Genomic DNA, 72089 nt, shown 5'->3' with positions numbered 1-72089 from the left:
TTAACTTCTCCATTACTAATCTCTTTTTCTACTTTTCCTCTTAGTCTTCTTATTTTTTGTATTGTAAAGTTTTCGATACCTGGATTCCTTTGCCTGCATTTCTCTTCAAATATCTTTGGTGCTGCTCTTTTTGTATTGGTTAGTTTTGCTTTCTCCTTTGCATAAATATTACACCATATTAAATCTCTTTTCCTTTCCCATGTCCATATTTCTTCTTCAGATGTCTTCTGATATTCCTGCTTCTTCCTATTTTAGGGACTCACTCCATCATGCTGTGATACAGTCTGTGTTAGACCTTCTACATTAAATTCTCCACTTTGCACTCCATAACTTCAACTTCTATTTCTTTAACTTCTGCTTTACTAATCTTCTTTTCTATATTCCATCTTTGTGATATTATTTTTTTTATTGTGAAATTTTCCATATCTGGATGTCGTTGCCTGTATTTCTCTTCAAATATCTTTGTGGTTGCCTTCTCTATATTAATTAACTTGGCTTTCTCCTTTGCATAAATATGCACCATATCAAACCTCTCTTTCTTTCCCATGTTTTTTATACTTTTCATAAATATCTAGGTTTTGTTGTTTACATTTTCACACTTCCTCAGATGCATCTTTTTCCAAATGGATCAAAGTTTCTTGATCTATATACTGTTTTTCAAAAATATGTTGTATTAATGAATGCAAATTTTCATTTGAATTTTCTGACAGTTTTTCCTGTGGAAGTATTTTTCTTTTCTCTAATTTATCTCTTAGTCTTTTTGTATATCCTCTGTCTGGGAATTCTGGTTTTTTTGCATAATAGTAAGAATACATAATTTCTTTCTTATCCTCAGTAGTCCACTCTATCATATTTATGGCCCTTCTTTGTCCTATCAGTTTTTGGGATTTTTGTGGACTGCTACTTCTTTCTACAACAGGGGGCCATCCTCTCCCTGGGCCTGGCCTGGCCTGGCCCCATTGTAGGAATGTTACCATATTTTGAGGATTCTACACTGTCATTTTTTCATTCCTGGCACCAGTGCACCTACCAGGATTAGACACTTTTTTATCCTGGGTCTTGTGCACCCAGCTATCTTTTTTTTTTAACTTACTTCTGTCCATGATATATGCTATATAAATACAGTCTATATATCAGTGTCATCTTGGTGAGATTTTGTGAAAAACAGGGTCCACCTTGTGAAGATACTCAGCAAAACTTGAGGATGAATTCAAGTTCAACACTACTACTCTCCTCTGCTTGCTGACTTTTCATCTCTACATTTGGACCCCATATATAGACCCTGTTTATAGTTGTCCTTCATAAATCTACTTATGCTTATGAACAGTACTTCTTTAATTTTTGCACCTAATGCCAGTAAGGTTTCAGTAATTCTTCCATTCCAAATACATGAGGTCTGCCCGACATAAAAGACTCCACATGTGCAAACCACCAAATACATCACCCACTTCTGATTGTAAATTATATTATGCATAATGTTTAAATATCTAGAAAAATAAACAAAAGTAAATACTTCTGTTTTATGTACATATGAACAATAAGTACAATTGTCACATAGTTCCCAGCCTTTTATCCACAATAGTCAATTTTTGGTAAATACTTCATTTAAATTATGAAAAGTTTTGGTATAACTCTTGTCCTTCCTGTAATTAATTTAACATTTGTCAGGTAATATATCATGAAAATTGATCTGATATGAAATGCCAATGTTTATTTAAAATATTATTCAGGCATTGCTACTGGAAAGTAGGTGGTTATATATCTAATCACTGAATCAAATTGCTCATGCATCCTATAAAGCTCTATGTACTTGATGCACTTCCCTCCTGGATTTTTAAATAACTGAACAGGAAGGGTCCCATTTTGGAAATTTAGTATTAAAACAATAATCTTTTCAAAATTGGAGGCATCATTACATATGTTTTTCATTCTCAAAAACTGTGATTTAGGAATATGATGAATTATATGTCTAGGTGACAAATATGTGCCATAATTAATGTAGCTTGCTAAACTGTTTACAGAAGAGTTAAACTGAATGTGAGCAATCACTGTTTTTATGTACATTAACATCCAAAAACATTAGCTTAAATAAGATCATAAGACATTGTAAAGCCAATATCAAATTCACTCATCAGCTCTTTTAAATCCCCTTCCCAAATCTGCAGTTATCCAAAAAGCATTTTCGTGGTCTTAATCCTCCCAATGTATTTGCTAAAATTCTTATTAAGCAAATAAACATGTTTAATAAAAATATCAGCATAAATGGGTGCACATGCTGCCCACAAGCCAGTAACATCCATTGTCATAAAACAAAGCACTCTTAGCACCATTTCCAACAAGTACAGTAAAAACTAATTGAACTCACTGGTATAAACCCCACATTTTTCTCAACAAAATTTCATAGCAATGTCTCCCTTTTGTATGGTATCCTCGTATATAAAGATGCAATGTTGAAAGTACCTCATATATAATGTAATAAGTAAGTTAACACCTTCTAAAGAGTTAAAAAAACAGTGATGTGTTTTAACCTGCTTTCTTTCAGAGGTAATACATGTTTTAGATAATATTGCAAAAATGCAGAAGGTAGTTCTGTGAGGGACCCTTTTGCCATATCTGATCAATCTCAGAGACGGGGAAATTATTATTTATATATCTTAGGTAAAATATAAAAACATTGCAGAACAGGATCATTAGCAGTTCCTCATAAATTTGTAGACTAATGGTATCTCATTCAAATGATTCACAAAGAAACAGGTCACTCTGGGCCTTTACAAACTGGTATAGGATCTAGACCTAGCTTATGACAGAACCTAAGAGTTAGATAACTGATTTAAAGCGTCTGTCAGCCTTAGACCAAACACCATAGTTCCTCCTTTATCACCCTTAGATATGATCAACTATTTATTATTTCTTAACTTTCTTAAGGTTTTTTTCTCTTCCTAACTAAAATTCATATCACTGTTTTTTACAAATATCAGCTTAATTCTTATTCATAGCCTACAAAACTATTCTCTTTAACACTTTCACTAAAGGATTATATGAGGTGGGGGGGGGGGGTAAACAAAAACTTATCAAACCTAAATGCAATTTCTCTATCACTATTTAGACTATCAATTCTTTCAAATTAAACAATCCAAACAAATTTCTAACAACCTTGACAAATTATTCAAGTGAAAAAAGTCTGAACATATGACAAGCTTTTATTCTGCAGTGAAATCTGTTAGTGGATACATTAAGTATTAAATTAGCAACTAAATGATTTTCAAATTCAGAATTCAAGTCAAAATCATTTATATAATTTGTATGAAAATGTTCAGTATTTTTCTCTCAGTTGTTGTCTGCTGTGACATTTGTATTTTTCTCTCATTTGGTTGTTGTCTGCTGTGACATTTGTATTTTTCTCTCATTTGGTTGTTGTTTACTGCTGCATTAGTATTTGTAGCAGGATGGCCACTTATGCTGTCTTCATATTCTTTCTTTCTTTCTTTACTAGACTTCATTATCTCTGGTGCTGTATATGTTCCCCTGATTTCTAATCATTTCATTTAACCAGCAGACACATAATGGCATCTGTATCTATTGAAAGAGTAGCCAAGCAGCTAGTAAAACTATTTATTGAAAACATTATCAGATCCAATATACAAAGTGCAAACCAGATATAAAAACAAGTTTGATCTAATCCAGCATCCAAAACTTCAAAATATTAAAAACACATCCAATGCACAGACCAGACTAAATTCATGGAAATAATAAAATTCTTCCACAGCAAAAGAAACCCAACACCACATTAACCGAAGTCAAGTAGCTGTAATTAACTACTAGAGTAGGCCATGGGTTTATCCTGAAATGGCTTTTTCAGTGCTGTAGATTCAAAAAATAATTAATTCATTCATTCAAGATTCATTTTAAATAAATTGAAATCACATGGCCACAATCATCGTCAAATAAAAAATGTGTAAAATTTTGAAAACCCACAAAATTTATCATATTAGATTACCCCAGCAACATATAAAATAACCCCCATCAATGTACCTACAAAAATTAAGATTCATACACTTGTCATGCATACATAGTCTGTTAGAAAGACATATGTCATTTACATAATAGAAAAACAGACACAAATGACATCTTATTTAGTACTCTTCATTTAAGCCTGGTAGAAAAAGGACAGCAAAACAGATTATCTATCTTCTGTCTGCAACTCTAGTCAGCTGACAGCATGTTAATATTTTCTTGTATGATTCTGTCACCCTAATTCCATTGCATTACAGTGTTTGGTAATGACTATCAGCTGAAATGATTTTCTGGTATTACAGCAGATATCCTATGACATTACATTCCCTGCACTCCATACCTTAGTTCCTACAATAAACATAGTGAGTGCACTTCAAATCCTGTAATAATAATAATAATAATAATAATAATAATAATAATAATAATAATATTAACTATCAGCACCAGTGGTCCTGCTAGCATACAACTAATGTTTCTGTTGAGCATTGTCGTCTGACTACAACCCTTTGATACTTACGTCTTAACCAATATCTTATCCACTGCACTATTTTCTGCATTACTCTTAGCTTTCAGCTCCACTCAAGTAGCTCTTGTGGCATAAAGATAAAGGTCTTTATGAAATCTGAGTTCATTATATCTACCTTATGGATGTGTCTGACACCTATACTCAGGTCCCTCATTCATGGTACATAATGAGCTCGTTGGAGACAATCCCATGCTGATTTTCTTGCTCTTGTATTTGTTTATTCTTATTTGTCAGCTTGGGGTCCAGTGGTCTATATCCTTTTCCTGGAAGAAACCAGAACAGAAAAGCTCTAGCATACATAAATTATAATACAAGATCAGCAGAAGAGGCTATAAAGAACACATAAATGTGATTTTACCTCATATAAATACTAAGTCAATGATTGCAGTCCGCATCCATATCCTGGAGGGTTAAAGGCCTAACTGTGATCCAAAAACACAGAGTTTGGATAGCAGCTTGAGCAATGAAGTATCCAACTGGGGTGGCAAAGGAATTATCAAGCTTTTGTCTGTTTGCCACTCTCTGGAAGAAGAAATGGGAATGCACACCTCAAAGGTACATTCTGTGATGATTCATTGTTATGCCTGTCGCATGGTTTCATGAGGGTCATGTTACCCATGGAAGCAAATGATCTCCCTCATAACTTCCAATACATGTCCTTGTTTTGAGTACTCCCTGGGCATAAGTCCTAATGGCTGACATCTTAATATAGCTATTATAGTGGCTCAGACAGGTTAGGGGGTTCTGCAAGTTTGCGAGGAAAAAAGTATTTAAAAAAATGAAAGAATGAACTGCCATAATATAGAAGTCATATTTGAGTTCATTGTCTTATAAAATCCCAAGAATTTATGCAGATTTTATGATGTCAGTGGTGAAATCATCATGGCCGTTAGAGCTTTTTGTTGCTGAAGATAAGGAGGAAATGTGATCATGACTTATTAGTATGGATTTTCTGAAAAGGTATAGACATAGCTGAGAGTTTGCCAACCACATGTGCACCAAGTTTAACATGTACTGATACATAGCCACTAATGCTGACAGAGGATGCCATGCAAAGAATTACGGCAGAATTTCTGTGCCAGGTTAAGCTGTCATCACTGCAGTGCTTCCCTATGCTGTTTATTAAGGTAACAGGGGAACACAAAGGAGATCTTTTTCACATATAGGTGTTGAATGAGTTGTTTGCAGAGAGTTTGCACTAGTGGCAGAAAGTCTGTTTAAAAGTAGTTGATTGTTGATAGCATCTCCATACTTTAACAAGTTAGGGAGTAGAGTACAGTGGATGTTCTCTTTTTTTAGGCTCAGAATTATTTATTCTGTTTTTTTTACTCTGTTACTTCTCTTAGACAGGCACTATTCATGGGCAAACTGAGATGGTTGTAAAACTGAATAGGGGTAATCTGACCAGGATGCAGTGAAATTTCCTTACTATATTTATGTGTGAGCTGATATATTATAAACATGGAGGGTGCAGGAAGAGAGAAGAGCATTGCGGGCTTGTTGATGACATATGCCATGAAATCAGTGCATGAGGCACTGGGTGCATCTGACAATGCAGGAAATTAAGGCATGATGGTGGAAGAAAGATTTAACAGTAAGAAGCATGACTGAATATCAAGATCAGGTGAGCTTTTGCACTTCTGCCCCATGGGAGTTTTCTGTCTTCCCTGAGATTGCCTTAGGACATCTGCATTACTCTTTGACAACTGTACCACCCCACTTAATCACCACTCCTGACACTGTCCCCAGAGTGGGGGTTTATAATACAAATAAAACACTCTTTAAGTTAATTATAAAAGTGACATTCTAGCAGATTTTTTTTGTTGTTTTTTGTTAACATCCCTTCATTCCAAGGAACTTAATTTAAAGAAAAAAGAACACATAATGCAGTAGATGTTCCACATTTGTTGAAGTTCAGAATTATGCAGCTTGTAATTGTGACACACTATTAATAGATATGTTGTCATTTAACCAAGGAAACTATCCTGCATTAAACCACAGCTGCCAAATCAGTTCTCTGTACTGTAATTTCAGTTCCCATGAGCCTCCCCTAGGTTCTGTGGGGATGTGTTTAAAGAACAACAAAGAAAAACTTACTGTTTACACTATACTGTGTCTAAAAGTGCATTATTGTCATTTTTATTTTCTGTATCATAATTGTGTTCATAAATATGCTTGTGAGTGGGTCTCTCTGTTTTACCCACATAACAACAGTGACAGCAATCACAGAAACATAAACTGGCCACTCCTTTTGTGCCACATTTATATTTTCCATTAAATATTAGTTTTTTTTTTAATGTGTTAAACTTCAGTTTTGGCCCAGTAGAGATGAACTTAACACTGTCTGCAATGGCCACATTTCACTAGTTCCTTTCTATGCTTGTACTACCATTGGCTTTTGGTACCTGTTCATAGGTTGGTACTAGGCTATCAGCCTTAGGGCCTATACAAGCCTAGCCATACCAATTCCCTGGCTATTTCTTCCCAGAATATTTACTTCCCTGTAATTCTATTTTTTCTTTCTATTAGCATGCCTCTTGTATTTAAAATCCTTCACCCAGTGTTTCTAGAGTCCCATCATAGGTTCATAAGTAGGGTAACCATATATCCAGGTTTCCCCGGACTTGTCCTCTTTTTGAGCTCCTGTCCCGGCGGTGTCCATGCATTTTTTTACAAATTCTGCTATTTGTCCAGGTTTTTCAAAAACCTGGACAAATCACAGAATTTTATAAAACCAGACATCCCTATTTCAGCGGGATTGTTCCAGGATCGGCAGTCCAATACCGAGTCCCGCACTGCCAGTTACAGTCCCAGCAAAACAGCCTCTGCTTTGTTTTTTTTTTATTGGCCTGTATACTGGTATACCAGCCAATCAAAAAATTGCAAAATGGATCTCTGTTCAATGCGGAACTGCTTAATGTTCTGCATTGAACAGAAGAGGGTCCACTGTGCGAGTTTTAGATTTGCTCTTATACGGGCCATTCAAAAATCGCCAAACACGGAGCTACTTGTCTTTCTGCATTAAAGATTAAAGACCTTTTTTTTTTTTTAGTGTGAAAGATCTTTTGTCCCAACCTAGCCAGTCAAGAATCTGGCAACCCTAAGAGGATGAAAAAATATGTGCTGGTATAATAGCAGCACATATTTTTTCGTCCTCTTTTTCATATAACTAAATATAGTAACCCTATTCATAGGTGTGTACTAGGCTAATGGTCCTGGGGCCTATGTAAGCCTAGCCAATAAAAATCCCTGATATAATGTCGACAGATGTTAGTTCTCATTGCCCCTATTGAGCAGGGCAGTTGAGGTGATCCCGGGATGAATTTCCTAGTTCCCATCCACTCGTCAAGATTTCTTTTGAAGAGGGGCAGTGAGGTGCTCTGCTTGACATGGATGGGGAATCTGTTTCAGAGCATGGGCAGTCTCTGGGTTAGGAACCTATCCCTCCAGTATGTTCTATTTAATGTGGCAATGAGGTTGATGTCCCTGGAGCATGTGGCATGGCAGGATTTTTTTTTTTTTTAGATGTAGCATGTCTAACAGCTCTGGGTCACACATGGCTTTGTAGGTTAATAGAGATTGCCTCTAAAGAGGCAATATGAGACTAAGTATAGCTGGAGTTTTTTGTGTCTGTCAATATAGGGCATGTGTTTAAGGCCTAGAATCCTCTTAGTGAGGTATTTTTGTGTCCTTTCCGGCTGTTGTAGGTGTCTAGTGAGGAACATGCCAAATGGGGCATTGTATTCTACAATAGGTCTAATGAGGGATGAGTAGAGAGGGACAATGACCTCTTTCTTCCTAGATGAGAAACCCTTTATGATGTGATGTGCCACATAGAAATATTTTCTAACCACAGTGGCAATGTGGTTTTCAAAGGAGAGGTTGCTATCAACCTGTGTTCCCAGATCTCTTATTGCACCTTCTGATTTTAGTGTACTACCATTGATGTGGTAGTTCATGGGCACAAAGTTTTTCCCAAAGGGAATAACAATGCATTTTTTGGCATTTAGTTTAAGGTCGTGGTTCTGGCACCATTCATTGGTCTCAGTGAGGCCACTTTTTAGGATGTCTATGTCAGCTGGGGATTCTGTTATGGCTCCCAGTTTGCAATCATCTGCAAACTTGGTCAGCCAGAGTCCTTTTGTGTTGGCTTGAATGTCTGAGAAGTAGATGGCGAACAGAAGGGAACCCAGGACAGATCCCTGTGGGACACCACTCATGATTGGTCAGTAGTCAGATTTGGAGTCCATAACCTTCACAGTGTGAGTTCTGTAAGCCAGTTCACAACCCACCTTGTGACAGAGGGATTTATGCCTAGTTTAGTGAGTCTATCAATGATTCCCGAATGGGGAATGGTATCAATGGTCTTAGCAAGATCTAGATAGGCTGCGTGTACCACCTTGCCCTCATCCACAGCTCTGGTGACGGACTCAAAGAAGTCAACCAGATTGAGCAGACATGATCTGCCCTTCACAAATCCAAACTGAGTGGGGTCCAGAGTTTGGATATTTCCTATGTCCCTGTTAATAAGGTCCGTGATGATGTGCTCCATAGCATATCAGACTTGTCAGGCTAATGGGGCAGTAGTTTCTGGAGTCTGTAGTTGCTCCCCTTTGTGGAGTGGGATGACCGTGACCATTCTTCATTTGGAGAGTACAAAGCCTGAAGTGAGGCTGTGATTGAACAGGGCACTCAGGTGTGGTGCCAGTTCATTTTGAAGCTCATGTAGGCTGCAGCCAGGGACATTATCAGGTCCCATGGAAGCTGTGTTCTTGGCTTTAGACAGTGCAGTTTTAACCTGTGCAGCCATAATATTAGGAACTTAACACTCCTCTGGAATTGTGATTGGCCCTTTAGGGGGTGATATGGGGATAAAGTTTGCACTAAACCTGTCAGCCAATATATTAACAATGTCAGCTGGCTCAGTATATGTGTTGCCATAGTGCTATAGCTCAGAGCAGACCTGAGTGTTGCCATGTAGGTTCTTGACATAACTAAAGAATGCCTTGTGGTGTCTTTAGTATCTGCTGCCATTTTGTTTTCATAGCTAGCTTTAGAGGATTTGATGAGGGATCTCAATTTTTGCTAAGGTTAACTAGGGAGTTTTTTCCAGTCTTGGGACTTTACCCTTTTCTACAACAGTTTATTCCTTCTGTTGTAGAGTTTGTTAATTGTAGGGGACCACCAGGATGGCTCTTTCCATGCACTTGTGAATGTGCTTGTACAGTGCATTGGTGTGTGATTCAGCTGTCATGCAGCTAGTATCCAACAGCAAGGGTGTGGTAAAGCTTGCCACCTCCATTTTTAGGAGCCCAAAGTTTGCTTTGGAGAAGTTCTTCACAGTAATTTCCTTTACAGTGGGTGAGGGGGGTGTAGATATCCATGGTGACTAGCTTGTGGTCAGATCTGACCAGGGAGTAGTTGATTTCTGGAGTGGAGCAGTGATCACTCATGTTGGTTATGACCAGATCGAGGATGCTGTTACCCCTAGTGGGGGTAAGAACGAGTTGGTCAAAGGCATTGGAATTTATGAATTCCAGGCGTCATTGAGCAAGTGAGTTAGTACTTGAATAATTTTCCCAGTTTATGTAGGGGTAATTGAAGTCCCCCAGTATTAGGGTGTTGGGTTGCACTTTGGTATTTTCCAGGGTGTTTAGTAATGTGGAGTGGGAGTCTTGAGACATAGTGGGAGATCTATAGCAGGCAACCACCTGGATTGCTGTCTTATCCAGTGTAGGTTTTACCTGGAGTATCTCCGAAGTGTTGGGTTGGGCTACTAGTCTGGAGGTGTGCATATCCTTTATGAATATGGAGACACCACCACCTTTAGTGTTTCAGTCCAGGTTTTGGGGCCAAAAAGTGTGGTATGAATTATAGCCTGGTAGTGCGTGGGTGCTCTCTGGAGCCTTGAACCAGGTTTCAGTTACTGCCCAGACATCAATGTTCTCCATTTTCATGAGTGCTTCGAGTGTGTGCATTTTGAGATTCAAACTTCTAGCATTGAGTAGCATAACCCTCAGATTTTGTTTGATTGTAGCAGCTATGGTAGTATTTTTGACATCAGGACATTGCCTAAAAAATGCACTATAGGGTTGGAAAGAGCCTTAACCCGTATCCGGAATCCCAGGGGTGACAGATGCAGGCCATCTCTGGCAAAGCATCGAGGTCTGTCGATCATGTCATCCCAGGCTGACAGATACATCCCCTTAGAATGACACCAGAAACGTAGACAATTTTTGAAGTCAATCATTTTCTGCTTGTACTGTGGTATCATTCTGGTTGATGGCAGGATGCTACTCAGGGCTTGGGTCATACCTGTCTGAGCCACATGGTCTGAGAGCTCCTCCATGTCTCTTTTCATGTCATCCAGAGAGGTACATCTCAAGTCATTCACACCAACACGTACCTCTCTGGACTACTTAGCAAGTATTTTTTTTCAGTTCTTTTTCATGATGCTTTTATAGTGTTGGTATCAGATCCATCTTGAAAAAGCCTGGTATGCCTCCAGCCGAAAGCGCTTGATGTGGAATTTTTTATCATTTCATTAAAACAGAGTTTTACTTAAGTCATTTTGAATTTTTTGTTCCTGTTGAGCCTTTGGATACATCATTTTGTTCTTGGTCTGGTATCAGATCCATACCTAAATACTATTTTTCTAATAAAGTTTCCACTGTTAACAGGTGCTTTTCACGTTGTTAACAAAACTGTTAATAACTAGTAGCCCTTTCCCCAGAACTAATTTATACATGTTCCACCTGCAATCCAGGATTTCATCCCTTAGTGTTGATAGAAGTTGGTAGAGGTATCCTCTCTTTAAAAAACATACTATAAAAATTTCCAGCTCAGCTTTTAATTTGTTGTCATCTGAAATAATCCTTGTAAATCTCAAAATCTGTCCTTTAATCAAATATTTCTTTTGCCAGAAAGAGTGATAATTTTGAAAATATAGATATGAATTAGAGAAGGTGGGCTTCCTGTAAATGGTTGAAACAAAAATATCTGTTTTGATGTTTTTGCTAATGATTATATCTAGGTAGTTTATTTTTATATGGGACATACTGCAAGTGAATCTCAAAAAGTAGTAATCCCATCTATGTATTCCAGAAAATCCCCTGTTGTCCCCTCATAACCATTCCAAAAGATTAAAATGTTATGCAAAAATCTTACATATATGTTAAAATATTTGGATGATGATGGGATGATGACGGGGTATTACAGAATTAGAGGCAACTCTACAATCAAGTTAAAAAAAAAACAAGTAACCGAAGATAAAAAAATATAGTATCTAAAATTTCAATCAAACAGTAGGTTCAACTCCAGAAAATTCTGGACAGCCATTTCCTCACTACTAATCCCTGGCACACAAGCCAGACCTACCCCATTTCCTAATAAAAGTCACCTAGATATACCCAATCTCTTAAAACACTCATTTTATCAACACCATATCTAACATCACATCCAACTTCTCCCACTCAGACTCAGACCCATCAAGTCCATTCCACATCTCCCAAGGCTCTCCCTCCCCATCCTCTCTCAATTGTACTAATATTTCTACCAATCAAATAGCCTCTTTTACCTTAAAAGCCATTCCTACTATCACCATAAAACGACTACTCCTCAAACTCAAACGTAGCTGTAATGCAGCAGATAATCTGCCCACAGGATGCCTCAGACTTGTTGCAGATGCAATTGCCTACCCCATCAGCATGCTTACAAACAGATCCATCCTTGAATCTTATGTTCCAAAAACCTGGAAAATGTCATTTGTTTTGCCTTTCCACAAAGATAGAGACCCCACATATCTCTCTAATTGCCACCCTATTGCTATTATTTCCCCTATTTCCAGTATTCTAGAAAAATGTATACAAATTCAACTTACCTTTCTCACCAACAATTAAATTCTTTCACCTTCACAACATGGCTTTATACTGGGTCACAACACAATGACTGCCTTAATCTGTTTCATGGACATAATCAACAAAACTAGAGAGACTGGCAAATTTGTCTCTTCCCTGTTTTTGGACCTTTCAAAAGCATTTGATACAGTTTCTCATCCACTTCTTCTAAAGCTACTCTCTGAAATTGGACTCTCCTCCTCATCACTTAATTGGTTCGCTGGCTACCTATCAAATAGACAACAAGCAATTAGATGGAACTCCTCCCTTTCTTATCTCCCTAACTCTGCCGGTGTGCCTCAGAGGTCTATATTAGGGCCCATCCTATTTAGTATCTTTAGCAACAATTTACACTCTTCACTCACTCATGGCTCACTTATTCAATATGCAGATGATTCAGCCATCATATTCTCAGCTGACTCCACTCCTAAACTTCAATATTATACTCAACATGCCTTCTCCTCCACAGAAAACTGGCTTGCAAAAAAATCACCTGCTACTCAACCCAAGATAATTGTTTTTTCCCCCCTAAAAATACCCTCTTAGACACAAATTTACTATACTCTCCCACAGCAATACACAAATCAAACTAGTCTTCCACACTAAATTACTAGGGGTAATAATAGATGAACACCTAAAATTTGGCCCACGTGTTGAGCACAACATCAACAAAACTCACCAAAAACTTGGCATACTGTACAGACACAAATATTTTCTCAATCCTTCCACTAAGCAAATACTTTCTATCACATATCTACTACCCTCTCTAACCTAAGGTGCTCCTTTACTCACCAAATTACTATCTACGCTATAGTCAAAACTTGAAATTTGTTACAACAAAATGGCTGTATTCGCTACTAATGTCTCTTATTCCACTCACCACTGAGCATCTTTACGCTCTCTTAATTGGCTTGAACTACCACACTATCTATCCTACTTACAACTATCAACTGCACTCAAGATAGTATACAAACCTTCAGATTGTCCTGTCCTTTCCATTCTTTTCAGCAAATACCTTCCCAAAAGATCACTTAGATCCAAATATCAACATCTACTACAGATACAGAAACCAAAGCTACCTGCAGGCCAACTTCTATACTCTTATTCACTTGCCAGTAACTGGAATGCTCGTCCAGTAACAGATCCAACCAAAACCTTGTACCATTTAAAACTTCATTATATAACTACTTCTGTTCTGTATGGAGTTGTAACTGCTCCACACCTCCTATTTTTAAATCATGACCTCTTATACTCCTATAGATCCTCTCACATTCTTGCAATCATTACCCAATCACTCTATTTTTCCTCAATATGTAACATATGCCTGACTGCCTTTTATGAAGCTTCATCATTATACCACATTGTAAGTTTCACTTCGCAAGTTACAATTTCCCTGTCACTAAATGTATTATGAGAATTTTCGTAAGTTATTATCTCATCTGTGTAAGTTTTGTTTGTATGTATGTACATCCATATGTATATTGATTATTTTGAAGTTAATTTGTTTAATTCTTCTACTTAGCTTGTATAATTCATACTAATTGTTTGTATTTGTTACAGGTAATGTACTTTTGGGGCTTTTCTTGCCAGGCCTCCACTAAAATGGGCTCTCAATGACCCACTGAACAATGCCAGTAAACAAATGTCAATAGATAGATAGATAAACATTTTTTTCTGTCAGAATGTCAGTTTCATAATTGACTTAAGAAGTGTTTAATTTGTATTATAAACAATTTAATTTTTCTTTATTTTTTATCTTAGTTGGCAAGTGCACTTTAAACACTGATGATGTTTAGTTGTGTGACTACTAAATGGGTTATTTAAATGTGATATCTTGTAAAAACAGTTCTGACAAAGTCCTGATTTTTGTTGATAAAAGTGCTTAACTTTAATAAAGTTCTTTATTTATTTCACTACTTTATGGAATTCTTGAGAGTTGAGTTGTGTGGTTTATGGCACTGGTGCATTTCATTTTGATTACAGAAAGACATGACAATGATGAAATTAAAAATACTGAAGCTTATGTTAATAAAAAAGGATAAGGGTGGGCTAACAGATGTATGTTAAGAAAGAAATGAATGAGCAAATAAATAATAAAAAAGGTGAAGATAATGTTTGGAATACTGAACTTGAAAATAAGTCTGATAGCTTCTCACAAGATGAAGAAGACGGGGAATGGGAGACAGTAATGAAAAAATCCATTGGTAATAGGGTGCATGGGAGAAAAATAAAACAAAAACAAAACCTCAAAAGAAAATTGTTAAAAAAGGAAATGAATGGCTTGAATATTTTGTTGGTGAACGTTAACAGCATTGTGAATGAAAAAAGGAGGTTAGGAGTATTAAACTGGTATTAAAATCAGAGGGCTGATGTCATTTTTATTAGATATTCATAAATTAAACTTTGAACAGAAACAGATGGTTGAAGTTATTTAGGGTAAAGAAATTACACTGAGATTTGGGGAAGATTTATGTTTGGGGAAGAAGTTTGAATTAATAATAGAAATGTTAAGTTTTGTGATTATATTTTTATTAATCCAGGGAGAGGGGTTGTTTATGATATTTGTTATGATCAGCTTTGGAGAGCAATTAGCATTTATGTTTTTACTCAAGATAAGAAGAGAGAAATGTTCTTTGAAGAAATTAAAAATGCTGTTATACCTAAGATAAATATTGGTCTAGTGGGAGATTTTAATTGTAAGTTAGAGAAGGTATCAGGAAAATAGGTAAAGATATTAAATCATGTAGACAATATTTAAAATTGGGCAGTTGCAGTTAGGCATACAGCAAACAACGTGCATATAAGATATCAGTTTTTTTTGAACAGAGATAGACTATTCTAATTTTCAGAAAGTTTGATAGAGTATAATAGTAAAATGTATGAAGTAAGTTTTTAGATCATCGAGCTATTAAAGCAAATTTTACTAACTTTGATATTTATATTAAGGAAGGGAAGGGAATTAAATTCAATTAATCCCATTAAATGGTGATGTTGCAAAAAGTCTTTTAAAGAGCAAATAGAAAGATTTTTTAATCATGTTTATGTTTTATAAGGATATTTGCATTAGTGGATTACTCTTAAAGAGAATAAAAAGAAATATATTAAAATGAAAAAGAGTAATAGAAGGAATAGAAGAAAAACATGATGAGATATTATCTGAATATTAAAAAAAATGATTTTACTGACAAATAATGTAAAAATTAGAAAAGAAAGTTTAGAAACCACAAGTACTTTGTTGTTTAAACAAAGATATTTATTAGAAAGTAAAGATGAAGAAGTTTATTCTTTTTTAGAAAAAAATTATAATGGATGAAGGGGGAAAGAACCGTGTTCTGTTGGAAGATGGTTTTGAAGTATATAATATGAATAATGGGTCAGATTCAATAATGCCTACACTAAGTATACAAGAACATCCCCATGTTTTGTGCTTTCTAGTCACAAAGAAAGACTACACTAATTGTATATGTAGTCTACACTTTTTGGTAATCTTTATGAATCCCTGTCAATATTTAAAGCTGCAAGAAAATCAGTAGGAAGTGTGATGCCTGTGCCCTGGCCCAGAAATCAAGGAGCCTCAATCCTCACCACTAACACTAGTAAGGGGCATCTCATATAGGAGGAAAGGATAACAAATACACACAGTAAAGTGCAATTTCCCTTAAGAGCACACAGAGATCACAGTCAGTCTGGAGCTGGTCGCTCCCTTGCTCTCCAGGTCCCCAATAACACTCCCCACTGACACAGCTATAGGGACCAGTCTCAGCCAGCTGGGCAAGCTAAAACCTCCAGCACCCTCTCTGTCCAACCAGTGCTTTGTGTCCCTGCCTAAATAGCTGACACACACACACACACACACACACACACACACACACACACACACACACACACACACACACACACACACTTTGAGATAAGAGTTTATACAACTACACAGTCACTCCTGGGGAAGGCTGGCACAGGTTCTCCAGCTGTACCCCTTTTACCCAGACTATACAGTAGAAATCACTGCCACCACCCAGCTAATATTTATCAGCTACTAAAAGGCCCTTAAAAGGGTGTCCAATTATTACTCTGCAATATTATTATCCAATTGGTAGTATAAACAGTCAAGGCGTATTAGAGTGACTTGGTACAGTAATTACTATAAATATGCAATGTACTCTAGAGCTTAAATTATCTCTACACAAAACAGCCACAGTTGAAAGGTTTTAAAATATTTAATAATAAATAAAAACACAAGACAATACTTACTACACAGTGCTAGTCAAGTGTTCAGAGATCATGGTGAAATACTTAAAATAATTCAGTAGTACAGTACTGACATCACAGAAAAAGACTTAGTCTAATCTTTCTAGTTTCTAGCTATTTCTAAGAGAAAACACAAGTCTAAGATAAACTTACTTATAGAGCAAGACAGTGCTGTGTGTTGGATGGCAAGATAAAAATGCTTAATGGTCTCTGATTCCCTCTGTTTTTAAAATCACTTTCCTGGTTCCCACTACATCATTCTTCACACTTCCCTGGGTTCCCAGGCTAATAGAAGCTACATTTACATTCTTAACATCTCCTTGTGTTATCTTGCAGCTGGTCAGCAATAAAAATACATTTGCATGTTTAAATCTAGCAATTTAACTCTTGGTTAAAACAATAGAAAGAATGTCTTCATCTAGCCAGGCTGGAGCCAACTTTAGATCAAAGGGTCACAACATGCTTTACTTGGTCAGCTTTCTGCCAGCAGAGTGTACTGTTGTTAAATTTTTTCAGTTCCACATCTAACAGCAGTTTTTTCCATTTAAGACAACAAGCCTGTGTCTTACATTAATATATACAAATGATAGAATTATCTATACAATTCTATCTGGCTAGGCTGGCAGCCTTCACAGGAAGATTAAAATTAGGAGGAAGAAGGTATAAGTTATGCCTGTAATATCTGTTCGCTCAGAACAGTGTACACTTAGTGTAGACTTAGTGTAGGCATTATTGAATCATGGAGAATATTTTAAATATAGTTGAAAAATACAGATGAGAGTGTAGGAGAGGTCATGTAGATTAAAAATAAATATGTAAGGGATATGGGTTATAAGAGAAAAAACAGTTACAAGAAGAAGAAAAGAATATATTGAATTAATGAAAGATGGAAAATAAACTGGGTAGAATGTGGAGGGAATAGAAAAAGTTGGAAAGGAAATTGCTGAGTATTTTGTATTATATTAGAGAATGGGAGAATAAAGATGGCATGATAAAAGAAACAATTAAAAGAAGAAGGGAAATATTTAAAGATTGTCTAGAAATTCAAGATTTTATACAGAGGTTGATGTTTGGGAGATTGCTAATAAAGGTTGCAATGAAAAATAAACAAAATAAGTTCTAGATTATGTAGAGTTTGCAATGTAGAAGAATGAATAGAATATTTATTTTTAGAAAGTGATAAAAGGAATGTGGTTATTGTGTGGAAAATAATTACAAATATATGTTGTAAATTTGAATATGAGCATGATTATATATGAGTTTTATGAGTATAGAAGGAAAAAAGATAGTGAAAGTGGTAGATGGGGTTATAGATTATCTGAATTTGAGATGAAATAATTTTTATATAATTAAATTTGGAGTGGGCAGAGTACAATTATGAAAATCAGAAATTGGTTTTAAAATAAAGGGTGGGATGGTGAATATTTTTTTTATGATGAATTGTTGAAATGGATAAGAAAATGCCGGTTGTTTAATACTCTGGTGCTTGTGATGTGTACATAAATAAAGCCTTAATCTTTTCAATAGATGTCATGGGATCTTCTACATCTACCTGAGCTACTACCACCTAAAACAGATGGGTCCTTCATTTAATGTTTCTTTCAAAGTATGTTTAGGGAATGAATTTCAGCATGAGTGGTAAAGCCATGAATCATGAAGTCCCATTCTGTAGTCCTACACTAGTAGTTATTTGACCTGTCACACAAATCAGGTCCCCTTGTATTTTATTAAATGATTTTTGTATTCATGTTTCCCATTCATTTTGATATGATACAGTTACCAAGTAAGTCATCTATTGATTACGTTTTTGTGTAAATTCCATATATTGTTATGAATGGGCTGTCTCAATTTTTAAACCTTTAATACATTAATTTAAAATGCTCATTAAAAGTAATCATTTCTGTTTCATTGTTCATGGGATCATATTGTTTTATGATTTTTTTAAATAATTATTTATTTGCACAGTATTTGCATATTTTAATAAAAAGCACTGATACTTAACTTTGTGTGAAAAGTATATTAACTGAATAAACCATTCATTTTATTTCCTTTGGGTAAGTGTTTCTGTCAGCTGCTGTAATATGCTTCATTTCTGCTGTTGTGAGTTTGGTTTATCAATTTTGCCATTGTACTTCAGAGGAAAATTTTAACTTGTATTGTATCAGGTAGTTTTATATTATTATTTTAGTAGTGTACTGAGGATTATTATCAAGTTTACTGGTTTTATAGCTTAATTACATTTTAAGTAAGTTTATCCTTCATTTGTGTTGAATTTTAGAATGAGGTATATTTTGCTAGAAATGTAATTTTTAAACTGACTAGTTGTGTATGTGATTTATTTTTATCTTTTATTACTGTATTATTTTTAATTTAATTTTAACTCACACTTCTAGGTTTTTGATTTGTACTGGTGTTGTTGGTTTTGTTTAAGAACCTAGTTGGTCTGTGCATTCTCAACATGCAAAGTGTTTTTCTTTGTTTTTAATGTGAATGAAACTAAGTTACAGTATTTAATTACAGAGTATAATGTTTGATATATACAGCATTATTATAAATGCTTGTTAACATGCACAAAGCATTAGTTCTGTCTATTTCCCTATTTGTCTATTTATTTATATGTTTTTTATGTTGCAGTTGAAGTGAATTTTTATTGAGTACATGTTATTGAATCCAAGCTATGGAATAACATGCACATCAAAGAGGGAGTGCACAAAATCCATTATTCTTGGTGAGATTACAGAATACCAGATTTATGTAGTTTTAACCTTTCCCTGGTATTGCAAGATCTTGGAGTTACTTTATTTAATTTAACAGGGGTGTGGGGGCATAGGGTGGCTGCCCCCACTGTAAAAAAGAAAAACAAAGAGATTTGTTTAGTTTTTGAGAACTCTTGTCTTTCAATGTATTTTACTTGAAAAGATGGGGTTCATTTGAAATGTTTTTCAATGATTTACCTATAACCATAGCCCATATAAATATATAATACACACACGTTTGTGTGTGTGTGTGTGTGTGTGTGTGTGTGTGTGTGTGTGTGTGTGTGTGTGTGTGTGCATATCATATACATATCATATACACACAGATAATAGAAAATCAGATGATACATATAGTACCATACTACAGTAGTTTCCTCCTAGAAATAATATATTTACTGTTTTATTGAGCATGTCTTTCTGTTTGTGGTGTTTTTTGAAGTAACCAGTGTTAATGCGGAAAGCAGTGGTTACCCTTTACAAGACAATACCTGTCGTTATTATTAAAAACAGAACTCAGGTTTAAATTTAAGGATATTTAAAGTAGTGACTGCTGACCTCAAATCAGATGTCACAGAGGAACGTTTTAGAGAAGTCTGCCAGTGTCTGTGAATCAAGCTGTGGCATTAAAACAGAATTTCTGTCAGGATTCAAACAGACTCTGTTAAGGTGATGTTTTACGGACCTTTTAAAGGAAGCATTCAAACTGCATGCCGAATTTAAAAACCGTTGTTGATGCTACGTGACTGGAGCCAGGTTAGCAAAAGCATACTGACCAGAAGTCTCTTTGGAGCTCCTGAAAATAACTAGTAGCAACTCACCTGTTCTGGTGCCAGGTATGCAAAAGCATGCTTACCAAAAGTCTCTTTGGAGCTCTTGAAAATAACTAGTAGCAGCTGACCTGGAAATACAGCACTAGTAGCACTTTTAAATAGCCCAGGGCACACAGTATATAGAGCACAGAAGGTAAAAAATAAGACTATAAACAGAGACCTGGCAGGAACCTGTAGACATTGCAAGCCCTGCAACAAGTGATTAATATAGATGCAGTGGGTCACACCACTGAGAAATGCAGCCATAGAATTCTGTATCCTCTACAGTTGTGCTACGCTTCTATCCATTACCCCAAGGTAAAGAACATTGCTGCAATTAAGGTAGGAAGGCAACACTGCATAAATCACTATTGTAAGGTTTGGAAATAGAATAAGATACTTGACCACAGTGACATTATTCCAAACAAAATATGATGTCTTGATGACATCTGATACCCAGTCCTCAAATGACAGCCTTTAAGAATCATCCCAGATCATGCACATACAAGAAAACTGTAGGTGACTCCCCATAAGAGTAAGTGAGAAAGGTATGGAATGTGTGAGTAATAGATGTAGGCAAGAATATGATTTGCCCCTGCCTTTACTTGGTTCATCTTAGATCTTCTTAATGCCATCCATGCTAAGGTTGAACCCAAGTACTCTTGAAGGGTAGAAAATGTTCCCATGGAAAGGAGAGAAATATTTAGAGATCATCAGCATAGCAGTGATAACAGATGCCTATGCATTGTATGACCTCTATGAGTGGATAATGTATGTCAAAAATAAGGGAGCTGTGATGGAACCCTAAGTGTCTCCACAGTTCCCATGTGACTAACAGAGAAATGTACTCCAAAAGTAACTGAGCATGATCCAAGATGTAATTATTAGGAGTAATCCAAACAAACAACATTGACATAAAGTTCATTCTTAATAGAAGAAAATGGTATATAATCTGCTTACTTATTCGATAATGAAGAATACCTAGGTGCAGAGACAGTAACTGAGAAATATGGAAGAAAATCACAATTTGAAATGGGTAGAACAGTATCTGTGGCAATATCTCTGCATCTGTGCATTTTGATTCTGGGACAAAGAAAGAACACAGAAGCTTGATGAGATAAGAAAGCAGACATTTTGCAGAGTAAAATGACTAGAAATCAGTGGTCTTATGGCAAAAGAAGGCAACAACAGACCATTTGCCATTATTCTGCATATACTGGGAGCATGAGAAGAAACCTGAGACAGCTTTAATAACCTTAAGAAAGAGAGTAAGCAAGTACTAAAATAGAATCAGCTGAATACTTGTTCAGCAGAAGTATGCACCAGTTAACAGGATCATGAAGGATTTATGGAAGAGTTAAATGGCACCACTGCATTAGCTGAGCTTGCATATTTATCATTCCATTTAATTAGTAGATCTCTGTCAGGCGGGCACTCTAATCTGCACTTATAAAGACAACTAGAAAGTAGGAGGTAGTGGTATTCATTGCCATTATTACCTCCCACCAATGCAATACAGAGCTCACATAAGAAAAAGAGAGCCTATAAATGCCATAGCAGACTAAAGGTCTGTAGGTAAGTATGTAAGTAGGTATATTAAAATGGATATCTCCATTATGTAATAGAATAAGACAGTCAAAATCCTACCTCTTACACTGCAGATGAAAAGGAGTCTTACACAAGCTTACCTTACCCCCAGTACATCAGAGGTGAACTTTCTATCTTCTGTGTGGAACTTGAGGTATGCTGAGCTAACCTGCTGCCATGTAAACAAAATCTGGGAAGGATACGCAGCTGTTAGGTTATTATCTTAGGAACTCTCTCACTGAGATCCTGCCTGGCAGTAAGCCTCTCAACAGACCCAATTTGATCAGGAGATCCTGACTGAAATGGTAAATCAGCAAGCAGTACCAGCACCCGAATCTGAATATTAAGAGTCCAGAATCCCCACTCCTATGCATGGCTTACCCACATACTGTGACTGACAGCCAACCCAAATAAATGTCTGCAAACTATGTTTTTTCAGTTGTTTGTAATCCTCTTATTTGTGTAGAAGTCTGTAGATCAATTGCTGATGCTGCACTGCAGCATAAGGGGGGGGGGGGTGTCACACTCCTGAATGTGTTGTCCTTTGGATGAGATGTTAAACCAAGTTCCTGTCTGCTTGGGTTGGTGGTAGCCCAGGTGGATGTAAAAGATCCTACGATACTTACTGAAAAGGGTAGGAGGGGAAGTTCTCTGGTGCCCTGGTCAAATTTCCCCAGTAGTATAAATACCACCTCAGGTGTCCCCCTGAAAAAGAAATACTAACCTAGGGGGCTATCCCTGTCAGCAAAGAAAAAAAATAAATAAATACATACATGCATACTGTTTCTTGTGCCCACCAACTTCAAAATAACATGTGGGTGTATGTATGTATATGTATAAATATATATATATATATATATATATATATATATATATATATATATATATATAGGTTTACTTCTGAAGCTCGAAATACTGAAATATCAAATTTCAGTATCTCGAGACCAGAAGAACAAAAGTTCAGTTGTTAAAAACTGCACTTTGCTGAATCTGAGAATGTCAAATGTGCGGTAAGTATTTCCTGGTGTGTTTGTATTGTAGTATGTCTCTTTAAGAAGTAGTGGTGTCTGGGTGTTGAAAATGCTGGTCGATGTGCGGTTTTGTTCAGAAATGTAGGTAAGTGTGTAGTATTTAAGGATTATGGGTAGGGATGTATTTTTTTGTAATGTTTTTGGACACTGTAGGTGTAGTTTAGGGTACGTTGGTGAGGGTGTGTGTCTATAGGTGTTTAGAGTGGTGATTGTTTTACATGTGTGGTGTGTGTGTAATGGGAATGTAGGGCTCGTAGAGGTAGGAGTATTGCTGTTTTTGTGTAAGTGCGACCTCAGAGTTGGTATATCTAACTAGCAGGGGTGTGGGGAGCACAGGAAGGCTTGCCTCCTGATTAAACACAGAATAGTGGGTTTTCTTTTTTTTTTTTTTTTTTGTTTTTGTATTTTTTTCATGTCAGTGAATTGTTCAGTGTTTTTTTTGTTTTGTTTTGTTTTTGTTGTTTTGCATGTAAGTATTTTGGGTTTTTGTGGTTGTGGTTTGGTTCTTCTGGTCTCGAGATACTGAAATTCGATATTTCAGTATTTCGAGCTTTAGAAGTGAAACTATATATATATATATATATATATATATATATATATATATATATAAAACTATATATATATATATATATATATATATATATATATATATATATATAACTATAACTATATATATATATATATATATATATATATATATATATATAAAAAGATATATATATATATATATATATATATATATATATATATATATATAAAACTATATATATATATATATATATATATATATATATATAAAACTATATATATATATATATATATATATATATAGATAGATATAGATAGATAGATATATGTGTATATGTATATATATGTATATATATATATATATATGTATATATAGGTTCATAGGTAGGTACTAGGCTATCAGCCCTAGGGCCCATACAAGCCTAGCCAAAAAATGTACCCTGGCTTTCGCCACCCAAGAAAATTATTTTCCTATGCCCCTGTCGAGAAGAGCCAGAGAAGTGATCCCCGGGGTGAATTTCCCATTTCCCATCCAATCATCAAGATTTTTCTTGAAGAGTGCTAATGAGGAGCTCTGTTTGACATAGATAGGTAGTCTGTTCCAGAGTATGGGAAGTCTCTGGGACAGGAATCTATCCCTCCAGCATGTTCTGTTTATTGTGGTGACAAGGTTAAGGTCCCTAGAGCGTGTAGCTCGGAGGGATTGGGATTTCTTTAAGTGGAGCATGTCCAGCAGCTCTGGGTTTGACATAGCTTTGTATGTTAGGCAGAGATCGCCCCTGAGTAGGCGATATGCGATGGAGTAAAGCTGTAGTTTTTTGAGACGGTCTACATAGGGCATCTGTTTGAAGTCAGTAATCCTCTTTGTGAGGTATTTCTGTGGTCTTTCCAGTTGTTGTAAAGACCAAAAAGCGGGTGAAACACAATGAGGGAAGCTGATATTTCCACAAATTTATTCTTCCAAATAAATGTTAGCGCTTTCGGCAGGTTAAATAACCCACCTTCATCAGACAAACAGTGGGATGACTATACACTGCTGTTTAAATAATTACTTACAATTCACGTTAACCAATCATGAAAAATAGCATTCCGCTCCAATTAAAAACCATAGAAACTAAAAAATAGATGCAAACGTCACATCCCTGTCATGGAGTATTGTGTTAATACATAACTAGACTTGAAATCCACATTCTGTATAAAGTAGAAATACAATACTATAAAACCACATTATTGTTAAAACCTAAATACAGCAAAAGCAGCAACAAATAATAAATATCAGGACAAAATGTTTATAGCTGAATTTCATTAGATCTATTAAAAACATGTTTCTTATTGTTGTATATTATAAGAAATCTCATCCTGCTGAAAAATATTAATGTTGTTAAACACATATTTTAACGCTTATTAAATCACAAGGAAGACGCCTTTAACTCTCCAACGCTGTTTTCGCAGCAGGATGACAACACTAGCAGCAACACGAATTCTCCAGGGAATTTAACAGTGCTGGTCGAAGCACTCCTCAAAAGGGTTGACGCCTTAACGCAAAAGGTAGACGCCTTCTCTAATTTAACTTTATCTAATAACACCGGTAATACGAATCGATCTATGTCCTCAGCTGAGCTAAGTGAAACAACTATCCCTAATGGTCAGCGATCTCCTATTTCAACAACTGCTAATTTAATTACAACTACGGAATCTTACACGCTAGTGGTCAATACGGAACAGCATTACTCCATTCAACCTAATGGTAACCAGCCACAGAGGGGCGTCCTGCAAACTGTTCCACTCACAAGAGGTAACGATCAAGCTTTTAGTAATTTAGACAGTATTCCTGTCATGAACAACTTTTTGGAAAACAATAACTTTTTCTCGGAAAGATTCAATCTTGCAGGCGGTAATAATATGTCACAAGATACAGTTAATGAGAATTTGGGTATCAAAATTGATTTATTTGATACGAAATTGTTTAAATGTAAAAAGTTACAATTGGAAGTATCGTATTTAAAAGAGTGTATCAAGAACAAGATCATCCCTAAAGGTTTACGCCAGTGGCGTTTTCCGGCCGGTCTCACGGATGATTTGGCCTTTTATCAAGAACTGTTGGAATTATTTGACAGACAGGGGATTGATTTCCTACAAGCATTAACAGTGTTCTACACAAATGACATTTCCAAGATAAAAATAGAACTTGAAAAACTGGAAACTGAGATTAAAAATGACCCCGAGTTTCCACGATACAAATATGAGTATTGTAGGATCTTTTCTAGTATTGATGCCACTATGGAAAAACTAATCAATACTAAGAAAAAGAAACTGGCTAGGGATACCAGGGATTATGCTAATAAATGTGCTTATCCTAGGCTTCCGCGGAATATACAAACTACTCCCAATGCCCACTGGGATAATGACCAGCATAACTCTTTTTCTACTTCAGCCTTGCCTGTAAATAATAACAACAACCAGTCTGAACAAAGACAGGCCCCTAGAAGGAGCCCAAGGTTAAATAATAATAATACTAACGTGTCAAATCAAACCAATTTTCCAGGTGAGGTGAGAGCTGAGAACTCTTACCAACAAGCATTGCCATCTACATCTTTGGACTGTCCTGGTGCCAATAATCCAAATAACAATCAGGATTTTCCATTAGCCAACCAGTCCTCGGGGAACTATCGTCCCCGAGCTCCAACACAGAACAACACGAGGAACAAACGACGTGGACGCAGGAGATGAATGACACTCTGGACTTTGGTATAAAACCAAGGTTGTTCAGAAGCACTAATGGTGACTTTATTGTTTACAACTATACCACTTTGGACATTCAGCAGGACATTGTAGACTTTCTAGCGAAGGACTTTAGTTTTGTCCCTGGGTGCCATATGGATATTGGTAAAACAATTATTGACCTAAAAGTGTTTACACGTAAACTCAATTTGAATTATTTGATGAGTAATGATTCATCTGCAGTAAAACTGCTTAGAGTAGCCAGTTCTTATAACCCACCCTTACACCCTATCTTGAACACATTCGAGAAAATTTGTGAGATGGATTTATGGGCTATTAAGAACCAGATTATTTATAATAATCAAAAATACCCAAGTAATATCACCCCGATAGAACGCGATTTCATTCACCTCTTGCAAGATTGTCATATCAGGGCCATGAAACCTGATAAAGGTGGGGGTATTGTCTTTATGGATCATTGTAAGCATGTTGAATACATGTTTGAACATCTAGATTCAACTGCTTACAAACCAGTTACCATAAATGAGATACATGGGGCTTACAGGAAAATTAATAACATCTTAAATGACCTGTTTTTGGAAGGATATATAGATACAGATACACATAAATATCTTTCAATGCCTGCCCCAAGAATTCCAGCATGTTTCGGTACACCTAAGTTACATAAACGGTTGAATGCACCCCCATTCAGGCCAATTATTGATGGGAGAGGATCAGTTACACAAGCGTGTGCAAAATTTGTTGACAGTATCATAAAACCTTTGATTCAAAATGAAAAGCATATCTGTAAAGACTCATGGTCTTTTTTGGAGAATATTAACAAACTTGCATATAGCGAGCATGCTCTGTTTTTGACTATTGATGTCAAAGATTTATATACTGTCATACCACAGACAGTTGGCATAGCTTGGGTCAGAGAGTACATGTTGTCTAAAAACATGGGGGATGACACTATAAATTTAATTGAGACCCTCCTAGAAATAGTTTTGACAAATAATTTTTTCATTTTCGAAAATCAATTTTATTTGCAAACATCAGGTGTAGCCATGGGTTCACCCTGCGGGGGTACCTTTGCAAATGCAGTCATGGCACACTGGGAGTCCACCATTTTGTTTAAGGATGAATTATTCCTCAATTATGTCACCTGGTACACTCGGTACCAGGATGACATTTTTTGTATCTGGGATGGTGCTAGTGATATAATTCCTTCATTTATTGATAGGATAAATAGGACAACTGATTTCTTAGAGTTCACCTACAGTATAAGCGATACCCAAATTAATTATTTGGATATATTACTTATCAAAGACAGTGCTAGTAAAAGATTTAAAAGCTGCATATACAGAAAACCAACTTATTCCAACTCCCTCTTGCACTTTACTAGCAATCATCCATACCACCAAACGTAGGCGGTCATTAAAGGACAGATTGTTAGAGCTGCACGCATGGTAACTGACACTCAAGATTTTATTAACGAGTGCATTAATCTTACCAACATGTTTAAGTCTAGAGGATATCCATCATCCCTGATAACAACTATAGTGACCGAAGTGACCCAAAAACGGGAAGGGGATTATTTTCTTCCCCTACTTTCAGGACAGGGCACGGTTACTATTGATCCTAACAATGAACAGGTAACATCGGACATGGATTTGGCTATTGCAACTAACACTGTAAACAGTAAGTTTACAACCAGTTTTTTGTATACTTATTCTCTAGATTCTATAAAAATAAGAGAAATTGTTCATAAAAATTGGGATATCATTAAAAATGACAAAAGCCTTTGCACCCTTTTAGGAGAAGGTCCAAAAATTACATACAGAAGAGGCAAAAACATGAAAAACATTTTGGAGAAAGGGAAGCCACATGTAAGATCTAATAAACCACAGGGTATGTTCAAGTGTGGTTTTTGCAATCAGTGCAAACATATTAGAGTTACTAAAAGTTTTAACATCAATGGTAAAGAGTACAAGATTAATGGACATTTTAACTGTGAGACAAAATCTATAATTTATGTTGCCCTTTGTAATCATTGCAAAGCATTTTATATCGGCAAGACCGAGAGAATGTTTAAATACAGAATATACGAACATCAATACGCCATAGCAAAGAATGATTCTAATAATGCTCTAGCTAGGCATTGTATGGAATGTAATGGGCATACATTTAATTATTTAGTTTTACAACATAGGGAAGTGGACATTAGAGGAGGTCCGTGGCAAATACGGTTGGAAATAGATGAACTGCTATGGCAAATTCGAACAAAAGCTCATCTGTTGCCAGGTATTAATGAGGCACAATCAATCAAATGTGTTCTTAAATGGCTTTCTTATAATAGATAAGTACACTAACTTTTCGTAGAGTTAATATATAGACCATTCCTAAATAGTTATTGGAATAAATATTACTGGAGTTTTTTGTCCTATTTGAGACGAATTTATTGAGTATTATGATTGGTCTTATACATTAAATAATTAGTAAATTTAATCTATTTACTGAGGTTTCACAGGTAGGCTAAATAGGACATTTATATGAGTTAAAGGCGTCTTCCTTGTGATTTAATAAGCGTTAAAATATGTGTTTAACAACATTAATATTTTTCAGCAGGATGAGATTTCTTATAATATACAACAATAAGAAACATGTTTTTAATAGATCTAATGAAATTCAGCTATAAACATTTTGTCCTGATATTTATTATTTGTTGCTGCTTTTGCTGTATTTAGGTTTTAACAATAATGTGGTTTTATAGTATTGTATTTCTACTTTATACAGAGTGTGGATTTCAAGTCTAGTTATGTATTAACACAATACTCCATGACAGGGATGTGACGTTTGCATCTATTTTTTAGTTTCTATGGTTTTTAATTGGAGCGGAATGCTATTTTTCATGATTGGTTAACGTGAATTGTAAGTAATTATTTAAACAGCAGTGTATAGTCATCCCACTGTTTGTCTGATGAAGGTGGGTTATTTAACCTGCCGAAAGCGCTAACATTTATTTGGAAGAATAAATTTGTGGAAATATCAGCTTCTCTCATTGTGTTTCACCCGCCTTTTGGTCTTTACAGTGGTTCGTGAGCTTTTTGTTTGTTTAAGTCTTTCCAGTTGTTGTAGATGTCTTGTGAGGTACATACCAAAAGGGGCATTGTACTCTATAATGGGTCTAATGAGTGATGAGTAGAGGGGAACAATGACCTCTTTTTTCTGGATGAGAATCCTTTTGTGATGAGATGAGCCACGTAGAAAGATTTCCTGACCACTGTGGCGATGTGATTATCAAAGGAGAGACTACTGTCCACCTGTGTCCCAAGGTCTCTTATCACATTTTCGGCATTAAGTAGACTACCAGCTATGTGGTAGTTCATGGGTACAGAGTTTTTACCAAAGGGGATGACAATACACTTTTTGGCATTGAGCTTCAGGCCATGGCTTTGACACCAGGAATCTGTCTCAGTGAGGCCCTTTTGTAGTTTGTCCACATCGTTAGGAGTTTCGATTATGGCTCCTAGTTTGCAGTCATCTGCAAACTTTGTTAGCCAAAGACCTTCTGTGTTGGCCTGCACTTCAGAGAAGTAGATACCAAACAGGAGAGGACCCAGGACTGAACCCTGTGGTACTTCACTTGTCACTGGTCTGATGTCGGATTTGGAATCCGCTACTTTCACAGTATGGGTTCTGTCCATGAGCCAGTTGGCAACCCATCTTATGACATAGGGATTTATATCTAGTTTAGTGAGCTTATCTATAATTCCAGAGTGGGGTATGGTGTCGAAAGCCTTGGCGAGATCTAGATGAGCTGTGTGAACCATTTTACCATCATCTATGACTTTGGTGACTGCTTCAAAGAAGTCAATCAGGTTTAGGAGACATGATCTGCCTTTTACAAATCCAAACTGAGTAGGGTCCAGAGTTTGGAGATTGCCAATGTCTTTGTTTATGAGTTCCATGATGATACGTTCCATGGCCTTGCAGACCAGGCTTGTCAGGCTAATGGGGCGGTAGTTCCCGGGGTCCGTCGTGGCTCCCCCTTTGTGGAGTGGGATAACTGTCGCGGTGCGCCATTCACTGGGTACAAAGCCTGAGGTGAGGCTATGATTGAGCATGGTACTTAGGTAGGGTGCCAGTTCATTCTGTAGTTCATGTAGAACGCAGCCTGGGATATTGTCAGGTCCCATGGATGCTGTGTTCTTGGCTTTGGAGAGTGTGTTTTTTACCTGTGCAGCCATGATTATAGGAACTTTGCATTCTTCCGGTATAGAGATGGGCCCTCTAGGGGGTGAGAGGGGGGTAAAGTTAGCACTGAACCTATCTGCTAGGATGTTGGCAATCTCAGTTGGTTCTGTATATTTAGTGCCATTATGCTGTAACTCAGAGCAGATCTGAGTGTTCCCATTTAGATTCTTGACATAGCTATAGAATGCTTTGTGGTTGTCTTTAGAGTCAGTGGCAATTTTGTTTTCGTACCTAGCTTTGGAGGATTTTATGAGGGATCTCAACTTCTTACTGAGGTTGACCAGGGAGTTCCTCCAGTCATGGGATTTTACTCTTTTTTGCAACAGTTTCTTTCTTCTGTTGTAGAATTTGTTTATGGCAGAGGACCACCAGATTGGCTTCCTTTTTTTGGAGGATAACATCTTGGTTCTATTAGGGATAGCATGATCCATGCACTCGTGTAAGTGCTTATAAAGTGCATTTGTGTAGGATTCGGCAGTCATACCTCTATTGTCCATCTGCATGGGTGTCATGAAGTTTGCCACTTCTGTCTTAAGAAGTGTGAAGTTGGCTTTTGAGAAGTTTTTTATGATGGTTTCCCTAATTGGGGCTGGGGGTGGGATGTGGATATCTAGGCTGATTAGCTTGTGGTCGGATCTGACCAACAAGGAATTGACCTCTGGTGTGGAACATCGGTTTCCCATGTTGGTGATGACCAGGTCTAAGATATTGCTGCCCCTGGTGAGGGTGTGATTAAGTTGATCCAAGGTGTTGGAATTTATGAATTCTAGAAAACGTTGAGCAAAAGAGTTGGTACATGAGTAGTTTTCCCATTTAATGGTGGGGTAGTTGAAATCGCCCATTCTTAGGGTGTTGGGTTGTACCCTAATACTTTCCAGTGTATCAAGAAATGAGGAGTGTGAATCCTGGGGCATGGTGGGGGGGGTCTGTAGCAAGCTACAATTTGGATTGCGGTCTTGCCCAGAGTTAGTTGCACTTGGATAATCTCGGATGCATTATGCTGTGCAACTAGCCTGGAGGTGTGGACATCCTTAATGAATATGGAAACGCCTCCACCTTTAGTGCTTCTTTCTGGGTTAGGTGGCCGAAAGGTGTGGTATGAATTGAAGCCTGGTAATGCAGGGGTGCTCTCTGGAGCTTTGAACCAGGTCTATGTCATATACAGATGTCAATGTTCTCCATTTTAAGGAGTGCCTCGAGTGAGTGCATTTTGAGGTTTAGACTTCTAGCATTGAGTAGCATTACCCTCAGATTTTGCTTGCTTGTACCGGTTACGGTGGTGAATTTGTCATTTGAACCTTGCCTAAAAAAGGCACTATAGGGGTGGCAAGAGTCTTAGCCAGTATCCAGAATCCTAAGGGCGACAGGTGCAGGCCATCTCTGGCAAAGCATCGTGGACTGTCGATCATGTCGTATATATATATATATATATATATATATATATATATATACTTTTTTTTTGTGGAATTAGGGAATGTGACTGTTTCACTAAGTTTCACATTATGGCTGGCAGCTGAGGGTCAACTGTATGTCAAATCTATACCCATGCACAAAGTTGATACTAGCTAGTACTGTAGCCAGAAGGTAAGCACCATATGGAATGAAAAGTATGGCATAAAAGAACTGTTACTCCCTGCCTGCAGACAAGTGGAATCATCATCAGATTATGTGTGGATTATTTATTTACTTATTTGTTCAATATTTCTGGAGGGATGAAACAAGACAGTAAATACTCAGGCAGCAGCACTAATATGGGTTTGGGGGTTGGCATAATGGTTAAGGTGTTCATCTCTCAAACACACGGTACAGGGTTTGATTTTCACCTTTGCAAGGGAAATTGGCTAGGCTTAAAATGGCCCACAAGCCCAGTTAGCCTAGTACATACCTATGAACCTGTATTTCAGGTAGCAGATTAAAAGAGAATGACAAGGAGATACATAGAGAAAGAGAGCGAAGAGTTTATTCTTTAAGTGTTTTTTCTTTTTCTTTTTAAGTTGTGCTGTAATGGTCAGATATGAGTCATGTGATTATTGATAGTTTTATGTGCCCAGAATTTCTGAAGTGATAGTTGACAAACTGTAAAGCTATATGAATCATGAAAAAAGGAATAGCGTTTACTTAAGAGGGACAAAGAAGGGGTGGTTGCTGGTTTCTGAGGATGTATAGGGTATTGAATGATGTATGCTGATGAATGTTGCATGTAGTTCATTAGTTCTGCCTAGAAAAGGCATTGCTGTTGTTGGCATTTATCAAAGATGAATGAGGGGAAACACCTTAAGTAAAAAACTAAAAATGGAAACACAAAACAAAACAAGCAAAAGATATTCTGTTATTTTGAAGTCTGTTGTCTTTCATGAAATTAGTTGCTGAATGATGGTGATAAAACATTTTTACAAGTTTAGAAAAAAAGCTCCTGTCATGGCTTGATTATTTGATAAGCTAAGATATTCCCAGAAACACTACAGAGATACTTACCTCGTCCACTATTTGTTTTTCAGATTGTAACTGAGCAACTAATGGTGTGATGACCTAGTTAAGACTCCTGCTGTCCTGTTAATAATTGTTCTTTAATTGCATGGTGAAGTATTCACCAATAGTGGCTAAATATTTCATGCAATAATTAAAAAAAAAACAGCTGAAATAAACCCTGAAGCATGACCAGACAGCATTCAGCATTAAACTCCTGCACAGGAGCATATCACAGGAAACACAGGGGTACACAATCTGGAAGCTGTTGAACAGCTGCAAAAATCCTGGTTATATCCATTATCATGCAGAGCAACAAAAACACACAGAGGCCGAAATGTGGGAAATTAAAAAAGTAAAGCAGACAGATTAGCATTAAAATATTGACTCTGAGTAATATTCAGCTTAGAGAGAACAGCTGCAAATGATATACAAGTATGAAGCATTGAATGCACAGTCCTTCGTGTGTTTTGAGCAGACTGCCAAGCCTAACAACAGGAGGACTTTTTACAAAAAAATTGGCATAATTCTGGGGCATAACATAGGTAAAACATTGCTTAAACATTTGGGCAAAGAAATTTTCAAGATGAAAGGATGGTGATGAGTGAGATATGACATGGGCTGTACTCTGGCCATTCCTTTTTAGTATCTCTGAGTGACAGTGTAGAAAACCTGAAATGAAAAGTTTGCTTTTCTACCAGTGGTGAAATATTATGTAGGAGGACTAATCCATAATAAAATGTGAAATAATGAGAAGAGATAACTTTGGAGTAAGGGTCTTGCAGTGGTGTAACCTACCAACAAATGGATGTCTCTTGACAGTATGCTTGCTGTAACCTTTTTGATCGAAAGTATTTTTTTATACAGAGCACATGTTTTGACAGTAAACTGTGATTTTTCCCTCTGTATTGTAAATGTAAGGATAAGACAGTATTATAAAATTAAAGCAAAGCTCAACTCTTTACTGTGGACTGCTTGCTTGTCTTGTTAAGTCTGATTACCTTGTCTGTGAGTAAGTATAATTAAAGCTAATATTTTTTTCTGATTTTTGCCAGATGTCCGTGATACTGTCCTCTAAATGCTGAGAGGTAGGGCTAACAAACCAGTAATACATGATCGGCACTGATGGGACTGAACAAAGCTGAAGACAGTATAGAAGTTTGAGCTGGGGGACATAACAAAACAAACTACAAGCTGCGGTGAGTAGAGAAAACAAATGAAGGTAAAAGGATTGATGAGCTGAGTGACGAACAGCCTGAATGATGGTGTATATGATTTAAGCAATAATTTAATACCTCAGTATAGAGACAAATAAACATGCGACAAGACAGAAACAAAGACAAGACACTATTAACCTGTCGATGCGACAAGATCCATAGAGTTTTGTGGCTTTAACTCCGCCAGCATTACACCTTGCATATAGCAGATATACTGAAGTCAGTGCTGTGTTGTCCCTTGTTGTGTCTAACTAGTGCATGTGCATGCGCTCCTTTGGCAGTATGATGCCAACACAGTGGGGTCTCATGTTCTTTTGCAAATGTGTGTCATTAAAATTTGGTCATTTCCTTGGTCTGTTACATTCATATGCATTCCTTTGGTAGTTCCAATAGTTTTACATCTTTCTGTGTACCATCTGTCTGTGCAAAAAGGCACTGTTAATGGAAACACATACATCAGTATGCTCAGCAGTGTACAAGGATGTTAAATACTATCATCATCATGAACATGCACATGCAACATATTGTTTATGAAGCACTCTTTGCCTTACAGTTCTATTTGTTAACTGGCAGCTTGGCAAACATTTATCATGTTAGCTCTTAACTGGCACTGTTCAGTACTGTGCTATGTGTCAATGAGCCACAAACACATCATCTGTCTTTCTTGATGACTCACTGGGGTCTGTTTCCTGATTGTTCACCATTTCTTATCATATAGCACAGCGTGTGAATACCAGTAGGTGTGATAACAGACATTCTGTTGATTTGTAAGTTTAGTTTATGCTTGCTCTATCTTCAGAAAAAGGGGAATTTGAAATTTTTATTATAAAGCCTTTGCATCATAGAGACCTTTAACTTTAACTTTAACTTAGTTTTCATTTTCCATGCAGTACTGATTGCTGGAAGAACTTGCACTGTTAACTCAGAAAGAATATATAGCAAAAGTTTCAGAAATATGCACAACATTGTCCAGAAAAGAACAAGGCTAATCCGAAATATATAAAACAACAGAAAATAGTAAAAAAGAGGATTCTTACTAGATTTATTAAACCTCTTGCCAGAGAAAATGTTGCAATACTCTGTGCAACATTTCCATTTTGAATGGTAATTAAAACACATGACTGAGTCAGAAGAAGCTCTTGCTAATCTTTGTAATGTATGATGCTGTGCTGGTGTTCAACTGGCATAACTTAGGTTGTTGGATCTATAATGGGATCGATTGAGTTGCATGTTGGATCCCAAGCTGTTCAGTCTGTCATTGTGTGAGGACTGCTGTTTGGTCAAAATTATGTAAGGCAATCCATATATCTCCCTCTAGTGGTCTGTCCTTGTTACTGCAAGAAGCTTTTGGCAAAGTGTTGCACCTCACCAATAGTACAACTGAGAAATGGCTGGAACATCTTAGGCACATCTGCTAATATAAGGCTGGGTGGGAGGAGAAAGCACAACAGGAAATTGCCAAGATTTTTGCATTTACCATTAGGCAAATGTAGTCTTTTTGGCTTCTGTGTTTATTAGGTGTTTAAAAATAAAAAATAAAGTCATACATTACGAACATATTTATGACAGCAGTAAGGCCTCTTCACCTGTCTAGGAGTTCCATTTACGGCAACTAATCCTAACACAGTAATAATATATTTTAGAGCTGGTGTGATTATCTAAGTAAAAAAGACATATGAATACTTTTGAGCAGGTAATGATGAATATAAGACCCTTAGTACATGCTTCTGACAGACAAAGAGGGTTTTCTTAAGAACTACAGATCAAAAAGACACATATGCTGCTTTCCTCTGTTACTGCTGTTAGGTTATACAAAGCATCTTTAAGTGCAAGTTGCAGTGGAGGTGTGCATCATGTACTGCATTGTTGTCGATAGGACAGATTTTTTTATGCCCTTAAAAGCCATAATGCATATCGACCTCCCACTAACAGAAGACAGCCTATCAGACACCCTTAGACTCCCAAAAGATCTGTACATATAAATATACATACATGACATCAAAACAACATTCTTTCATGTCCTAGGTTCATTGGTGTATACTAGACTAATGACCACTAGGGCCCTCCCTTAAAAGCCTAGCCTTACAACCCAAATGTGACCCACACATTTGTTTTATATTTAATTTATAGGGGGTGATTTACTGAATGGTTCTGTCCATCACAGACATAGGAGCCAGAGCAGGGGTAAATTTCTGATTACCCATTCATTGGTCCAAGCTGAGCTTAAATAGGGAAGAACTCTGCTTCACATGGATGGGAAGCCAGTTTCAGAGAATGGGAATTCTCTGAGAAACATATCTGTCCCTACAACATGTCCTATTTATGCTATGTTGCAAGAAAAAATTAGGTCTTTCACTGTAGTAATTCTGATACTGTTAGTTTTGTGAGTGCACAAAAGATTCATCAAAACAGGGTCCAGGAATGACTTGTTTGCCAGGCAAAGTTCACCTCTCAGAAGTCTGTATGATAGAAAAACAAAACCAGCCAAACTGCACTTCATCAATGGCAACTGGGATGACAGAACAGCAGATTTATTAAAATAGACATAACTTTACCAAAAAATATTAGCATTTTTGTCTTACAATTAAAACTTCTTCAGATAAGCGCTAATATTTTTTGGTAAAGTTGTGTCTAAGAAGTCTGTATGATACCAAGTAAAGAGATAGGGCTTCGAGGCGATTAGCACAGGACAATGTGTTTACTCCCTGGATTCATTTTGTAAGAAACCTTTTGTGGACATTCTAGTTATTGCATGTGTCTGGTCAGGTCCATACCAAAGGGGGCATTGTACTCTATGATGGGCCTGATGAGGGCTGAGTACAGTGTTATGATGACCGCAGTGGACCTGGATATCATGCTCTTGCTTATACGTTGAGCAACAAAGGATTTTCTTACTACCTTGGACACATGTTGCTCAAAGGCTAGGTTACTATCTATTTGAGTTCCCAGATACATGACTAGTGAATTAACATTCAAGGGTGTTTTATTGATGATGTGTTTATCTGTGGTGCCAGACTTTCCAAACGGTACTATAATGCATTTCTTTGTATTGAGTTTTCAGCCATGGTTTTGTCACCAAGCATTTGTCTGTATTAGACCTTCTTTAACTGTGTTCTCATCTTGGAGGGATTCAATGACTGCTCCCAGTTTGTAATCATCTGCACACTTTGTTAGCCAGAGGCATTTGACATTGGCTTTAACATCTTCAGAGTTGATGCTAAAGAGGAGTGGCCCTACCAGAGAGCCCTGGGGGACTGCATGGTTGATTGGCCTCTTTGTGGAGGTGGCCTCATCGCCTCTAACCTCCTGGGTTCTATCAGTGAGCCAGCTAGCTATCCAACATGCGATAAAGGGGTTTATACCTAGTTCTGCAAGTTTACTGACAGTACCCGAGTAGGGTATTGCATCAAATGCCTTAGCCAAATCTAGGTAGGCAGTATGCATCTATTGCCTTAGTGACCTTTACAAAGAAGTCCATCAGATTCAATAAGCATGACCTTCCTTTGACAAAGCCAAACTGGAATGGATCCAGTGCTTGGAGGTCTCCTATGTCCTTGTTGATAATTTCTATGATATTTTTGTCCATGGCTTTGCAAATAAGACTAGTCAGACTAATGGGTGTGTAGCTTCCAGGATCTATTGAAGGTCCTACCTTATGAAGGGTGATGACTGTCACAGTCCTCCATTCATGTGGCATAAAAACTAGTTTAAGACTATAGTTAAATAATGACTCTAGGGGTCCTGATAAGTCATATTTTAGATTATTCGGGAGGTATCCTGGGATGCTATCAGGGCCCATTGAGGCCTTTTGTTCTTGGCTTTAGTGACTGCATCCAGTACATTCTCCCTAGTTATAGTGTGAGGGGTTAGGTTTGAGGATATTATTGGGGGATGCTTGGGGATTAGAAGGGGGTAAAGGTGGAAATTAATTTGTCTGCTAACAGATTCACTATACCATTGTGCTTTGTAAATGTGACACCATTAACCACCAGTTTACCACATTACTGTGTGCTGCCCTGAAGTTGTTGTCATAGATGTGGAAGGCTTTATGGTTATCTTTCATGTGGAAGGATATCTTAACCTCAAAGCTGGCTTTGCTTGACCTAATTGGCCCTCTTAGTTGCCTATTTACTTTGATGAGAGTTTTTATCTTTATGGGAATTACCCTTCCTGATTTTTACCATACTTTGTTTTCCTTTTGTTGTATATCCTGTTTAATTTGGGATGCCACCAGGGTGGTTTGTTTCTGGGCCTAGTTCTGGACTTACTTATGGTAGGTACAGTTGCCTCTATGCAGCCAGTGACATTGTTGTACAGAGTTTCTGAGAACAATTCAGCATAGGCTGCTCTATTCTCAAGGTCTGAAGGGGCATTACATTTTGGCAATCCATCACTTAATAAAAGGTAACTTGCCTGGAATACTTCCTAACTGTTAATGATTTTAATGGAATTAAGGGGTTGATTTTGATTTTGAAGTAGACAGCTTTATGGTGGGATTTTAACAGGGAGGACGGGACATTTGAGGGTGTGCAACATTCTCCCATATTTGTAAGTATGAAGTCCAGTATGTTACAGCCTCTAGTGCATGTATTCACTATTTGGCCAATGGTGTTTGTATTTGCAAAGTCCAGAAATCTCTGTGCCTGTACATTTGAGGCTGTGTAGGGTTCCCAGTCTATAGAGGGGTAATTAAAGTCTCCCATGCGTAGGGTGTTAGGTTGGATGGTGAGTAATTCCAGTAGGTCCAAGTATGCATTGCATGCTTTTTTTGGCACATGGAAGGTGACCTATAGGTGGCTGATATGCACATGGAGGAACTCCAGAACATCATCCTGTATGACCACCATAGAGTATGCTTTTTATTGATGTATATTGAGACACCTCCACCTTTGGTCCTTGTCTGTGCAGCTACATATCGAAAAGTGGGGAAGGCACTAAAACCTTGCACTGCCGGGTTACTCTCTGCCACTTTAAACCATGTCTTGGTAACTGCACAGATATCTATATTCTTGAGTGTGAGCAGGGCTTAGAGGAAGTATATATATTTTTTTAGTTTCAGTGTAGATATCTATGAAATGAACCTTGCAGTCAACTGAAGTAGGAATTAGTCGCTGCTCTAGCCAGACATCGGTGCTATTATTTGTTGGATACTGTTTTTATGCTCTGCCTCGCTGAGTACTAATTTTTGTATTGTGTTTATCTCAGAGCTATGTTTAGCCCTAAATGCCTTAAATTGCATATTGTCTTGTTGAATATCATGGTCACTGTTGTTTTACATCTGATGTAGTGTGCTGATGACTAGAATATTGTGCTAGCTGTGCTTAATGTACACCTCTCTGTTGCTTTTTTTACCTACTACTTTCTGTATACCTTTCTCTAAATCCTAAGTCCTCCTTCTCTTTCTTCACACTAACCCTTCTTTGAGACCCCGCACAGCATATACCTCTCTCTTATTTAATCTCCTCTCGCATCCTTCTTATTTAATCTCCTCTCATTTCTCCTCTTTTTTTCTATGCAGTTACTGAGGCTAAAGTGTGGGACTCACTTCTACCCAACCTGAAGTGAATTAAACTTCCTCACACAGCCAAAACATCAGTCAACTACTACTACAACTGTTAATGTATGCTTATAATTTTAACTGTGTTTGTGCGTCTGCAGGTACACCACTGAGCCTAAACCCCTGCCATCTTTCTATACTTTTTTCTATTTCTCATAGTCCCGTTTTAACCTATTGTTTTCATCCCACCAGCTAAATTATTTGAATCCTAACCATCTGACTTGTTTGCATTTTCCCTACCTGTATCCAGTCCAATAATCAGCTCTATTTAGTTTTTACCCATTTCTAAATACAGCAGTAAATTCCCTTTTCCATTACTCACAGTACATTGTTTTTTTTTCCAACCTGCATCAATAACTCACTTCATTCACTCTCGCTACATTCAGGCTCACTCGGCTCCCCTAACCTACCCCATTTCTCGACCACCCCCATTACTGCTGGATTTATACCTAAACCTAAACACATCCCCTAGCTAGTTGTCCAATCCAAACTCTTCTACAATCAACCAATCAAACTCCTCACCAAACAAGCATGTCACTTCAAAACATATCCCTACTTTTTCTTCTAATTCTACCTTGCCACATAACATCTTATCACAATCAACACATCACTAACAGCTTCACTCCCACAAACCCAGACATAACCCCAGTTATCTCTAATACAAGACTACACATATCACCCCACCTGTATAATAGCTCCCACATAGAACTCTTTACACCCATATACACAGACTTGCAGACAAAATATCACATCCTCAATAAATTCACCAAACTATTACACAAAATAAGACACTTATTGCTGTCTAAAGCCAATTACTTTAAACTATGTGGGGCATACATCCCAATCCAGGACCCTAAATACAAACTGTTCTCACATCACAAAGTGCAAGCCCACACACCATCAGAAGTCTTCCACTCAACTCAGACCTCCTATTCTTAAACATTTACCTAAGAAGTTTCCTAAATAAAGTTAATGAATTCCACTCAACCCTCACCCTGTGCAAACCAAACATTGTAGTAATAACCAAAACATGGCTCAAACCCCACATAAAGGTTCCCCCACCAGGAAAAACAACCGAAGAAACAAGAAATCCATTTTTGATTGGACACTAACAAATAGGCCCTCACTCAGTTACCTCACTGGATGTCTCCCAGATAGTGTCAGTGACCATCACCCCACATATCTAGTTAGGCAGCAAGCATACCCCCAAAAAACATTATATTTAAACACATCCATAACAATGCCAATTTTTCTCTCAAAACTTCAACTCCCCTCTCAAACAATGTAACTGGACCCCTTAAAACACCTCCACATTGATTCTGCAGTCGCATACTTCAATAAAACTTTCCTGGATATACTACATAGCCAACCACCCCTTAGAAAGATCCAAGTAAAAGCTAAGAGTACACCATGGCTTACCAAGGACACCCTACAACTCTTCAAACAAAGAGATAGAGCCTGGCCACATTATATAATTACCAAAAAACAACCCTATGAAACATACCAGCAACTCAGAAAGCAAGCCAAAAAGCAAATCAATATCAATAAAAAGGCATATTATACCTCAGCCAAACAAAATCACATAAATAATCCCCCAAAATTCTGGGCAGCCATAAATCAGCTCCTCAATTCTAGCCAAACTACTACTCCTTCACCCACCACCACAAATACCACAGATAGTATATCATCACAATTTAACTACCATTTCATAAACTCAATATTATCCCTCATAAAAAATGACAGCAATGTATCCCCTTCAATTCCAGCTGCATCAGAACCATGCCCCAATACTTTTTTGTATCACTCCAATCCAAACAAGCACCATCAGAACACTTCTACTCAAACTAAAACCCACTATCCTCACCATCAACCAACTTCCAACTGAATTTCTCAAACTAGCAGCACATTCCATATCTTATCCTGTTTCATCGCTTATCATCAGGTCCATATCAGAACAATACATCCACAGGCTTTGAAAAATCTCTCATATCATCCCTTTGCACAATGGTGGCTCCTGTACAGTTTATGAACCAATGGCAATATTCCTACCACTGGACAAAATCCTTGAAAAATGCATTCATGTACAACTCCTTCACTACTTAGAAAGTAACAACCTACTCTCCACTACCCAACAGGCTTTAGACCCAGGCACAGCACCACTACAGCTTTAATTAGCTTCACCAACACTATCAATGAACTAGGGAACAAGGGTCACCATGTATCCTCCGTCTTTCTTGATATGTGTAAGGCATTTGCCACAATATCACATCAAAAACTACTCAGAAAACTAGCTTCTCTGAATCTTTCCCATTCAACACTATCCTGGTTCCATAATTATTTAATTGATTGACACCAAGCAGTCAGGTGGCAAAGCAATCTGTCTCCCCTACCACCAGTCTCAATAGGGGTGCTGCAAGGATCTATCCATGGTCCCCTACTATTTATCATATTTACAAACAAACTTTGGACAGACCCCCCCAACTAGCCTCCATTATACAATACCAGACAACTCCACTCTCATTTGCTCAGCTCATACCCTATCAGAACTCCTAGCAACAACCCAGAAATCCTTCTCAGACATTGAAAGCTATCTCTCAGACTATCAACTGATACTCAACTCTAACAAAACAAAACTAATACTATTCAACAATGCCAAAACACAAAACCTCCTCCCCCCATTCATTATACATTCCACCAACAAAACCAGAATTGAACTTGATGAACACACCAAGCTTGTCAGGGTAACAATAGATAATAGCCTAAAATTTGATAAACACAGCACTATCCGTAAAAAAGGTCCACATAAAGCTTAGATCACTCTACAGAATCAAACCTTACCTTACTAGCACAACCTGACATTCCATAGCAAGAACACACCTGCTCTCCACTCTCCTATATGCCTCCCCTATTTTCACAAACCTCCGAAAATCTAATATGAATAAATTTGAGAGATGTTATAATAAAATAGCAAGATTTGCTATTAATCATCCCTACAGAACCCACCATTGCTCTGCCCTATGGGACCTAAATAGGATAAAACTACCAAATCTAGTATCCCTGAACCAAATAATTGCATCCCATTCCATAACCGACAAACCCAATAACTGCCCTGCACTCAAAAACATACTATAGGAATACAACAACACTAGAATACTTAGATCCTCTGACAAACTCCTTCTGAAAGTCACTAAATCTAACAATTCCTTTGGGGATTCTCTATTCTCTAACTAGATATCCAAGAAAAGGAATTCTATACCCAGCAAATCTGAAATACCACCAATATCTCCAAATTCAAGTCACTACTTAGGGAACACCTTACTGATATCAGGTTATGCTCCTGCACTTCACAAGGCTGACCCAAACATCACTGTCCCTCTCAACATCATCCACTAACACACTACTCTCTCCCATCCATTAACCCTGCCTGCTTTCTCTGTCTGTACTCTACTTACTCTGCACAACTCCAGACTAACCCTTACAGCTATCTCACCACCTACATATTCTACAACCACACTACTCCCCCATCCCTACCGTCCCCGCATCCTCTCACTATACTCTTATTTCTGTCTTCCTCCTAGCCCATCCCTTATACTTCTCCCTCACTCAATTCTCATACACTCACAAATAAAATGTTGATAAAACTTGTCTTCTACTGAGTAAGAACAATGTTATGTTCTATGGATATAAAAAAAAATAAAAACACTACCGATCATGGAAAAATGTACAGAGTCTACACTTCACATGTGACCTGTTCCAAATGTAAAGCACAGATCACTGTATATAGTCCAGGTTATTTTTGTCTGCCATTTGGTTAACATAATGTTATGCTTTTGCCAAAAACCCTGTGTAACTTAGCACCCCACATGCAGATCATTATACTGGGTCAACAACGTAACTTTCTATTACTCAATATAAATTTCCATTTATCTTAATTAACACTACTTCAGATAATGTATTTATTTGTACTGTAGTGGAGCTTTTCTCCCCAGGCCTCTTTTGAAAATGGGCTCCTCTGCCCAGATGGACCTTCCCGGTAAAATAAAATAAATAAATAGGCTCCTGGCACTGAGCAGTAATACTTTGTAGTTCTGCTGAGCTGATTTTGCTTTTTCAATAGGTCTCAATTTGGCATTGCCTAAAAGGGCACTTTGTGGGGCAAATAAAGCCTTAGCCAGTATTCAAAAGCCTAGAGAGGAAGGGGCAGACCATCCTTTGCAAATCAACATGGTCTGTTGACCAGGTCCTCCCAAGCTGACAAATATTGGATCCCCTTAGACTTACACCAGAAACACAGACAATTGTTGAAATCAATAATTTTTTGTTCATATTGTGGCATCATCCTCACTGATGGTTATATGCTGCTAATTTCCAGGCTCATACCAGCTAAAGGCACATAGTCTGAAAGCTACACAATATCTGTCTTCATATATTCCAGGGAGGTACATTTCAGGTTATTGATACCTACATGGTACCTCCTATACCGAGCCAACAGATATTGCAAATATACTGGCCGACAGATTCAGTGCCAACTTTTCCCCTCCCCCCCAAAGGACTAATCACAATACCAGTAGATTGCCAGGCACCCAGTATTACTGCTACACAGGTTAAAACAGTACTACCCAAGGCTAAGAATACAGCTTTTATGGAGCCTGACAATATCCCTGGCTGTGTTCTGCATGAACTACAGAGTGAACTGGCACCTCACCTGTGTGCACTGTTCAATCACAGCCTCACCTTAGGGTTTGTCCCTACCAAATGGCGCACTGCTATATTCATCCATCCATCTCCACAAAGGAGGAGCGACTACAGACCCTGGGAACTATCACCCCATTAGCCTGACAAGTCTGCTATGCAAAGCTATGGAACACATCATTGTGGACCTAATAAACAAGGATATAGGGAATCTCCAAATTATGGATCCCACACAGTTTGGTTTTATAAATGGTAGGTCATGCCTGCTCAATTTTGTCGACTTCTTTGAGTCTGTCACCAGAGCTGTGGATGAAGGGAAGGTAGTTCATACAGCCTACCTTGATCTGGCCAAGGCCTTTGATACCATTCCCCACTCAGGAATCATAGAAAAACTCACTAAGCTAGGCATCAACCCCTATATCACTAGGTGGGTTGCAAACTGGCTCACAGATAGAACCCACAGTGTGAAAGTAGCTGACTCCAAGTCAGACTACTGACCAGTGACAAGTGGAGTCCCACAGGGATCATTCCTGGGTCCTCTCCTGTTTGATATCTACTTCTCAGAAGTCCATTCGAACACGAAGGGACTCTGGCTGAGAAAGTTCACAGACGATTGCAAGTTGGAAGCCAATATTAACTCCCCAAGTGATGTTGACATCCTACAGAAAGGCTTCATTGAGACCAATGACTGGTGTCAGAACCATGGTCCTAAGCTCAATAACAAAAAATGTGTCGTCATCCCCTTTGGGAAAAAAACAGTTCCCATGAACTACCACATTGATGGTAGTCCACTGAACACAGGAAGCGTTATAAGAGATCTGGGAGCACAGGTTGACAGCAACCTCTCTTTTGACCAACACACTGTCACTGGGGTCAGAAAGTCCTTCTATGTGGCACATCTCATTACTAAGGGGTTTGCATCCAGGAAGAAAGAGGTCATTGTCTCCCTCTACTCTTCCATCATTAGGCCAATCATCGAGTACAATGCTCCATTTGGCATAAACCTCACTAGACACCTGCAACAACTGGAGAGGCTGTAAAAATGCCTCACAAAGAGGATTCAAGGTCTTAAATACTTGTCCTATATGGACAGACTCAAAAAACTCCAACTATTCTCTGTCTCATATTGCCTACTCAGAGGCGATCTCTGCTTGACTTATAAAGCCATGTCTGACCCAGCTCTGTTAGAAATGCTACATCTAAAGAAATCCCAATCCCTCCACACCACACGCTCCAGAGACCTCAACCTCATTACCACAATCAACAGAATGTGCTGGAGGGACAGGTTCATAACCCAGAGACTGCCCATGCTATGGAATAGACTTCCCATACATATCAAACAGAGCACCTCACTGGGTCTCTTTAAAAGAAATCTTGATGAGTGGATGGGAAATAGAAAATTCACCCAGGGGATCACTCCAGTGGCTCTACTCGACAGAGGCACTGGAAACTAAGGTTGGGTGGCATGATGCCAGGTTAATCCTATGGGCTAGGCTTGTAAAGGCTCCAGGGCCATTAGCCTAGAACACACCTATGAACCTTTGAACATGGACTATGATGAAATCATGCTGGTACCTGTTGATTTGAATGCATGTGTGATTTACCAAATCCCGGCTCCAGATAAACAACTAACAGTTATCTTGTCCTTATTCAGCCTGGTTAGAGGGGCATCAGAAAAGCTACAATGAAGCCCCCTGTGATGAGAGTCTTGGGAAGTGTTTTTGCTTTTCTTACAGGCTTAGCATTTGGGCTTGACTGAGAGTGACAGTATATGTGCTGTTATGTGTTGTTTTTCTGAGTATCTTTGGGCTTGCTGAGGCATAACCTTGACAGTGGATGGTCTAGGTGTTCTTTGTTATCTATGAAGCTTGCTTTTAAGTGCTTCAGCACACCATGTGTGTTCATTGTGTGCTGTGTGAGGTTGGTGTTGTGTGTCTGTTTTTGATAACCTGATGTGGAATTGTATGCAAGAGTTTAGCCTTCAGTTTTGATAACCTGATGTGGACTTATATGCAAAAGTTTAGCCTTCAGTGTCATTGTGTAATTACACCTCTCACTTGCTGTGTGAGATTGTGGTTGTCAGTAAACATGAGACAATTGCTACATTGTCTCATGTTGCCCATATTCACCAAGCTGGTAACACAGAAGTTAGGAAAGTGCATATCCATACTGTCCACCCCTTTGATTTGTAAGCTACAAGGGGGTAGTGTATTAAGGTTAGAAGGCTATTAAGGGTGCTTTGTGCAGACTAATATGAGTGCTTTACTGGGGAATATTACGCTAAACAGTACTAAATTCTACTAACTTTAAAGTTTACACAATACTGAATTCTGCTAAATCTGTAGGTATTGCCACTCGAGACCCAAATAGCTGCTCTAAGCTTGTTGACACACAAGGTATTTGCATTATTTTATTGCTTTACTGGTTTTAGTTTTATGGACCATTCTACAGAGAAAATTTGTTTTCTAGGTGTTTGCTATTCTAAAGGGCACTCTAACCCATGCAAACATATGCAAAATTTATAGCAGCACAGAAAAAAAACAGAATACTAAATAATGAGTCCTCTGGCCAATAAAATTACTACACTCTGAGTCCTTTTGTGTATTTCCCACCTCAGCTAAACCAGGCAAACACCTCCTGCCACAAGATGAATGAACCCAGTCCTTTTGTTGTAAAAACATAGTAGTAGAAACCCACAAGTGCACTGTTAACACAAACTAGTTAAAAACTAGCTGGAAATCCCTTGCTGAAGGTTACAATATAATAACAATGAGAGGACGGGCATTGTTTTTCAAAAACATCAGTGAAATGCACATATAAGAGCAGGAAACAAAAGCATCCACTCAAAATAACTAAAGTGTGATTTAACAATCAACAGTATTTAATTTTGCCTAGATGGTACTGGATACAAGTTAAACTTTTCTGGAATGCAGGCTAGGACTACAAGCTTTGTTGAGCTCCATGAAAATGAGCATCAGACGGAATGTAGTAAAGGAGGTTTACTCAAGAACATTACTGGTGTGCTTGATAGGCACTCAGTATTATGAGTCTATGGAAACAATGAGTAGGAAAAGTACTGCAGTAGCTTATAAAACAGTCAATAGGAATGAAATAGGGGACAGAGAGACTTTGGAAATCAGGTAATCATAAGGGGTGGAGGGCAGAGATACAGCCTTGCAAAAGAACAAACAGCAAAAGGGTGGCAAGGTTGGGAAATTTTCAAGGCACAAGCAGGCTATCTTCAGAGACTAGCAGTCACATAAAGGCAATATTGGAGCTCTTTCACAAGCTTTAGCATAATGTTTTAGTGGGGGAAGGGCAGACACAGAATGCAAGGAGGTAAATATTTAGCAAAATATAAACGCACGGAAGCACAGATGGAAACAGAAACAATTCTCTCACTATTCAACATTTACTGCAGTTTAAGGTACCAGATTATGCAGACATTTAGTGCTGTATATGGAAAAATTCAGTAATAAACGATTAAGGCACAAAAATTGTAGTAGTACGGAGTTCTGTCACAACTACAAATTAAACTAGAAGACCTTGTCCCAGCAGGGATTGAAATACAAACAGATAACTTTTACAAGTAATTCTACTTGTGGAAATAGAAGTGCAGAATAATGCAGAAACACAATCTTCCAACAATTGCTAATTAAAATACAAGACTAAGGTCCCATAACAACCTAAAAAATGCCATCAGGTAGAGCAGAGCAGAAAAGTACAAAGTAGTATCTCCACATAGATCATTTTAAATGCACTAATTATTTAAGCAGAATATAAATAATTAAGATAATGTAATTATCTTTCCTTTATTATTTATTTTTTTTTTGAAAAAGCTAGTTACTCACAGTTCCACACCTCTCCAAGTCTTGCATAAAAGACATTTGGTGGGGGTAGCAATGTGCTGGAAATAGGAGTCAGCTAAAGAGTTGTCCAGTCAAATAAAGACAAAATTGGAGCTCTTTCAGAAACTTTAGATTAACCTGTTAGTGTGGAATGGGGCAGACACAGAATCCAAGGAGATAAATGATAAGCAGAATATGAAAGCACTGAAGCACAAATTGGAGCAGAGGCAATTCTCTCATTATTAAACTTCTGCTACAGTTTAAGGCACCAGACTATGCAGAAATTTATCAGTAACACTGTTTATGCAAAAACGCAACAATAAATGCTTATGGCACAACTATGGTAGTAGTATGCAGTTCTGCCACAAATGTGAATTAAACTACAAGACATTGGCAGCCCAGTAAGTTTTAAAATACAACAAATCATGCATCAGGACAAATCAGTGGTCATGCCCTCAGAACACCACTCCAACCTAGCAGCTAGACTGTTACTGACACAAAGCTCTCTCCATGTAATTTACCAGTGACCAGACTGCCCTCTCGCCCCTCTTCTCAGCAGATGGACTACCATACCACCACTTTCTCCTACACTTGGAGATGACTATTCTGCTTTCCTTCCTTTCTCCTATCTTGTCATAAGTCATTGTTCTTGGCTTTGCTCACCACACTAAACACAGGTGCTAAGCTTCAGTTCAGCATACTAGTGATTTCAATTCATATGGACAATCACTAATGTGCAAATGCCAGGACTTGCAAAAAGTGTTTTTGTTATTGGCTTCTGTAACTGTGACTGTCACTTGCACTTAACTGTTTGCGAAGCTTTGTGATCAGTTCACACTTGTAAGGATGATTCACAAATTAGTCATGCTTTCATTAGGAAGACACCTGACACACGCAGCCTGTCACCGACTGGCACCTGCAACCCCACCCATGCAAAGTGTGACTGATCTGAAATTTGTCTTTATTCTTACCCAGCCACCCTAGATTACTCTCCTCTGCCTATATTCCCTGACCTCTCACCTATCCCACTGGCGATCCAATTCCTGTGACTAACCCTTCCTACATACTGGTGGTGATTAATGTCTCCCATCCAACCTGAATATCCTGCCACAAGTTCACTTGCAACTCCTGTCAATTTATTTCCTACCAAGTTTGATCACATTATATCAGTGCTAATTTAACACTTTATAAAGTGCATTGTTAAAGATTTGTCTTGGGTCTTGGCTTATCTCACCATGCAAAGCATTAACCACAACACTATCCAAAGCCAGTCTCCTCCCAACTTTTTGACTATGTTAGCCAGTGATCATACATCAGTGTAGCTAAAGAATGCTTATTTTGGATTTTTTCTGAATGCTGAAAATGACCATTTATTCTAACTGGCAAGAATAATGTTATATTGTATGCAAAACTAACCAGGATAGAATAAGAGCTGTTTCCTGCTTTGCTATAGAGAAAGTACTGTTTGTATTTATCTATCAATCTATATATAGATGGATAATAAAATTAGGTAGCTAGCTTGTATAGATCTATATATATATATATATATATATATATATATATATATATAAACACTTTATAAGCTTGAAATCCTGAAATATCGAATTTCAGAATCTCGAGCCTATAAAGTTGAATGGACAGAAATCACAAACCCAGAAATGTTGAATCCAAGAATATCGAGCCCATGGTACGGATAGCGCTTTAGGTGAGTGTTGTTTATTTTAGGGATTTGGGGAAGGATTGTGTGTTTGTGAGTGTGTTGGGATGTTTTATGTGTGGGTTAGGGTATGTAGGTCAGAGTGTGAGTGTGTTAGTGTTGGAAGTGGTGGTGTTTGTATGTCTGTGATGTGTGTTTGTGCAGGGGGTGTGTGGAATGTGTGGTGCTGGGTTGTCTGTGTTATGGAGAGTAGTGCGACCTCAGAGTTAGTATATATTAGTGGGGTGTGTGGGGGTGCAGGGAGGCTTGCCCCCTGCATATAGTAAGGGTAGGTGTCTGTGTTTGTTTAGTTGTGTGCGTGTGTGTTGTATTGCTTTTTGTACAGTGTCGGGAGGTGTGTGTGCATTTGTGTTTGTATGTGTTGTGCAGTGTGTGCTGTGTCTTTTCACGGTTTTGTGGTTTCGGGAGTTTGGTTTTCGTGGTTTTGTGGTTTCGGTTATTTGGATTTTCGACTTCATGGTGTCGAGATACTGAAATTCGATATTTCAGTATTTCAAGATTATGAAGTGAATATATATATATATATATATATATATATATATATGGATCTAGGACAAAGTCCCGAATCCATAATCACTGAACATATATTAACAAAAGCGCTTTCACCGAAAAAGCGCTTTCGTTAATATATGTTAAAAAAAGAAAGAAATGTTCCCTTATCCACACCATAGTGCGGTCTCGCAAACAGGCATACTTATGCGAAAGTGCTTCTTCGATGAAAAGCAGTTTCGCGCAAGTATGCCAAACCAAAATTAGTTTTGGTGATTTTGTCTTTGGGGATCTGTACAGATCCCAAATATATATATATACATATATATATATATATATATATATATATATATATATATATATATAAAATGTATATATATATATATTTTAACCAGATTGTTTAATGAAATCTTGGAAAGTGAGAGGATGCCTGAGGAATGGAGAAAAAGTGTTTTGGTACCGATTTTTAAGAATAAGGGTGATGTGCAGAGCTGTAGTAACTTTCACACATTTGTTAATAAAAATACATGGAACTTTATAGTTCAAGAATATTATATTTGAAGGCAATTTGATTCTGATTGTATTTTTTAATTTTGATATATAAGAAAAGAAACACTGGTAGAGCACTTTAAAATTTGATTATGAAATGATGTAACAAGTTAATTGAATGATTAGTGCTGATTAACTTAATTTTTTGTATAAATAATAGTTAACAGCACTTTGTATCTGTGATCCTTTGAAGGCGAAAGGCCGAGGTACCAGATCGCAATAAAACACTTTACTAGCATGGTGTTGGTTGAATTTGTGTTCTTCTTGGAAGTTGCTGTTTTCTAATAGTGTTTGAGGAGTTGTGGTATTGTATGAGGAAGTCAGGAGTGTCAGAAATGTAGGTAAGAGTGGTACAGGATATGTACGAGGGTAGTGTGACAGCAGTGAGGTCTGCGGTGGGAGTGACGGATGCATTTAAGGGGGAGGTGGGGTTACATCAAGGATCAGCTCTGAGCCCTTGCTTATTTGCAATGGTGATGGACAGGTTGACAGACGAGATCAGACAGGAGTCCCCGTGGAGTATGATGTTTGCAGATGACATTGTGATCTGTAGTGAGAGTGGGAACAGGTGGAGGAGACCCTGGAGAGATGGAGATATGCTCTAGAGAGAAGAGGAATGAAGGTCAGCAGGACTAAGACAGAATATATGTGTGTGAATGAGAGGGAGGATAGAGGAATGGTGAGGATGCAAGGAGTAGAGGTGGCGAAGGTGGATGAGTTTAAATACTTGGGGTCAATAGTTCAGAGTAACGGTGAGTGTGGAAGAGAGGTGAAGGCAGGATGGAGTGGGTGGAGAAGAGTGTCAGGAGTGATTTGTGACAGACGAGTACCTGGAAGAGTGAAAAGGAAGGTCTACAAGAGGGTAGTGAGACCAGCTATGTTATATGGGTTGGAGGCAGTGGCATTGACAAAAAGGCAGGAGTTTGAGCTGGATGTGGCAGAATTAAAGATATTTGCACTGGGTGTGACGAGGGTGGACAGGGTTAGGAATAAATATATTAGAGGGTCAGCCCAGGTTGGAAGGTTTGGAGACAAAGCCAGAGAGGCACGATTATGCTGGTTTGGACATGTGCTGAGGAGGGATGCTGAGTATATTGGGAAAAAGATGTTAAGGATGAAACTACCAGGTAGCAGGAAAAGAGGAAGGCCTAAGATAAGGTTTATAGATGTGGTGAGAGAGGACATGCAGGTGGTTGGTGTGACAGAGCAAGATGCAGAGGACAGGAAGAAATGGAAAGAGGTGATCTGCTGTGACGACCCCTGACGGGAACAGCCGAAAGAAGATTTTATATATATATATATATATATATATATATATATATATATATATATATATATATATATATATCTGGATTCACTTTATAATGCGAAATTTCTGAAAGATCGAATTTCATATGGCCAAGACCATATGATCAAACTTTCGGAAACTTGACATCATAAAATAAATCCAAAAAAAACAAAGAAAAACCTTTCTCACCATTATTGCAGGGGGGCAAGGAGATCGCACTACAGCGAGAAAAATGGAAATCTCCCATTCTGCGCTGTAGCCAGATCTCCGTTCACACTGTCGAGATTCTGAAAGTTTGATCATATGGTCTCAGCCATATGAAATTCGATCTTTCAGGATTTCAGCATTGTGAAGTGTTCCCATATATCTATATATATATATATATATATATATATATATATATATATATATAGATATATATAGATAGATATAGATATATAATTTTACATTTGTTGACTGGGGAAGTCTGATGGGGAACAAAGTTTACACTTTACTAGAGGTTCAGGAAGAAAAGCTCCATTTCATGAAGTACTATCAAAATCTTTTAAGTTATATAATATCAACAATGTCAGGCAGAATACAACTAAAATACATTTTATGTCAAACTAGATAAGGTACTAGCTATATATACAGTAGTAAGACTTCTTATACTAATTATACTCTATGCAGATATAGTTATAGGCTTCTTGTACTAATTATACTCTGTACGGGTATAGCTATAAGCTTCTTGTACTAATTATTCTCTGTACAAGTATAATTATAGGCCTCTTGCACTAATTATTCTCTGTAAAAATATAGTTATAGGCCTCTTGCACTAATTATTCTCTATACAGGTATAGTTATAGGCCTCTTGCACTAATTATACTCTGTACAGGTGTAGTTATAGGCCTCTTGTACTAATTATACTTTATACAGGTATAGTTATAGGCTTATTGTACTAATTGTAGTCTATTAAAGGCCTCTTGTACTAATTATACTCTGTACAGGTATAGTTATAGGCCTCTTGTACTAATTATACTCTGTACAGGTATAGTTATAGGACTCTTGTACTAATTATTCTCTGTGCAGGTATAGTTATAGGCCTCTTGTACTAATTATTCAATGTGCCAGTATAGTTATAGGCCTCTTGTACTAATTACACTCTGTGCCGATATAGTTATAGATCTCTTGTACTAATTATACTCTGTGCCAATATAGTTATAGGCATCTTGTACTAATTATACTCTGTGTTGATATAGTTATAGGCCTCCTGTACTAATTATAATCTGTGCAGATATCATTATAGGCCTCTTGTACTAATTATACTCTGTGCAGATATAGTTATAGGCCTCTTGTGCTATTTATACTCTATACAGATATAGGCCTCTTGTATTAATTATACTTTATACAGATATATTTAAATAAATAACTATGCACTTAATTTTGATATATAAATGAAATGAGTGGCAAAAGAGTTAGGAGAGGTATAGGTAGAAGGTGGGGAGGGTGAAGACAGAGCACTCCTTGTTAACAGAGTAGAGAAGAGCAAAGGTATAGTAAAAGAGAAGGAGGAAAGCAGAGATGTTATAGTTATCTTGAAGATGTACAGATAAAGAGCCGGGGTGTTGAGAGATGTTTTCTTAGATGTGTTTTGAATGTCTTTTGGTTTTCAAGAAGCCTGAGAGCATGTGTGAGGGCATCTCAGATGATAGCTACAGAGTTTGAGAATAAGGAGGCTCCTGATGCATTTTGGGCTTTATGGAGAGGGAGGAGAAGTTTTTTCTTTAGAGTGAAGAGCTTTAGTAGGGCAATAGTACTGAAGTATGTGTTTTAGTGATGGACACTTTTCTGGGTAGTATATTAGAGTATGAGCTAGTAGCAGCTTAATATAGTGGGGTTGATGTGGGGATTCAGTCCAATTAAGCTGTTTAAGGGCAGAACAGTTATGAGTTTGAAAGGGTTGATTTTTCAGCAACATCATCTATTTTATATTAGCATTTCTCCAGCTTTGTTTATATGGACATTTGTAGGTTAGTAAAAAAGTGGGGAGGCATACAGCAGGGTAGGTAAGAGGTAGGCTTTAACTATGGTTTCTCTAGTTCTGTCACTTAGGTAGGGTTTTGTTCTGGATAAGAGGCTGAGTTTTTGGTGTTTTCTTTAAATAACCATTTGGAAGTGTAGGTCAAATGTCAAGTTGTCAATGGTGACCCTTAAGAGGTTGTTGTCAGAGGACTGTTCAGTCAGCGTTTTACTTAATAAAGTAATTTTAACAAGTGTTTTGCTTTGAGAGGTGTGAAAAGTTGTAGTTTCATTTTTGGGAAGTTAAGTAGTTGTCTAGCCAGGATTCTATGGACGTAAAGGATTCTTGAGTAATTTATAGAAGGTTTTTAGTTTAGAAGCTGTACAAATGAGTGTAGACTCATCTGCATATTGTACAAGAGTGGTATGCTTCGAAGCAATGTGCAAATCATTTATGAATATAGTAAACAGGAGGGGTCCAAATGTGGAACCTTGTGGCACTCCAACTGTAGTTGGTAGAAATTATGAGTATTCTTGCTGCCATTTGACTGGTTAGAATCTGTCTGTTAGGTAGCTGCTCATAGGATCATAGACTGTTGCTAGACTAATGGCCCTAGGGCCCCTACAAGCATAGCAAAGTACAATCCATGTGCACAAGAATATCAAGGTACTCAGCAGAACTAAGTCACCAGCTACTGCCCCTATCCAAGAGGGACACAGGTGAAACTCCCAGGGTGAATTTCCAGTTTCCCATCCAGTCATCCAAATTACGCTTAAATAGGGTCAGTGAGGGCTCTGTTTCAACTGAATTGGAAGTTTGCTCCAGAGGAGAGGTACTGTGAGACGTATCTGTCTCTCCAGCAAGTCCTATTGATGTCACATACTAGGCTGAGTTCCCTAGAGCGAGTTCATATTATACCACTTGATTAATGAATGTGCAGCATTTCCATTAGAGCAGGATCTGAGATTGCTTTATATGCAAGGCAGAGGTTACCTTTGAGTAGTCTGTAAGATACAGAGTACAGTGACAGTGATTTCAGTCTGTCAATGTATGACATATGTTGAAGACCCTGAATTTTCTTTAAAAGAAACTTTTGAGGTATTTCCAGTTGCTGCAGGTGCCAGGTAAGGTAAATACCAAAGGTGGCATTATTGGCCTGATGAGAGAGGAGTACAGGCAGGATATAACCTCTTTTGTTCTGGATGCAGTGCCCTTACTTATGAGGTGGGTGATATAGAAAAGCCCTTCTTACCACTGTGGAGATGTGGTGGTCAAAGGAAAGGTTGTTTGCTGTCACCCTGTATGCCCAAATCTCTCACCACTGATTGTGGGCTTAGGGTGTTATTATTAATGTGGTAATCTTCAGGGACATCACCCTTGCTGAAGAGGATGATAATCCTTTTTTTTTTTTGCATTGAGTTTTAGCCCATTACTTTGACAGCAGTCATTTGTGTAAGTCCCTCTTGTAGGTTGTTGACATTGTTTGGGGACTCGATGACTGCACCCAGTTTGCAATCATCAGCAAAATTTGTCAGCCATAGGCCTTTTGTTTTAGCCTGTACATCTGAGAAGTAGATTCCAAACAGTAGGGGCCTCAGCATCAATCCTTGTGGAACACCACTGGTTATGGGTCTGCTGGTGGAGGTAGAGTCACCTATTTTGATGTGTGCATTCTATCGGTGAGCCAGTTTGCAACCCACCTGACAATATATGGGTTGATCTCCAGCTGGGTGAGTTTATCAATGATACCTGAGTGGGGAATAGTGTCAAAGCCCTTGACCGGATCCAGGTAGGCTGTATGCATGGATTTGCCTTTGTCCAGGGCTTTGGTGACTGTCTCAAAAAAGTCCATCAAGTTCAAGAGGCAGGATCTCTCTTTAACAAAGCCAAACTGGGGTGGGTTGAGTGTTTGGAGGTCTCCTATCTTTGTTGATAAGGTCCATGATTATTCTTTCCATGGCCTCGCAGATTAGGCTGGTCAGGCGTATGGGTCTGTAGTTCCCATAGTCTATCGAGGCACCTCCTTTATGTAAGGGTATGATGCTTGCTGTTTTCCATTCAGCAGGTAAAAAAACAGTGCTTAGACTGTGCTTAAAAAGAGTACCCAGTGGTGCAGCTAGTTCCTGTTTTAATCTATTTAGAACACAGCCTGGAATATTATCAGGTCCCATACAGGCTGTGGAGAGTGCGTTTACGACCTGCTTCTTGGAGATACTAGGTGGAGGGCAGGTGGTAGGGATGCTTTAGGGGATATGTGGCAGGGACAGGGGGAGAAGTTTTCACTGAACCTGTCAGCTTGCAGGTTGGCTATTTCTGTGGGTTCAGCATATGTGATGCCATTAACAACCACTTTTGCAGAGATCTGGGTTTTTCCTTTAAGGTTTCTGACATAGCTAAAGAAGGCCTTATTGTTATCCTTAGTGAAGGAGGCTAATTTGGATTCATAGTTAGATTTTGAATGCCTTACAAGGTGCCTTATTTGCTTGTTTAAGTCGAGGAGGGACTGCTTCTAGTTCAGAGGCTGTTCCCCTGCTGCTCTTAGACAGCAATTTCTTTCTCTTATTGTATAACCTGTTAACGATGGAGTTCCACCAAACAAGCTTGTTCTTTCTTGGGGATCTTGTTCTGATCCTATCAGGTACAGCTGAGTCAATAAATTTGTATAGATGCTTATACAAGGCATTGGTGTAAATCCCAGTGTAGTTGTCCATGCCATTAGTAAGAGCAGGGGCTATGAAGCTATTAAAGCCATCATGTATTAGGTTGTAATTGCATTTGGAGAAGTTTTTTAGTCTAGTTGCAGCTAATGGGGGCTCACATGTTATTGTTACTTTTAATGAGACTGATTTATGATCAGACCTCATTAGGGAGAGCTGCACACATGGTGTGGTGCAACAATTGCCAATGCTAGTGAGCACCAGATCCAGAATGTTTGGGCTCCTTGTGGGGGTGTTAACCAACTGGTCCAGAGCAATGGAGTTGATGAAGTCCAAGAACCTTTGGGCAAGTGTGTTAGTACATGTATAATTTACCCAATCTGTTGATGGGTAGTTAAAGTCTCCCTAAAAACAGGGTGTTTGGTTGTTTCTTGAGCAATTCAAGTAGATCCAAGTATGCAGTATGGGTATCCTGGTTCATGGAGGTGGCCCTATAACTGGCAATAACTTGGAGAGGGGTCTTACCTACAGTCATTTGGACCTGGATTATTTCAAGGGAATCATTTTGTTTAACCAATCTGGAGGTGTATTTATCTTTGATGAATATTGATACTCCACTTCCTTTACTTCTCACACTTTCAGTTTGTGGTCTGAATGTGTGGAAGGCATTATAACCTGTTATGGCCAGGGTGCTTTCAGTGGCCTTAAACCAAGTCTCTGTGACTGCACAGATGTCAGCATCTTCTAAGGTGATGGCTGCTTTCAGTGAGTGCAGTTTTAGGTTTAGACACCTAGCATTTAGCAGCATAACCTTGAAGTTGATTTTTGAAGATATTTTTATGTTGGGAATTTTGTTGTTGTGACATTGCCTAAAAAAGGCACAATGGGGGAGGCAAGAGCCTTAGCCAGTAACCAAAATTCCAGAAGTGACAGATGAAGACCATCTCTGGCAAAGCAGCATGGTCTATCTACCTTGTCATCCCAGGCTGACAGGTATTGGATCCCCTTAGAATGACATCAGAACTAAACCAATTGTTGAAGTCAATCATTTTTGTTTATATTGTGGTATCATCCTAGGTGAGGGTAGAATACTGCTCTAGGCTAGGGACATACCTGCATGAGACACATATCCAGAGAGCTCAGTCATATCTCTCTTCATATAGTCCAGTGAGGTACATCTCAAGTCATTCACACCAACATGAACTATGATGGAGTCATAATGGTGCTTGTTGTGGAGAGACTTGAGGGCATGTGTGATCTGGTGGATCCTGGCACCAGAGAGACAGCTGACCGTAACCTTCTCTTTGTCCAGCCTAGACAGTAGGACATCTGTGTGTTTCACTATAGAGTTGTCTATAACCAAAAAACTTGGTTTAAGATGTGCTTTGCCTTAGAAGCTTGTTTGGTGAGACACTTGTGCTTGTGGTTTTATATGTATTAAGTGCTGTAGGTACTGTATTCAGTGTAGCATGTTTGTGTTTAGGAAATCTCTGATTTTTAGGTAAATTTCTGGTGAGTACCTCCATGTATGATGGTTTATGTGTAGAGAACATGTTTGTGCAGAAGGTGTATTATGTGGGCTAACAACCTGTTCAGTGTCAGTGTTCTGTGAACAAGAGATCAAGGATTCCAAATTCTTAGTGTGTAAACATCTGTCACAAATTGAGCTTGAGTGGTTCAGGAGTAGTGGGTTGTCAGTGTACATGAGGCAATTGCTATACTACCTCAGGATACCCATGTCAATCAGGATGGCAGGAGAAATTAAGGAAAACTGACCATCCATAATACTGGGTGTAAATTTGCTTAAGTTAATGAGGAAGGATGTGGTTTCATTGGGGGCTTAATGCTGGGTCTATACTATTGGGGGTCTCAAGAGCTGTGAGACTATTAGGGATTAGGAGATTTCAATTCAAGTGGCAAATGCTGTAGAAAGCCCAGTGGAGGTACTCTCTGAGCAGCTAAGCACAATTTATGGGGCTCCCCTGTTGGAGCACAGGCAGCTTCTAAGGGAAAATAAATCTACTTTAGCTTTTGCATCTATAACTGCCAATGGTTACCTCCACTGAGTGGTGCCGTGCAAAGGTGTGCTATGGGCAAACAGATGCCTTGGATTGCTCAAATGAAGATAGTAGAGCAGTGGCTATAAAACACACAAGTACTAGAAAATGCAAAGTGCAGGAAAAACAGCCTCAAACAGCAAACAGCTGAAAAAGTGAAACAGCAAATCAGTTAAAATGGCTAAAACAGTTAAAAGTAGGCAGCACTTCAGTAATACACAGTTTAAAAATGCAGTACAGTGAATAAAAACACTTATTTTTCTGTAGATTTCAAAGGATGCCTTGTATTTCTTTCGTATTCTCCCTAGAGATCAGAGAGAGCACACCAATCCTAGAGCAGCTCCTGTAAGCTAAAATTCAAAAACCACTTGGGACAGCAACAGAATTAACCAAATTAAACATGCTTAGCATATCATACCTTTATTCTTCACTTTCATCTAAAAAACACAACCAACTTCTTCAGAACAATGATATAAATAAAAAAGGTCTTTTCCTTACAAATATATGCACATACCACCAATGAAATCATGGAAATCTATTACATGATTAAAAATAATTATAATTAAAGCAGACTAATTAAGATTAATTATTATAATAGGAAAAATACAAAATTAATAGTTAACCATTTAATTTTCTCCTTCAGTTCCTCAAAAAACGCGATGTTAATAAGATCGTTTATCCCAGGAGTTTTGTCAGCCCCCAATCTTTGCTGCCATAGGGTTTCTCTTTGTTCAGTTTGATTTTTATAATTTCTCCCCCCTTAAATACTTAAAAAACAGGTTCAAGGACAGTAAAAATATTTTTTAAAACCTTCACATTCCTTAGAATGTTTGTATAAAACATTCTGCGTATCTTTTTACTTAATGGCGTACAAATGCTCTCTTATTTAATTTTCTATTTGTCGTTCTTGCAGAAACACGTTACAACTAGAACATAAGCAGATATACATCAACAAACTAGAGATGCAATTAAAAATTCCTGGTATTGGTATTGTGCAACAAAGGTAGTCCAAATTAACAAAAGGCCCTTCCAAAATGTATATGCACATATTGCAATTCCTACATTTGTACATTCCTTTTGTTAAGCCTGAAAAACTGGTTGTGAATATGTCAGTTGTGATATCCTTCAGTTGTAGTGTTTTAGTGTTAACATTATTTCTATACACAAAAAACATGGGTTATTAACTTCTACTTTGAATAATTCAGAATTGCATTCTAATATGTTCCAATTGTCCTTAATAATTTTCTTAATGTCTAGACTATCTCGTGTAATATTTAAACTACAAACTAAACTGTTCTTGTTGAATTCATTAACCGAGGTGGTCTTAAAATCTTTGGATGTACTAAATGAAGACTTTAATATAGGAGGAAATGCACTACTTCTTTTTGATGAAATCTCTCTTGCTGTATTCACTAATAAATCTAACTTGTAACCTCTTTCTAAAAATCTTGATGTAATAAACTTTATTTCATTTTCTAAAACTGTATCATCCATAGTCATCCTGGAGGCTCTTATAACTGTCCTCTAGGTATAATATTTTTCATAAACCTTGGATGACTACTTAAATAATGCAAGTAATTATTAGAAAAGGTCCTTTTCCTATAGATTTTACTTTCAAAATCATTGTTAATTTTGGTCCAATATAAATTAACATCTAAAAAAAGCACACACCTCCCAATGTCACCTGTAACAAACTTCAGAAAATTAGAATCAATATCCATCTGGTCTACCAACTTCAAGCAATTTTTGGCAGTCCCTTCTACAACCATAAACAAGTCATCAACAAATCTGTCATAATGCACAACTTTATATTTAAATTGTAAAGGCCTTAAATGCTTCATGTTCCCACCATCCAAGTACTATATTGGCAAAAACAGGTACTATGGGAGAACCCATAGCTACCCCTTTTAACTGTTTATAAACCCACTTACTGAAGATGAAATAATTGCTATCCAAAGGTATGTCCATTAAAACACAATAAAAAATAATTTCCTGGTTGGTAAAGTTAGTAAAATGATTCAAATAAAATCTCATAAATTCTACTCCTTTAAAATGAGGGATAGAAGTAAAAAGTGAACAAATGTCCACTGTTAATAACTAATATTTATCATCAGAAAAACAATAATTTTCTTTAAACATCCTTCATTTATCCATAAAATACCATGAATCCTGTAGAAATTAACTCATTTGTTGTATAATAGTATAATAAGATTTAATATAGCATGTAGATAAAGAGAAATACCTTCCATGGCATAGTTGGGGGCTGAAACAGTAAGCATAAAAGGTGGGTTCCTCATGTCTTTGTGGACCTTAGGAATTCCGAACATACATCCTAAAACAGGATCTTTAACTAACAAACAATTGTGTAAATCCAAATCTAACATTCCTTCCATGAGACTATTTTATAATAGTCTGTTTAAAACACTTCTCTCATGTCTGCTAAACAATATTCCGATTCATTTCTCAACATTTTTTCCATTTGTGTAACATAATCTGTTTGATCCATAACCTCGAGGCCCCCACCTTTGTCAGCCTTCATAATTATTAACCTGTTATTACCCTTTAACTCCTTTAAGGCATTCTTCTGTATTTTAGACATATTGTAAAAACTTGCATTCTTCTTTTCCTTCAATAAACTTCTTATTTTAATTTCACAAGTTTTTTCAAAAAAAATATTGTGTTGTTTAATATTGGATTGTAAATAGAAGGTTTTAAAAACTTAAAATTCTTAAGTTGTATGTCCTTTAAAATAAATTTTAAATTTATATTTCTGGTAACATACTTCAAATCTAGCAGTGATATAGAAACATCAGCTCTGTGTGAAAGGATAAAATTTCAACACAGTTCGAACACTTCAATGTGTCATTTTTTTTAGTTCACAACTAGAAAGAGTAAAGATCTTAGTTTAATCACTCACTGAGTCTCAGTAGAAGAGTTTGATTTCTACCTCTCCTGATTTCTGGTCCTCTGATATATTTGTGACCCCTTGATATGATCCCGAAAAGAAGACTTGGGTTTAACTCCAAGTTTTTCAGCATAATCATCAGTATTAGTTAGTTTATAAAGTAATTCCACCAAATATTTTGTGCTTTCCTCTCTAGGTCTACATGTAACCATATTGTCGCAACCAGAGGGTAACATATTCCTTGAAGTGGAATCACCATTAGAGCTTCCTGTGTGGACTTCTAAATTGTCATTGGAGGTTGCTAGACGACTAGCTGAAGTTTTTGTGGGACTTTTAAAAGAACGTAAATGATGAACTGAAGCAAACCTCTGATATTTCTTATTTAAAAAATCAAAATGTGAATAAGTACTGTCATTGTCTTAAGATGTCATGTCTCTAGATAATTTTTTACTTTTACGTAATACAATAAATTTCTTGAACCATTCAACGCCATCTAAAATGTCATAGTCAAGCTGGAAACTCGTCCAGTGCTTGTTGTACCTCTGAACTTAATGAAAACACTTTTTCTTTTAAATCTTTTAATAAACTGAAGTTTCGGATAATCAGTAATTTTAAAAACTCAATATCTGCTTGATTGAAAAATTATATTAAAGTGGGAAAAAAAAGGATCTGTTGTAGAAGTACCATTAGGGAACTTAAAGAAACATAGTCCTTTTGATACTATCTTAAGCATAATGCAGCATTCAAAGTACTTGTTTTCTAATAAAAGAGCCTTATACTTCTTTAAGCTCTTTTCAAAGTCCATGAATATTTTTTTCAAGTCTGTCTTGGAGCAACGTACTTTAGGCAAACCACCAGTTTCTTTGAAAGGGTCATTATGGAGGTTTAATATAAAACTAATATCATTAGATTAATTTTTTGGGTGTGGTAAACAGTGTTGATTTGTAGGTAAGTTTTCAATTACCATTTGTCTACCATTATCACAACTCTCGGTTTCATACCAAAAGTGATCCCTGGATTTTCTGGCATTGTTTGTCTCTTTGAGCTGGTTAAGCAACTTCTACATTTCAACCATAGCTTCTAATAAAATATGCAGAACATTATCATTCTGACTCTTGGGAGTAGAATGTATAGTCACATTTAACAGTTAATCCTCTCCACCGCTGGCTATCAGGGAGTTGCAGAAGTCCAATAAAAGCAAAAATCCCCAAAGCAGAAAAAATAAAACTAAAAATCGAAAACCACTTGGGACCACAGTAGAATGAACCAAATTAAATGTGCTTAGTGTATCATACCTTTATTCTTCACTTTCATCTAAAAAATACAACTGACTATTTCAGCACAATGATATAAATAAAACAAATTATTTTACTTACATATATATGTACATATCGTCAATCAAATCATGGAATTCCATCACATGGTTAAAAATATTTTTTTTTACTGTCCTTGAACCTGTTTTTAAGGACTTAAGGAGTGGAAATTATAAAAATAAAATTGAAGAAAGAGAAACCCTATGGCAGCAAAGATTGGGAGCTGACAAAACTCCTGAGATAAAGGATCTTATTAACATCAAGTGTTTCTTGTTGAATAGAAGGAGAAAATTAAATGGTTAACTATTACTTTTGTATTTTTCCTGTTGTAATTAAGCACTTAATTAGTCTGCTTTAATTATAATTACTTTTAATCATGTGATGGAATTCCATGATTTGATTGCTGGTATGTATATATATATATGTAAGGAAAAGACCTTTTTAATTTATATCATTCTTCTGAAGAAGTTGGCTGTATTTTTTAGATGAAAGCAAAGAAGAAAGGTGGGATACGCTAAGCGTGATTAATTTGGTTCATTCTGCTGCTGTCCCAAGTGCTTTCTGATTTTTGTTTAGTTTTTTCCGCATTGAGGGGTTTTGCTTTGATATCTCCTGTAAGCTGAACACAGACCATTGCAAACGTGCTGCTTAAATACAAGCTAAGTTAAGTAATTTTCAAACAAGCTGCCCAATAGAAATGCTCAGTACTGAGCCTTATTCCAACAGTCTCCAACTCAGATTGGTCCTTTGCTACACTCTTCTGCCACAAGGGTGCAGGGAGCCCTCTTAATGTAAGATGGCTGGTTTTAGTGCTCAGATAATGCTAAACACTCCAGATTCAGCAAATCTGAATCTAGCCTATGCTATAAAACACATAGGTACTAGAAAATGCAAAGTGTAGGAAAAACAATCTGAAATACCAGAAGAGTTAAAATGGCTAAAATAGGTGGCAATTTAGTAATGCATGGTTTAAAAGTGCAGTGCAGTGAATAAAAATGCTTATTTTTGTGTAGATTTCAAAGGATGCCTTGGAGTTTGTTTGGATTCACTCCACAGATCAGAGCACAACAATCCTAGACCAGCTCCTGTAAACTGAGCACAGGCCCTTGCAAATGTGCTGCCTAAATACAAGCTATGTTAAGCAATTTTCAAACAAGCTGGCCAGTGGAAATGCTCAATACTGAGTTTTATTCAGCAATCTCCAACTCAGATGGGTCTTTTGCTACAGTCTTCTGCCATAAGGGTACAGGGGCCATCTTAATGTCAGATGGCTGGTTTTAGTGCTTAGATAATGCCAAACAGTCGAGATTCAGAAAAGATGAATCTAGCCTATGCTAAAAAATACATAAGTACTAGAAAATACAAAGTGCAGAAAAACAGTCTCAAACAGCAAAGAGTTGAAACAGTAAAACAGCTAAAACGTCTAAAAGACAATTAAAAGTAGGTGACAATTCAGTAATACACAGTTTAAAAGTACAGTACAGTGAATAGCAATGCTTATTTTTCTGTAGATTTCAAAGGATGCCTTGGATTTCATTTGCATTTACTCCAGAGAGAGCATACCAGTTCTAGAGAAGCTCCTTAAACCGAGCTTTAGGAGAAGGAGAGACCCAATGAGGAGAGTTTTAGCAATAGTTTATGGTGAGATATGGAGTTGAATGCTTTGGACATGTTTGGGAATAAGAAAGATACTAGCTTTCCAGTATTAGAAGATACTATATTTCTAGTATTTCTATTTTTATTAATGATGTTAGCAAAGTGAAATAGGGCAGTAGTGGTGCTATGGTTGGGACGGAAACCATGTTGTGTGCGAGAGAGAATATTGTTTATGGTAAGGCATTGCAGTAATTGAGAATGGATTCACTTTTCTAATATTTTAGATAATGGTGGCAGGATTGCAATTGGTCTACAGCTGGAGTAGTCAGCAGAGGGTCCTGCTTTGTGAAGAGGAAAAATATACATGCCTTCTTCTAAATGGCTGAGATATGATATTTTCTAATGAATCTATTTATTAGTATAGATACTAGATATGACAGAGCCTCAGCTGCAATTTGTTTAGAAATTCAGAAGGTAGGATGTATGTAGCAAAGCTTGCAGTTTTTAGTTTTAGGAGATTTTTTTATGGTGGAGGTATGGACATGTTTGAGTGACAAGTGTGTTTCCATGAGATTTTTTGGTGAGTAGTTGGTTTGATGGTGGGGTTGTCTTTGATAAGTGAGTCTACAGCTTGAAGGAAGAATTTATTAAAGTTATTAGTGATTGTTGATGAAGTGTCCTCTGGGGAAGGAGTGGGTTGTTGACTTTAGCCTGGATTTAGTAGATTTTGTACCAATGACCAGAAGTTTTTAGGATTATTTTGGTGTGCCAGCTCTAAGTTAAAGATGTAGAGTTTTTTTATGCCTTATACTGTGTTTGGTTTTAGTTCTTATCTGCCTGTAGTATAGAAGTTTATTTTCTGGGATTTGTTGGCATGCGATGCTTTCCAGGCCTTGTCTCTCAGCACCATTAGTTGCCTACTGTTTTTAAATAGCTATGTTGCTGGATTAAGTTTAACTTTTTTTCTCCTGAGAGGAGCATGTTCATTTAGTATATTGGTAAAGGTTTTGTTACATTTAAGGATGGCTTCATCTAAAGGAAGATTTTTTTAACATATTCTAATTATATTGCTTGAGAGTGGAGATGAAATTGTCTGTGTTAAAATTGGATAGGTTCTGCACATTCTTGTATAGGTAATGTTTTACTGGATTGAGTATAAGCCTGTTAGCAAAACTGGACAGGTGTTCATTTAGGTTGTCAGATAATGTGCCATAGTTCTAGATATTGCTGGATTCAGTAAGGAGAATCCTGTCTAGAGTAGAGGCCCTTTTTAACCCATTTTAAGCACAACCTGGATAAATGGATGGGGAACAGAAAATATACCCCTGGGATTCCACCTGCATCCCTGATAGACAGTGGCATAGCGTGCTGACTTGTTAGAACATGGGCTAAATTCTTGGCTAGGCTTGTAAGGGCCTCAAGGCCAATAGCATAGTAACTCCCTATGATCCTATGATCCTGCAGGTTAATACTGGTAGTGGAGGCATCAGATACAGTTTGGGCCCAGTATATGTTAGGGTATCCAAGGATACGATATACTGGTAGATACCCAGGATAGCATGTCCTCTTGTGTGGTGTGGCTGGATAAACATATGAGACTATGATACATATGATATTATAAGAATTTAGCCTGGGCAAGGTTCATAGACTCATAGGTTCATAGGTGTGGCCCTGTTGCCTTTATGAACCTAGCCCATAGGATTACCCTGACATCATGCCACCTGACCTTAGTTCCCAGTGCTTCTGTCATGTAGAGCCACTGGAGTGATTCCAGGGGTGAATTTTCTATTTCCCATCCACTCATCAAGGTTTCTCCTGAAGAGGGCCAATGAGGTGCTTAGTTTGACATATATGGGAAGTCTATTCCATAGCAAGGGCAGTCTCTGGGTTATGATCCTGTCCCTCCAGCACGTTCTGTTGATTGTGGTAATGAAGTTGAAGTCACTGGAGTGTGTGGTGCGGAGCGATTTCTTTAGATGTAGCATTTCTAACAGAGCTGGATCAGACATAACTTTGTATGTCAAGCAGAGATTGCCTCTAAGTAGGCGATATGAGACAGAGAATAGTTGGAGTTTTTTTAGTCTGTCTATATAGAACAAGTGTCTAGGCACTAGAATCCTCTTTGTGAGGTACTTTTGTGGCCTCTGTAGTTGTTGCAGGTGTCTAGTGAGGTACATGCCAAATGGATGATTGGCCTAATGAGGGAAGAGCAGACGGAGACAATGACCTCTTTCTTCCTGGATGCAAAACCCTTAGTAATGAGATGTGCCACATAGAAGTACTTTCTGACCACAGTGGCAATGTGGTGGTCAAAAGAGAGGCTGCTGTCAACCTGTGTTCCCAGATCTCTTATAAAATGTTCTGTGTTCAGCGGACTACCATTGATGTGGTAATTCATGGGAACCAGGTTTTTCCCAAAGGGGATGATGACGCATTTTTTTGGCATTGAGCTTAAGGCCATGGTTCTGACATCAGTTGTTGGTCTCAGTGAGGCCTTTCTGTAGGATGTCAGCATCACTTGGGGAGTTAATAATAGCTCCCAACTTGCAATCGTCTGTGAACTTTGTCAGCTAGAGACCCTTTGTGTTGGCCTGGACTTCAGAGAAGTGGATACCAAACAGGAGAGGACCCAGGACTGAACCCTGTGGGACTCCACTAGTGACTGGTCAGCAGTTTGACTTGGAGTTCGCTACTTTCACTCTGTGGGTTCTATCTGTAAGCCAGTTTGCAACCCACCTAGTGATATAGGGGTTAATGCCTAGCTTAGTGATTTTTCTTATGATTCCTTAATGGGGAATGCTATCAAACACCTTGGCCAGATCAAGATAGGCTGTATGAACCACCTTGCCTTCATCCACAGCTCTGGTTTCTGACTCAAAAAAGTCGACCAAGTTGAGCAGGCATGTACCCTTCACAAAACCAAACTGTGTGGGATCCAGAGTTTGGAGATTCTCTATATACTTGTTTATTAGGTCCATGGTGATGCATTCCATAGCTTTGCATATCAGACTCATCAGGCTAATGGGGCGATAGTTCCCAGGGAGAGGAGTCACTCCTCCTTTGTGGAGAGGGATGACTAAAGCAGTGCACTGTTCGGTAGGGACAAAGCCTGAGGTGAGGCTGTGATTGAACAGGGCACACAGGTGAGGTGCCAGTTCACTCTGTAGTTCATGTAGAACACAGCCAGGGATATTGTCAGGTCTCATAGAAGCTGTATTCTTGGCCTTGGACAGTGCTGTTTTAACCTGTGCAGCAGTAATACTGGGTGCCTGGCAATCTGCCGGTATTGTGATTGTTCCTTTGGGGGGGGGGTTAAAGCTGGCACTGAATCTGTCGGCCAGTATATTGGCAATATCTGTTGGCTCGGTATAGGAGGTACCATTGTTCAGTAGCTAAGAGCAAATCTGGGTATTGTCATGGAGATTCTTTACATAACTATAGAAGGCCATGTGGTTGTCTTTACTATCTGATGCAATTCTGTTTTCATAGCTACCTTTAGAGGATTTGATGAAGGATCTCAACTTTTTGTTGAGGCTGATAAGGGAGTTTTTTCATTCTTGGGACTTCACCTTATTCTGCATCAGTTTCCTCCTTCTGTTGTAGAGTTTGTTTATGGCAGGGGGCCACCAGATTGGTTTCCTTTTTTTGGAAGAGAGTGTCTTGGTTCTCTTGGGTATGGCGAGATCCAGGCATTTGTGTACTTGTTTGTACAGTGTATTAGTGTATGATTCGGTGGTCATGCAACTATTCTCCATTTGCATGGGTGCCATGAAGTTAGCCACCTCTGTTTTTAGGAGCCCAAAGTTAGCTTTGGAAAAGTTTTTCATGGTGGTTACCTTTGCGGGGGTGGGGGTGGGAGGGATGTGGATTTCCAGGGTGATTAGTTTGTGGTCGGATCTAACTAGGGAGGAGTTAACTATTGGTGTAGTGCAACGGTCGCCCATGTTAGTAATTACCAAGTCAAGGATGATGCTACCTTTAGTGGGGGTAAGAACGAGCTGGTCCAGGGCATTTGAATTAATGAATTCAAGGAAATGTTGGGCAAGTGTACTGGTACATGAGTAGTTTTCTCAGTTAATGTAGGGGTAGTTGAAGTCGCCCATTATGATAGTGTTAGGTTGGACCCTAATATTCTCCAATGTGCTTAAGAACATGGAGTGTGAGTCTTGGGACATTGTTGGGGACCTATAGCAGGCTATGACCTGAATCACTGTCTTACCCAATGTTAGCTGCACCTGAAGTATCTCTGATGCATTATGTTGGGCTACCAGTCTGGAGGTGTGTGCATCCTTTATGAATATGGAAACACCACTGCCTTTGGAGCTTCGGTCCAAGTTCTGGGGCTGAAAGGTGTGGAATGAGTTATAACCTGGTAGTGCAGGGGAGCTTTCTGCTGCCTTGAATCAGGTCTCTATTGCAGCACAAATGTCAATGTTCTCCATTTTAAGGAGTGCTTTTACCGAGTGCATTTTCAGATTTAGACTTCTAGCATTGAGCAGCATAACCTTCAGATTGTAATTTGTTTGTAGCTATTTTAGTGGTAATTTGGTCTTTGGAACACCACCTAAAAAAGGCACTATAGGGGTGGCAAGAGCCTTGGCCAGTATCCAGAAGCCCAGGGGTGACAGATGCAGGCCATCTCTGGCAAAGCATTGAAGTCTGTTAATCACGTCATCCCAGGCAGACAGATACTGGATCCCTTTAGAATGACACTAGAAACTTAGAAAATTGTTGAAATTGATCATTTTCTGCTTGTACTGTGGTATCATTCAGAGTTATGGTAGGATGCGGCTCAGGGCTAGGGTCATACCCGCCTGGGCTACATAATCTGAGAGCTCCTCCTTGTCTCTTTTCATGTAGTCCAGGGAGGTATGTCTCAGGTCATTTACACCCACATGTACAATGACAGAGTCATATTTGTACCTGTTGTTGATGGACCTGAGTGCATGCATTATGTGGTGGATCCTGGCACCCAACAGGCAGCTGACTGTTACTTTCTCCTTATTAAACCTAGTGAGTGGGACATCAGTGTGCCTCACTATCAAGTCACCTATGATCAGTGTGTTGGGCATGCTGTTCTGCCTTAGGGGCTTTGGTTGAGTGGCACACTGTTTAGGAGACTTATGTGTCTCATTATTACTGTTGTGTTATGGTGGTCGAGTGCATTTCTGCCTTGGAGGTTTCTGCTGTCTGGGTAGATTTTTATTGAGAGCCTCCACAAAGGTGGGTGTGTGGTTTGTTTTTTTATGTGAAGGCAGTGTTAGTGTATGTTCTGAAGGGCTATGTGTTCCATGTGGTGTGGTGCAAGTGTTGACCTTCTCCATTTGACCAGCTATTCCGGTCTTGGCTGGAGAGTGTGTGGCTTCCAATTTGGATATGTAAGTGCATCTCTCGCAAGTCTGAGTGTTGGGAGGTAAGAGGAGAGGGTTATCAGTGTACATGAGGCAGTTGCTACATTGCCTCAGGATGCCCAAGTTCACCAGGTTAATAGGAGAAAGCACAGGGGACTGACCTTTAGACATGCCTGGATGGGTGGGCATTAATAATAAGTACTGGAGCTGTTTCCTTGTAGATCATGTAGTGCTGGTGGCATTTTTGTGTGCTACAATAATTGCTACAAGAAGTCTGGTAAAGTGCTAGACTGATAAGCTATAAAAGTGCAGGAGAGTAGAGAACTAGTAGGTCTAAGGGAAAAATTGAAGTGCAGACTTTGGCACTGCTCAGAAGCTACAAACATTCCTGGATACAGCAAATCTGTATCTGGACTAGACTAGTTATAGGAAAGGTGGGAAAAAAAGTGCAAACGTGGAATTTTAAACGAAAAAGTTGAAAGATATGGAAAAACTGCCCAAACGGATAATAAACTATAATTTCTGGGCCAGAAACCACTCCTCTTGTGGTAGATAGGCTACCCAGAGCTTACCACTCCCACTGACAAGCTAGAAGACTACCCTCCAAATCTGAAAGGCTTGGGGGGCTCAGAAGCTTGCAAACAGTCCTGGATACAGCAAATCTGTATCTGGACTAGACTAGTTACAGGAAAGGTGGGAAACAAGTGCAAATGCAGGCTTTTAAACCAGAAGTTGAAAGAGATGGAATAAACTGCCCAAATAGCCAAAAAACTTCACTTTCTGGGCCAGTAACCACTCCTCTTGTGGTAGATAGGTACCTAGTGCTTACCACTCCCACTGATAAGATAGAAGGCTTCCCTCCAACACAGACAGGCTTGGGGGGCTCAGAAGCTTACATACAGTCCTGGATACAGCAAATCTGTATCTTGACTAGACTAGTTACAGGAAAGGCGGGAAAAGCGCAAATGCAGGCTTTTGGACCAGGAAGTTGAAGGAGATGGAAAAACTGGGTTTATATTATGTACTTGAAGAGACACTTCTTCAAATATGTAATAATCGATACCAACTGACCAAAATCCCAAAACCGCGAATGGTTATGTCCGCAAATTGTTTCCTAGGGAAAAAAATTATGGGGTCGTAAACATACACACACTTCAAATCTAATTTATGTGGGGGGCTGTGCCCCCACACCCCCCTAACTAAATATGCCAACTCCAAGATCGCTCTACGTTGGGAAAGGGGTAAATCCCGGGAATGACCAACTGAATTTATTCCCTAGGAATTTGGGATTTCGGCCTTTTGGTGTAGATTATTATGTATTCAAGGAAGTATCTCTTCAAGTACTTAATATAGACCCAGAAAAACTGCCCAAATGGCCAATAAACTACAATTTCTGGGCCAGAAACCACTCCTCTTGTGGTTGATAGGCTACCTAGTGCTTACCAGTCCGACTGACAAGCTAGAAGGCTTCCCTCCGACACAGAAAGGATTGGGAGGCTCTGAAGTTTACAAACAGTCCTGGATACAGCAAGTCTGTATCTGGACTAGACTAGTTATAGGAAAGGTGGGAAACAAGTGCAAATGCGGCCTTTTAAACCTGAAGTTGAAAGAGATGGAATAAACTGCCCAACAGCCAATAAACTACAATTTCTGGGCTAGAAACCACTCCTATCATGGTTGGTAGTCTACCTGGTGTTTACCACTCCCACCGATAAGCTAGAAGGCTTCCCTCTGACACAGAAAGGCCTGGGGGGGGTCAATAAGAAACTCTGCATTATTGAATAAGGGATGCCTTTTCTGTTACCAGGATATGTTCAGGCATTTAGGGGATATATAATAGCTACCCCATCTGCTTTTTTTGGATATGCATTCTGCTTGAAGGATACTTTGTTCTGTTAGGAGGATTTCAGTGTCTTTGACTTCAGGTTTTAGCCATGTTTCTGTGATACCAAAGTTGCACAGGTTGGAATGTGATATGAAAGCATGAAGTTTGGTTACTTTTTTTACAGATGCTTC

This window comes from Protopterus annectens, chromosome 9.part0 (assembly GCF_019279795.1).
Source record: "Protopterus annectens isolate FY-2018-M chromosome 9.part0, PAN1.0, whole genome shotgun sequence".
NCBI classification, from domain to species: domain Eukaryota; kingdom Metazoa; phylum Chordata; order Ceratodontiformes; family Protopteridae; genus Protopterus; species Protopterus annectens.
This window is presented reverse-complemented; position numbering follows the sequence as displayed.